The 72,089-nt window shown below is 37.9% G+C and overlaps 1 protein-coding gene across 1 annotated transcript; it reads left to right on the top strand.

Annotated features, from left to right (window-relative positions):
- The first annotated feature begins 36,818 nt into the window (after nucleotides 1-36,818).
- On the top strand, nucleotides 36,819-67,356 carry VWDE (von Willebrand factor D and EGF domains). The gene is given in 30 exon segments (XM_058816204.1): nucleotides 36,819-36,878; nucleotides 38,592-38,823; nucleotides 40,774-40,839; nucleotides 41,577-41,836; nucleotides 43,231-43,320; nucleotides 44,405-44,549; nucleotides 45,238-45,452; nucleotides 45,755-45,828; nucleotides 47,723-47,996; nucleotides 48,077-48,285; nucleotides 48,727-49,709; nucleotides 50,850-50,986; nucleotides 53,729-53,884; nucleotides 54,470-54,574; nucleotides 54,918-55,032; nucleotides 56,353-56,603; nucleotides 56,723-56,942; nucleotides 57,473-57,610; nucleotides 58,200-58,262; nucleotides 59,745-60,425; nucleotides 60,753-60,925; nucleotides 60,927-61,032; nucleotides 61,552-61,647; nucleotides 62,909-63,004; nucleotides 63,334-63,429; nucleotides 63,924-64,019; nucleotides 64,119-64,214; nucleotides 65,483-65,578; nucleotides 66,144-66,247; nucleotides 67,336-67,356. Coding segments are annotated over 30 exon segments (5,439 nt in total). The 5' UTR covers nucleotides 36,819-36,833.
- The last annotated feature ends 4,733 nt before the right edge of the window (nucleotides 67,357-72,089 follow it).

The raw sequence follows: 72,089 nt of genomic DNA, 5'->3' as shown, positions 1-72,089 counted from the left end.
AAAACCTGCTGTGCTGCTTTCTCACAATTTAGCACATGGGTACCAAAATAACAAAGCATCTCCGATGGTAATTTTGACCAGAGTGGCTGACCACCATATTGGGGCTGTGGTCACACATCCTGACCTTACTGCAGCAGAGCCAAGTGAAGACTCTGCCAGCCCTGCCTTGTTCCCAGCTGTTTATCTGCACTATTTACAGGGGCTACTGACTTGAGGACCTGCTGGCATAACTATTCAGTCAGGTGCTCTCTGCTTCAATAAAAGCAAGTCAGATGAGCTGATATGTCATAAATATAAGGCCTTCTCTAGGCTGAGCTGTTGCATCTCACTGGGTCCTGAGGTGATCAATCAATCACCAGCATTTCCAGGGATCTTGAACCTTACCAGCACTGCCAGGGATCTCGAGCCTCAGCTACCTCTGGCCAAGGAAGGTTTCTTAATGAAGAAGGGAGACCAATTCTTTGCCCCTCATGCTGCTGAATTCTAACATCTCCATGCTTTTCCCCTGACAACTCTCTCCCTACAAACTCTGCCTTTAAGTAATGCTAAAAATTTTCTCTGGTTTTTCTGCTGCCTCGGCCATCAGCTTCTTTAGTGTTTCTGTTGTCTTCAGCCTGCCTCCTTCCCTGACATTTTGTCCCACAATGTCCAATCTCTGTCCAGCAGAGACCTATTCCTACCGTGTTCAGATCCCTGCAGCTGCTGTGCATTTTGACTCATAGTTCCCAGTGCTTTGGTTGTCTGCTCAGTAAAGAAGCTTAAATCTTTTTGGCAGGGTAGCAAAGTGCATAGGTTCTTCAGGAACACAGTAAATGAGCTGGTCCTTGCTCTGCATTGAAACTAGGCACAGAGAATTGCATTAAGATAGAAATTTCAGTAACTCTCCAGTCCAGGAGGTATGGTGGGCTTGCTTTCAGAAAGGGACACTGAGAAATGTGCATAGGGAATCCGTATCTTTAAAGAGCCTTACCCATTCTTTTCTATGGACTCATCCCCAAGGGATTGATCGGCAATCTGAAGGAAAACAGACTACTTTTGCTGTCTGGTCTGAGCTGCCCTTTGCTTATGTCTGAAGTCAAGCCTTGTTGGCACCCTTCAGGCTGAGCCTGCTGTTGTGGAACCAGCCTTAACAGGGCACCCTCAGCTCCCAGCACTACAGTGTGTGCCTTTAATGTCAGTCTCTGTCTCATGATTTCACTTTCAAATGAGATACACAGTAAAATTTGAAGTGGTAGAGAGATATATGTCCTCACAAAGGTTCATACTGTTAAATATTACAGCTGATTTCTCCCCAGAATATTCCTACACTGCTGTGTTGGTACATGTATCTTAGTTGGTATGGTTTAACTAAGAAAACATGCTTGTAAATGCAGCAGAAATCATTATAAAGGTATCACAAGTAATTTGTAAAACTAATTTTTTTCATGATGTATAATTAATGAGACTCAGTCTTCAAATACTTGTGTTCAGCAGATAAAATTATAGACTTCCTATTCCAGAAATGAGATTTGTGATATACATAAAGGTCTGAAAAATAGACCAGCAGTGAGGAAAATGTGCATTTGTCACTCATACCACAAAAATATTAGAAAAATATGGACAATGATTTTTGAAATAGGCTTAGTCTTTTAACAAAAATACTGCAAAGGCTTAGAAATAGATGACTGCTTCAAGGGCTTATTAAGTTCATTTTCCCAGAAGTTCTGAACTAAATTCTTCTACAATTCCAGTATTACAGTAGGCCATTTATTCTAAATACAACAGGAAAATAATATCTAACACTTGGATATTTTTAAATTGTCTCCCATAATACATTCCTGGTAAATGAAGCATTGTGAGGCCAAGCTATAATGGAAGAAGAGCATCACCAATGAAAGCACTATTGTCCTTGTGCTACCTGTCATCTCAAACTGCAGATGTACAGATAGCCTTCTTTTCCTTGGGAAGAAAATTTTCTTTTATCACTCTGCTCAATTCATTTGCTTTGAAAGCACAAATACATCCACACATATTTTTGTCTGAGTTTTTCATCAAAGCACTTATCAAAGTGAAGTGACATTGACCTTGTGTTCCTTTAATATTTCACTCATATTGAGTCACCACCTAAGCAATGCTGAGTTTTGTCTTAATTCTCAGTTATAGCCATATTTGGCAAACAATCACACTATCAAAATACAGATTTTTAGAACCACTTTCCTATTACAAGAGAAAAGCTAATAACTGGTTAAGTAAGTAAATGGCATATTAAAAATAAAACTTTATAATATTTGTGAGTCCAATTAGGGATCATGGAAAGGGTAATTTTGTCATTGATTTGGGATCTGTTATAAATTTTAGCAGTTGTGTTTGAAGCTGGAGTGGTCAAAGTGCAAACAAAAAATATGCCCCATGAGCCCTGCTAAACAACAACTGAACGTACTTCAGCCAGTGAAACAAAAAACAGTTCAGCGTGAAGAACTCTCATATTTTATTTTTAATGAATATGGGATCAGACCAGAAATCATTACTTCATCAAAGCAACCTTTCAGTTCATTAGATACACAAATTTGAAAAACTCCAAAAATGTCGTAACAACATACCCAAGCCTATTCTTCCAAAACTCTAAGTTTCAAAGTTGCAATAATTCATTGAGAAACACAGAAGAATTCCATAGAACTTTAGAAAATAAAAGACATTCTTTGGTTAGATTGAGAAACTCACAAATGTTGTCCAAGTTATATATCAATATACTTTTCCATTAACATAATTGTTAGTCGTGACATGGAAGACAGTTACGCACATCTTGAAGTTAAAACATTCCTGGAATTCAGATTAGTTTTTGAACATGTGATTAGAGTGCTTTTTGCAACAGAAATAAAAGATATGACACTCAAAGCAATGAAGTTTTTCCTCATCATCCCACACACTTGCAAAAAATCTGTTATAAAATGAAATATTATGAAATTTTTAATTACCCTGTCTTCAGAGTAAAAAGAAGTAAAAGCAGATGGATGAAAAAAGGAAAGGTCATAGTGTATGTGCATGAACTAATAACATAGACAGCATAGATTTCTAGTATAACTGAAGTGTCTCTGATAACATTTTAAAATGAAATAATAAGTGTAAATATTTGAGGCAACTAATCTCAATGGTATAAATGTCCAAAAATGTACAGTGCTGCAAATATAATTGCTGCACATATTCAGGCATACGATTTTCTAATTACATATGCAAAAATTTGCTTAACAACTACTTCAGTCAATATGGAAGAGATTGAAAATTATTCCAAACATTTAAAAATTACACATTCTTTCCTGAAAGCTACAGTGAGATTTTAAGCACAAATATTGACAACATTCTCCATTAAAAATGTAATTTTGAATTATAATAATTTAAAAGTAATGCTAATTTTTTTTCAGTTATGTTAGACTTGGGATGAACTAGATTTTCTTCATGATATCAAAATTTGATAATTTTCTGGCCTCAAATGCAAATTTTAAGTCTTCATCACATTCCAGTTTCTCAGGTTTTTGTCTACGTCCTCTTCAGACCAAATGGCAACTGATCTCTTCCTGAGTCGGGACCCACAGAACTGTTGCACACTAAAAATTCTTTTCTGCCTTTGGAACTCTGGGTGTCATCTTGGTTTGGTTTGGTTTGTTTCTCTGAACCAGCCCCTGTCAAAATCACAAAAGCGGGCAACCGTGATCCTCGTCCAAGCGGCAATTTTCCTCCTCTCTTTCTCCAGTATGGAAAAGAGGTTCCACATCTTCAAAACCAGTTACTATGCTGGTACTAGCAGTGTACTCTTATGGGATGGCCAGCAGTTAGTTCAGGCCTCTGCACATGGCAGGCCATTCTCAATGTCCTTTTCAAAAACTTGATCCTGTCATTTAAATGCCAGAGCATTAAATTAATTAAATAAAGTTAACACATCCAGCAAACTGTCTAGTGAATAGTGATACAACTTCCTCCTTTACTAGAATGAAAATCACTACAAAGGCATACAAGTACACCTAAGATTTAAGTACAGCTATGCAAATACTTAAAGGGTATGATCAAATTACTCTTTCAAGTTGCCTCAAGTTTAAAACTCTAAGGTTTTTTGTGAGAGTTGTATATGTTTTTTTTTCAACTACACATAGAATTATTATTTTAAGGCCAGGTCACAGCCAGCATGGGTTCATTAGGGTAAAGTCCTGCTTGTCAAACCTTGTAGGGGGATAGAATAAAAGAAAATAAAGGTAGTATAGAAAGTAATCTTACCTCTAAGGAGTTGCAGCTGAGCCAATTATTAGAGATTAGGAACAGGCCTGACTTTAACAGGCCACAGCTGTAGCCAATGAGAAGAATGCTGTATAAGAGTGGGTTGGTTGCTTGAGAGGGAAACTGGAGTTGGTTGCTGCAAGAAGAAGGAAGAGTCAGTGCTTAGAGGAACTGCCTATGAGAAACATCAAGGAAGTATGAAACTCTTGTAATAAGGAGACAACAATATGGAACCTTTGCAATATAATGATAACAGAGCCTGATTTCCTTTTACAACAGGAGAACTCACCTAGTTGATCTAGGACAGCCAGCAGATGGACTTTTCTTGGACTTCTGCAAAGCTTTTGATACTGTCTCTCACAGGTTTCTTCTGCACAAAATGTCCAGAAGGAACCTGTGAGAGACAGTATCAAAACCCTTGCTGGATAACTGTGTTAAGTGATGTGTGAGTAACTGGCTCATGGGTCAGGCAAGAAGAGTTACAGTGAATGGGGTGACATCAGACCAGTGATCTGTCACTAGCTGGGCTTTGCAGGGCTCTCGCCCTGCCCAACTCTCTTTAACAGGTTCATTACCCACCTGTATGTGAGGCTCAAATCAATACTAAGTCTGCTGACAGCACTGGATTGGCAGGAGTTGTTGACTCTTTTGAGGGCAGAGAGGCCCTGCAGACAGAGCGAGACAATTAAGAGAGATGGGCAATCACCAACTGTACCAAGTTTTACAAGGGCAAGTGCCAGATACTGTGCCTGGGCTAAGTCAGCCCTGGTTGTGTGTATAGATTGAGGGATGTAAGGATGGAGATCAGCACTGTGGAAAGGGACCTGGGGGTCCTGGTCAATGGCGAATGGAATGCAGCCAGGAGGGCCAAGCGTGTCCTGAGGAGAGCCATCAGGTAATAGCATCACCAGCTGGGCAAGGGAGAGTTGAGGTTTCTTGTTCTGTTCAGCTTGGAGAAGGTGAGGCTGGGGAAAGACTTCACTGCAGTCTTTAACATCTGTATGAGGGGAAGAGGATGGGCAGGCACTGATCTCTTCACTTTTATGATCAATTATGGGACTCAAGAAAACAGCATGAAGCTGAGTTATAGGAGGCTAAAGTTAGATTTCAGGAAAAGTTTTTTGTCCGTGGGATGGTTGAGCCCTGGAACAGGCTCCCCAGGGAAGTCATCACAGCGCCATGCATGCCAGAGTTCAACAAGTGTTTGCACGATGTTCTCAGGCTCCTGGTGTAACTCTTGGGGTGTCTTGTGGAGTGTCAAGTGCTGGAGTCTGGGATCCTGATGCATCTCTTCCAAACCACTATATTCCATGGATTTGTTTCTGTTTTAAAATCGCTTGAGTGTTTTAGGACCCTTCTCAAGGTGTGGATCTCTGTAACAGGCACCTCTTTACTCCCCCTTCCTAGTTCATTAATTACCTGTTGTAGTTATGCTATTGGAGACTATTGCAAATTCCTATTTAATTATCTTCTTAGTCTTTTAGAGTATTTGCTTTCAGGTATAGTTCTTAAAATAGTCTTTCTGTATGCACAGCTTGCATTGTTTCGTTTTGAAAGGAATTTTTTTCTTGTCCTAGTTTACCAAATGAACCGTATCTTCTTGTGGCAATGATTTATACTGCTCATTATTTAACCAATTACTGAATCTTTGTTGTCTTTTAAGTTATTGACTGTGACCTTATTTCTTCTAAGCCATTGACAAGGGTCAAAATAATGTGGGGTCAGAAATCTGTTTTTGCTCAGCTTTTCTCATAATGCATTCAGCCATGCCACATTCAGGATTTAAGCATATTTATTCGGAAATTATTTGTGGTGCCAAGGATGGCATTTCTGCAGAGATAGATACAATGTATAGAGGAATCTTATAAATGTGAAGGAGTATGTAGGAACTTATTTTAAAGCTCTCCTCTCCATTTCTCATAATTGGAATGAAAGTGTTTGGCAATATTATGCTGACTAGTAGGCAACGAGCCACTATGAGATGCCTCTTTGATATAATCTGTAGTTCATATTTTATAGCTTATTTTTCTATGGATATTCTCTGCAGTAAAACCATGTGATTCTATTTATCATACAGTAAAATATTAACTTTAAAAAAACCTTCTATTTTGCTATTATCACTCAGTGTAAAATACATTTCTTCTGATTGATTGCTACTGCAAGCCTGGAATTCAGGTTTCATTCTCTCTGTCTGTGCTGATCTCCTTCCTTTTATATGCAGGTGAAGTTTGAGCTATTAGCATGACACTGACAAAGATGCAGACATGAGGTGTTTGAAACAAAAGTTTTTGAATTATTAATGAAACTGCAAGGACAAAATCAGATGATTCAATGGAAGCTAAGATCTTAAAAAGACCAATAATGGGTACTAAATTTTAACGGAGTTCCTAAGAAACACTGAAATGCACCATTTCATTTGCTGTTAACCTTTCTGATATGCTGCTCTTTGGACTTTAAGATCTTTTATACAGGGTGTCTCTTAGTGATAAATGGAACAGTCATCTGCCCTTAAGTGAACATGCTTAACTCTAACATGGCAAAGGAATTAAAATCAGTGTGGGCTAAATATGAAAGGATATAGCAGCTTTAGAAGACACCACCAGAGACAGAAAGGGGAAGAGGGAGCTGTGCAAAAATAGATAGCACTTGGTATCCTAAAAAAAAAAATCACTCAGAAACAGAACAAATGTAACTTTTAGAGAAAATATAGAGGTCTGTATGTCTTCTCTGAAGAGGTGCTAAGAGGATCATTCTTAGAGCTCATCATGCCCAAATAGGTCTAATCCTAATGGAGGAAGGGGCCACACAATCTTATGTCACTTGAAGCTTTGAGGATGAGCACTAATCTCATGCTGTGATGGAGGACCTGGGTCCACTTAATGACAGAATATGCAGATTAAGAAGAGGCCTACAAGTTTCATCAAGTCCAACTCCTGGCCCTGCACAGCACCATCTTCAAGAGTCACACCATGTCCCCAAGAGTGTTGTCCAAACAGTGCTTGAACTGTGTCAGGCTGGTGCTGGGACCGCTTCTATGGGGAGCCTGTTCCAGTGCCCGACACCCTGTGGGTGAAAAACCTTTTCTTGATATCCAACCTAAACCTGCCCTGACACAGCTTCAGGCCATTCCCTCAGGTCCTGTCACTGGCCACCACAGAGAAGAGATGTCTCCCTCTCCTCCTCTTCCCCTCATGAGGAAGCTATAGATGGCACTGAGGTCTCCGTTCAGCCTTCACTTCTTCAGGCGTAACAGACTAAGTGATCTCAACTACTCCTCATATGGCTTCCCATCCAGACCCTTCACCATCCTCATGGGTCTCCTTCAGATGTTCTCTAATCGTTTGATATTTTTGTTGTATTTCAGGGCCAAAAACTGCACACAATATTCAAGGCAAGGCTGCACTAGTACAGAGTGGGACAATCCCTTCCTTATTGCTGGATTTCTCTCTTACTGACTGAATCCAATTTGGTTAAGTTCTTAAGGTAAAACTGTAGGGGTTTTAATGAAATTTTATAAGTGAAATGATTTTATAAATAAAATGATAAAGGATATTTCAACAATTGGCAGAAAAATGAAGACTCTTCACAGCCTGACATTTTCCTGAACAAAAAAAAACATCTAAAGTTTCTTCTGCTCCCAAAGAGACTGTTGTACAGTTGTCTGATTTCTGCTGGGAAGTCTGTGAAGTCTGTGATTTTGGGAACTGTTGGGGTGTTACATTTTGTAATGAGAAAGGCAAGAAGAACTGACTGATGAGAGACCTCTAGGAGGTACCTTACCTGATACTAACCTTTAGCCTTCAAAAATGTACCCACTGCAGGAGAGTTGCTTCTGTTCTTTCAAACCATAGATTCGTGTACATAGCTACAACCAGCAGTCACAGAAGCAGCTTATTTTCACTTTTTAATCACAGGCTTCAAAAATACCCTATCACCATATTGTGCTATCACATTATTCAAAGAATATTTTGTATTCATTCATGTTATGTTTGGGTCACGAACTCCAAAATATTTTATCTGTGGACTTTGGGAAAGCTTTTAAAACTTTCTTAAAAAAATATTTTTTAATTCCTCTAAATAAGTTTATTGGAGTATGGTGTTAATAATGCCATGGTTGTTGGTTCAATACATGTATGGGCCACTCACTTCAGAGCTGGACTCAATGACCTTTGTGGGCCCCTTCCATCTCAGAATATTCTGTGTTTCTGTGTCCAGACAAAAGTTATTATTATTCTTTCTTTATTCACCAGGTATTTTAATAGGGTTTTTTGTTGTTTTTATAGGGTTTTTTTCAGTTTGGTTTTTTGGTTGGTGTTTTTGAGATTTTGTGAGTATGTGTGTTTGTGTGCATGTGTGTATATTCCATTTTTGCTCTTTTCATTTTGAAATACTTTAATGATTCAGAATATGCATTGGAACATTCTCTGACTAAAATGTTAAGAAATTGTGTTCAATTTTTATTTTCTCTATTTCATTCAATAATTTCAGCTTTCTGCCTTTGGAGAATCATAAACTCTTGACCTATATTGTATATATACTTCATAGTCTTTGAAAAATGTAGTTATTCAAAAGAGGCAAGTAAAATTAAATTTTCTACAGTAGATGTAATTAAGAAGAATCTCAGTTTTGATGTGTAAAATTTCTTACTCAATATGATTGAGGAGAAATAAGAATAGCAAGGAAGAGAGTCTCTGCTGCAGCTGTGTGGGGTGATTGAAAGAAAAATGACTATAAAATGCATTTGGAAACAGGAGTGATCAAAGTGTCTATTTCCTGAGGTCTCCTCTCCTCTGTGATTCCTTTCGGGAAGGGAAAAGGAATCTTGTGATTTCAATGGGGACCAATAGAGGAATCTTTGGTGCGTGTCCCTGCCCTGGATGCCATGTCATGCCTTTTGATGGCTTTGGCTTAGGAAAAGATTTTTTTTCTTTGTTTTTTTTTTTTTTTTTTTTAATCCATGCCATGTCTCTTATATTTTTCCCTCCAAGTTTTGTCTTCCTCCTTGACTTTTCCCCTGCTTTTGCAACATCTGTGAGCTCAGTTTTGGCAGGTTTTGGTTCTTTGCAGTGCAGCTCATTTCCTTACAGCCTATTTTTTGAAGACACTATTCTCCTGATTTTCTTGTTTTCTGAAGTGCATATTATTTGATCCTATCTCCTTTCCAGAGAGTTTGTGAGCCTTTCTTTGCGGATTCGCAAGATTCCTTTTCCCTTTCCAAAAGGAAATTTCATTTACTTTCGAGAAGGGAAAAGGAATCTTGCGATTTCAATGTGGACCAATAGAGGAATCTTTGGTGCATGTCCCTGCCCTTGATGGCATGTCATGCCTTTTGACGGCTTTGACTTCATAAAAGATTTTTTTTTTTTTAAGAGGTAATATACCCATTTAGTCACAAACAAAGCAAACTCTTTCTCCATGAGACAGTGTGCTCAGGAATACCTCTGAGCTGTGCCTCTAATGTTTTTCAAATCCCACAGTAAAAGATAGAGTGGAGGTCAATATAATTGGACCTTATAGACTGGGGGCTTTTGTGGGAAAGCAAGCAGGCAAGTAAGCTGTATGATTCTTATTGTAGTACAGGAACCAATGATCAGCTGAAAACCTGTAGGCTAAGTGCCTTGTTTTGTACAACTTTTTTAGGGAACCATTGTTTATAGCTGTATTTGCAATCACAGTTCAACAGACTTTTTCTGTAATCTGAACGCACGTTCAGGGACTTAAATGGGAAATCTCTTCAGAAGCAATTGCAGAACTAAATCCATAATGATAAAGTTGGAATGCAGCTATCAAAAATGATTACAATTATATACAGAGATGAGACTGAATTCTGCACTGCCTTGTACTGTGCAAGGCATAAACCAGACAGCAAAATTATTGATATCTCAGAATATATCCAAGTTATCTACTATTCATTTTTCATCTACTTTTGGTTTAATTTCTTAATACTTCTGATAGGAAAGTTGTCTGATAATATGCTGAAGAAGTAACTAATGATCTATACTGGAACATTATAATGGAAATAACAGTTCTACATGAAAGATTCTGCAACAAACATTGTTTATGAAAGTTTTTAAATGGCATCATGGATGCTACTGGAGAAACAAGAAAAAAAGTGCAGAATGCTATGAACAAGAAAAGAGGACTGAAAACATCTGTGGAAACAAGTACCATTTCTACAAATAATATTTTTAATGTCATTTTCCAATTCTTTTAATGCACAGAACTATCTGCTTGAAGCAGTGCAGAAGGGTGAGAATGAATATATCCTCAGCATGCCAGCTGTTGCTCTGCAGATAGATAGGCTATTTTATGCCAGGCAACACTTGGGTTTATAAGAAACCTCTGCACATGATTTTGCAATAGGTGACTCAATGGGATTCCATTGCCAGGAGCAGCAAGATCAAATATACTATCTCAGATGACAATTACCAGCTCATTGCACAAGCAGGAATTAAATTTATAGTCAAGAACATCAGGATGAAGAGGTAATAATCCCACCCTATGAAGCCAGCCTGCTGGTTTTCCTTAAGCAAACATAAATGGGTAGACATTCATTAATGTGTTTGGTAACCTGCCAGCTCCACTGACCACACTTGATTTGGGTGGGCACCTCAGTGAGAAATCTGATTAGTAGGAGATAGCACAAAAAGCCTCAGTGAAATGTTTTGTGAAAAGAGACAGCCCTGCTGTGCAATATTGTTGTGTCTCAGCCATGCCCTGCTGGGATAACAGATAAAGCAGGAGTAGTTATAGCTATAAAAATTTACCATATGACTGCAATGCAGCAAAAGGATTAAACTTCCTTTAGTGACAGCACTCAACTTTAATTGTATCAACATCACCAGAAGGGGAAATTCTGCTGAACAGAGAAAAGAGCTATAATTTTCACAGTTTTCAGCGCTGCTACCAAATACACATCCCAACTGTGGTATAACCAAGTTCTTGGCCATTTTCACTTTTTATGTCTGAGAAAATATTTGTTGCACATCCAAATGGTTATCTGATTGGTATAAGTATGACAAAATTCACACTGTGAAGGAGTATAAACTTTTGAATACACAGACTAGCGTGCTGATGTAAAAGTATGTCTTGTGTACTTCCATCTGCATTGTGCTTTTTTCTTAAAATAGGCTATATTATCTTGAAAAAGAACAACTTTACCTCATTTTGTCAAGTACTTTGGCTCAATCTCTTGGAACAAAGCCACTTGTTCTCCTACACTGTCAAACCTTTGGGCTTTTGACACACATTTAAAAAAATTTTTGAAGAAAACAATACGTAAATGCCTTTATGAATAGCTATTTTAAAAGCTCTGAGTGTCCCTTCTGCTATTGTTCATATGCCAGTAACAAGGACAAAGCAATAACCAAGAACGACAGGGCCTTAAACTCCTATGATGAATTTTACCCATTGACACTCAGCATTCTGGGAATATGAGTAACTCAGTGGGCTCTGCCTGAGTTTACTTCCCCTTTTAATTGGCAATACATTGTGACATTTACTCCCAAATTAGATCCAGACTAGACAGGAGCAATTTTATAACCGTACTTGGTTAGGCTCACTCTGAGCGAACCGAAGCTTGATTGAACACTACTTTATTATTGAAATCCAAAGTGTTGCATCAAGGCAAAAACTAAAGCAGGTAGAAAATACTCTTAGACATACCCATAGTTCAGCAGAGACAAAAAGAAATACGTAATTCATTAAAGTGCTGGGACTTTAGTTGCCTCAGGTTGCTCAAGAAAAACAGCTGAGAAAATCCTTGCTGCCTATGTTTGGCCCTATTCTTGTTCTTGATGGTTTTGGAAATGCTTACCAGGATGACTGGCTTCACCACCTTCCCAAGGTTCAAGATGAGGCTGATCAGTCTACAGCTTCTGGATCCTTCTTTCTGTACTTCTTGGAGACAGGGGAGACATTTGATTTCTTCCCAACCTCAGGAACCTCCCCAGAGGGCCATGACGTTTCAAAGTTAATTGAGACATTGGCCAGCTCCCTCAGCACATCTGGCTGCTTTCCACACAGTCCCAAAAATTTATGTCCAGTTTGTTTAGATGTTCCCTAACCTAATCTTCCTTTTACTAAAGAGAGTTCATTTTGAGTTATTCAACCAGCTTCATTTGTTAGATTTCAAACATTCAGCATCTTCAGTACTTTCTTCATTTATTTCTGGACCTTATAGTAGCTCAAGTAAAGCATTATCAGTGGTTGCAAAACAATCTTACTAATGTTCTACAAAAAATTTCAGGTTTCTACAAAAATATTCAAAATTTCAAACACTGCAGTTGCATTGCTGGACTGGAACAAAAGCATTAAACCAGAGTCCTTTTCTTTCAGCTGTGATTTCACATTGGATGTATTCTCTGTACAGTAAATAGTAAGACTGCTTTTCCAATCTAGGAAAATTCATCTAAGTAAAAATAAAATGTATTTAATAACATATTGTCAGTCTAATAGGGCACAATTGTGACTTAAAATTTTTAAAAACATTGCTATGTGTAAATGCAATAATCAAGTTTCATGTATGAGACCTTGTGTCTCATTCTATGGAAAAATTCACAGCATTCAATAAACACAAGGAATTGCTTATGGTTTTCTATGAGCTTTATGTAAAAGTGTAAGTTCATTTTAGTTTTAATAATGTGTATAAATTTGATTTTTCCTAAATCTTGAAGAACAGCTATACCTGTCTAGGCAGATCTTAGTGAAAGAAAATAAGGTACTAGAACATACCTGCAAAATGCTTGTACTTAAATAAGCTGATTATAAATCTGTAAGTGAGTTTTACAGGTCCTCACTAATTTAAGTGCTTAGAATATATTGTTTTACCTTCGCATGAAGTTTTTGTAACTGTAGTCCACAAAGGGGACAAGGGATTAATAGATAGCATCAAAACTATGTAGAAAAACATTTCTCAGCTGCCTGGGAGCAGCACGTTTTCTCAGCAGTTCAGCACGAAGACGTGTTCGCTGTCCTTGGCTGTGTGTCCACCTTGCACTTGCAGCACAACCATTTGGCACTGTGGCTCTCAGCGGAGATGTCCCACACTGTAACTCTGCATGCATGTGTTGTTATTTCAGTGCTGGCTGAAGGCAGTTTGCAGTAAAAAAAGAATTCCATAAAAGCTTACTGGATAAACATCCGAGAAAACTTAGATGAGATAGCTGTAAGCCACTGAGACTCATTTGTACTAGAAAATAAAAACATCTGTTTATTTCTTTAAAAGCTCTGCTGTCACAGGTTTCTCAAGCATATGCTCCAGAAAAACATAACAAAACAATAGAAACCAAAAAGCCTGAATATCTGCCATTTCTCATAGCAGTACATTAATGAAATAAAACCAACATTTTTGTTAATGGTAAGATAGCATTTTTTTCCTTTTAAAATGTTTTTTCTATTCTGTATGTTTTTCTGTCAAAAATGTAGAAGATAAAAAAGGCTTTCAGTCAGAAAGGTTAATTGTCTCTAGAAGTATTTGCAAACAAAATATCATGAGGACAATTGTGTCATGTTTTCTCAAGTATGTAGAGTGCTTTAGGCCAGATTTCTACAAAATTAAAAGAAAAACCATTTTGACTACAAGCATTCCAATTCACGTAAATCATGTGCACAGAGCTGCAGCAACATCCTGCAATGAAGAATTTCTTTCTCCCCTCTACACACTACCTTCTGAAGAATCCCCAGGCTCTTTAAGAGCTGCCCCAAACCTGGAAGACTTTCAACACATTTTACACACACACAGCCCTCAGTATTTAGACTATTTCACTGTAAACAATTACAGAGTAAAGTATTGTCATAATTTAAGAAATGGGATATTTGAAAGAATCTTGCAAACTAAAAATAATATTAAATTAACATGTTGCATGAAATATGTAAGACATTTTTTTTTAATCTTGTGACTCAGCTTTAAGGCAAGTATTTCAGACAAGACTTCTTTTATTATATGTATAGGAATCACTCTAATTTTGTGTGACTTTCTAAACTAGATGTAAGTGACAGCAATGACTGAACATGGAGGTAACCCCTCCATGATAATAATAATACCCCATAATACAGTGATTTCCTTCTCCTAGAAAGCAAAACCATAATTACTCCAATTGGAAGTGGCTTTAATAAAATTCTGAATTCTTGGTAGATGTGAAAACCATTCCTTAGATATTATAGTATTTTTTTTTTGCTTAGATGTCAGTATTTAACTACTTGAGAACTTAAAAAAATAAAATCACATTCTCTGAAAACTTTTCACATATCTCAAAAGTTCCTTCTAAGTAGAAATGCAGGAAGCATGAAGAATGCTGTGAGGATTTGGAGCACAAGTAGCTTTTTGTGAAGGGTACAATTAGAAAACAACTTTAATGATGATCTTTAGACCCCAACGATGGCTTTGAAACCGGCTTGCTTTCTTAACCAATTCAAATGCAGAACATTGCTCCAGGGTACATGTTTTCCTGACCATCTCCTTTTTAAGAGATAAATTGCCAGATTAAGGGGCAATTTATTTCCAGAGCTGATGAAAAACAGTGTGCTGATGGAGGATTGTAACACAGGGCTCAAAAAATGGGCAAACCTGCTTGCTGAATGAAGCAATGTGTTACTTCACAGTTTATCTTGCTATTCAGCTCTTATTATTGAAAAACAAGTGCATCTCCTAATCACTGCTTCTTGTTATGACAATGCTAGCAGCAACTGAATTTTCTGGGGAGAAAATTTTGTTCAGCCTCTGGTGCTCTTATAAACAGATTCTGTATGTTGTAGTGATCTTTGCCTCTTCATTTTACAGGTTCCTTTAAAAAGAAAACTTTTCTTCTGTTGTGCCATTCAAGGACATGATAGGCTTAATTTGAATTTTGCAGCAAATATAACCTTGGAAATATCAGTGGGCAAGTCAAGTATTTAATCTGTTTTGTGAGTCTAAGAATATATTTTACCTATATATGTATATATGAGGCAAAAGCACACAAACACATAGATGTAAGAAAAAGCAAAGTTGTACAAAATACTCTTCACCTATCTTATACACGCAGGAAAAAAAATTGGCTTAGGAGTGAAACTGAAGCTGAAGGGTTAGAAACAACTATCAAGTTTTCTGTAGTCCCTACTCAGCCAAACTTCTCTGGCTTTAAGTTCTGCGGCAAAATAAAATATCTTTATGGAAACCTGATTTGTACCTTTGTTTGCAATATTTCTCTGTCCATGAAATACTTCTCTGTCTGATATTTCTCTGTCTATGAAATCTTTTGGTTTTATTACTGACCTCAGCTTTGGATATACATATTTCAATCCTACTCGGTCATCTTAAATATGCATCTATTGTCATATTCATTAGTAATGAAGGCATATTCTCATACTCGGTCATCTTAAATATGCATCTATTGTCATATTCATTAGTAATGAAGGCATATTCTCATGTACATTTCTGTTTGAAAATGAGTTCCATTAATTTTTGCTGTGTGTGATTTATGAGGAGAATCTCCTTATTTAGCCTCCTTTGTTAGAACTGTTATTGCCTTTTGTATCCAGAAATGGGTGGAAGGGGAAAAGTCAGACCACAGGACATCACTGCATGTGCCTTCTTATCTGGTGTGGGTGGGCTCACAGTAGGCTCAGGATTTTATTGGCCATAAAGCCAGATAAAATATTCTGAGGGAATGACATTAAAGTCCACTGATGTAAAATTCCAGTGAGGTAGAGATAACTATGTTGTATTCATTCTAAGGTTTCCCAAAATATCAACATGGACAGGTCTGTAATTATGCTGTAATTAGGTCCCCAACTGTGCCTGCTTTCAACTCCTTCCATTTCCTACCAGGAGGTCTGTGAATGCATGGAACAAGAAAAATCTGGTCCAAATTAGAGCAGGTTGGCAAAAGTTCCAAAAAAACCAGTTTTCCCTGATGAAAAATACCTTAATTCCTGTGAAATTTCAGTGAAGCAATAATCTGGGGTTTTGTCAGGTAGGCCACTTAGGAGACCAGGTCTGCTAAGTCAGTCCTTGCCAACATTTCCATCATGATTTATTCTGAGGCTAAGAATCCCAAACAATTAAACAGTGAAGCTAGAAGTAAAGAACTCTTTCAGCTGAGTGTAGAGGGTTGATTCCAAATGGCAAATAAGCCCATCCCTAGTAGGATGAGGGAGAGAATCAGAAAACAAAAATAAGAAAACTTGAGAGTCGAGATAGATTCATAGGAGATTGGGGGAAGAGAGGGGAAAAAAAGCAAGTGATGGAAAAGCTGGTAGTCAGCATTACCAGCTGACTGATGCTCAGTCTCTGAACAAAGGCAGCTTTGGAAAAATTCCCACCAAATTTTACTGGTGAATATGACATTATATGGACTCTCTAGCTAGCTAAGGACAGCTGTCCCAGCTGTGTTCCCTCACAACCATTTGCCCATCCCCAACCTCCAGGCCTTTGGTGGTGTAGCAGGACAGAGAGCCTTTACAGAGTGCAAGTGCTGTTCAGCAGCAGCCAAAACATTGATGTGCCAACGACACTGTTTTGGTCACAAATCCAAAACACAGCTCCATATGGGCTGCTATAAAGAAAATTAACTCAACCCAATGAGACCCTGTACATTAAGATTTTTAAATAAGTGTTTGGCCTTGAATTCCGCAAAACCAATGCCATTTCATTTATAACTGAAGGGAGACAGAGGTTTTTTTTTCAAACATCCTAAGTTCCTAGGAAATTACTAGGATGTTACATAAAACCAATTTTGCTAATCTGCCCAGTTTTCACAAGGAAGTGGTGATTGCTTGAAAACAGTGATGGCTACATATTTACAAATGACTTTTTTCTCAGTTATAACCTCTCCTTCTCATGCATGTTTACCAAAGAAGAGAGAAGTTAGGAAAACATTCCTGTATTTACAGCTTTTAGATTTAGATGTTGTATGCTATTTGCTATTTTCTGCCTGCCTGTATTTCCAAATCCCTTTTTTGCATATTGTTGAGGTCTGACACTGGCCAAACAACAGGCACCCACAAAAGCTGCTCACTCCCCTGCTACAGCTGGGCAGAGGAGAGAAAAATTTAAACAAAGGTTTCATGAATTAATGGCTGTGAGAAAAATACTCCAAGGATAAAACAGATTCAACTTAGAGGTACAAAATGAGCTTATTACCAACAAAATCAGAGGAGGATAATGAGAAGTAAAATAAGCCTGTAAAAATACCTTTTCTTCCCCCAACACCTCCTCCTTCCCACTGACAGTGCAGGGAGACAGGGCATGGGGTTTTGTTTAGTTCATCACCCAAGATCTTCTTCCACTGCTCCAGGTAAGGAGTCCTTGCCCTGTGAGGCCATGGGGTCCCTCCCACAGGAGAGAGTTCTCTGTGAACTTCTCTGGCATGGGTTCACTCACGATCAGCAGCCATCTGGCACCTGCTGCAAAGTGTGTCCCTCCCACAGGCACACAGCCCTCTCAAAACTGCTGTGGTGAGGGTCACCCTTACACAAGGTGCAGTCATCCAAGGACAGGCTGCTCCAGCCTGGAAGCAAGGCCCCTACTCTCTCCCAGATCTCCCACTGGATCACAGCCTCCTCCAGGCATCCCCCTGCTCTGGCATGGGCACCTCCTCCACAGGCTGCAGGTGGATCTCTGCATCTCCCATGGATCCCCAAGGGCTGCAGGGGCACAGCTGCTTCCCCTTGGTCCTCACCACAGCTTGCAGAGGAATCTTGGCTCTCAGGACTGGAGCACCTCCTTCTCCTCCTTCTGCACTGACCTTGATGTGGTCATGTTTTTTCCCTCGCATGTTCTCACCTCCTCTTCTTCTCTGGCTAGCAAAAGCTGTACCCGCTGTGTTTTTATATTTTTCTTAAATATGTTATCATAGAGGCATTACCAACATCTCCAATTGGCCCAGCTTTGGCCAGCAGCATGTCCATCTTTGGAGCCATCAGGGACTGGCTCTGCTGGATGTGGTGCAAGTTTCTGGCAGCTTCTCACAGAAGCCACCTCTGTGGCCCAACCTGCTACCAAAAACCAGGCTATGCAAAATCAACACACAGATTCAATGTAGTGTAGAAAGGAAAGGAACACAGCATGAGTCATTTCTGCAAAAGTCAGCATGAGGCTTTTGTATCATGGTTTAATAGGACTTAAGTGATGCACTGGCTTTGTACTGCTTTTCATACAGTGGGGACTGTGGGTCAGACTATTAAAATTATGAATCCCTAGCTAAATATAAATACCTAGCTCTTCACTGGAAGTCAAAGAGCTTCTGGGGACTTTAGCATCTTATTTATCTTTGTATGTCTTAAACATCTGGTATCATGTGGCTTTCAGATTTGGGATGTTAAGATTATTTTTTTCTTATCTTAAAGCTGAATTAATCCCACTTGAAATCTGGTGAAGGCAGTGTTGCTATCTAATTTGTAGTTCATTCTCCTGTAGGGTCAGTCCTTAAGGGTTCTTTTACTTTCCTAAATTAAGGTCTATTGCACTATGTACTTTCTATGTAACATTTTCTATAAGAAAAAAAAAAGATGGTTTGTGTTAGTAAAGACTAGTTTGTTAGAGAAACAAAGTTCACAAATGTGTAACAAAAGTGTCACAAATACAGCCTTCAGATAAAAAGTTCAGTGTCAGCTACAGATGCATTGCCAGGTGAGCAGCCAATGACATGGGAAGAACTGATGGGCGGTGAAGTTATTTTGCTGCCTCACACACCCGCTCAGCTTTTAATTCTCTTTATAATTATATATGAGAACACATTATACAAGCAATCAGGCTCAGGGGAACTCCTCTTATTTCTTATCTGAATAAAGTACATTGACATTAAATAACTATCATGAAGAAGTAAGTCATTGTCTCCCACAGGAGAGCTGTTCTTTTATCTTGTCTCAGAGATTGATCATTTCATAGCCCACAGACAGGTCTCATCCTCTTTACCATGTTTTTTCATTTACATATGCTAATGGCTACTCTGTAGATGGTACCACTTTCCTAAAGCCATTCTTACAGAAAATTAAATTTCTCTGAATTGATTGATGACACAGTTAAAAATGTAACTTTATTACAAGGTATAATTACTAATATGTGAGCTAACCTTGACAGAAAAAGTATAGCATAAGGAGTAGACTTAAATAAGTGCTATCACAAAAAAAGAGCAATACAATACATTTCTTTTGATCCCTCAGATCCCATACCTGATGAACAAAACAGCTATTCTGCTACTGTAAAGATTAGCAGTTATTCTCCTCAAGGATATAAAATTAGTCTTTGATTCTTTTAAGTGGAAACATAACCGCCTACTTCAAATTTTATAAGGGTATTTTAAGCTTTCCAATGTAGTAGTCATAGATGCCAATACAATTTATGTTGTTGAAAGAGGAGGAAAGAAACATATTATGCAGAAATGCCTCCTTCACTACTATGTAATTTAATGTCATGTTTATTTTCTTTGCAAAGTGCTGTGCATTAGGGTTTAAATTTCTCATATACACATCAAAGAGGAGGAAAAGAAGAAAGTAGTGTCTGTGTGTACAGCTGAATCTTTTACTGAAACTTGTATGGCACATACATGAATTTCCAGAATCCAAAGAACCTGTTGGCACGGAGGAGATAAAGCGGCATTACACCTCTTCCATCTGGGATGATTTATTTGCTGTCTACAGTTCCTCTGTTCAAAGCTCTACAGTTGCCCAGCTCTACAGTTGTGCTGACTTCAGTAACAGATTCAGCAATGTTTCCCTCTTGACTTTGCCAAATGCCAGCTCAGTGTCAAAACACAATCATATTTTATTTATGTTCAAAAGCTGAGGTTGCATTTTGAAGCCAGATACCACACTACAAGAGACGGGGAAGAGAATGTCCTTAGGACATTGGAGGACTGGAGAGCATTGTTTAAGAAGTCTGCAGTGGCTAGAAGGAAGAGACGACAGGTTTTAACTTATGTCTAGGGCTTCTACCAATCTATCGTTACATCTATATGTAAATGGCATAAATATATTTGAATTAATCAATGCTGAAATGGAATTGCTCAGAGAAGGTACTTAACCAGGCTGATCTTCATGTTCCAAAGGAACATGTCAGTAGGTTTTAATCTTAGAATTATAGAATTGTAGAATGGCCTGGATTGTAAGTGACCTTATAGATCGTCTAATTCTAACTCCTGTGCCAAGTACAAGGAGATGAAGATTGGACTGTTTCCATGGTCCTTCATCTGTTCTGTGATAAGACTGGGCAATACTTTCCGGAGCTATCCTATATAACTTTTTTGGTGATTCTTAAAGGCTACACAAAAGAAAAAAAAACCAGCAATTTTCTTATAGAAGACTTTAAGGATCTTAGCAGAGAATTGATAGTATCAGGTCATGAATGCAAAAAAAACACTCCATATATATTAAAATTTATTGTCTGTAATGTGACTTGCATTCAACACAAAACTATGGTATTATGCAGTAAAAATTATGCACAGTTGCTTTAGGCAGATTACAGTTAAACCATAGGACAAAACAATAAGCCTATTATATTCACTAATATCATTAAGTATGTTTTATATGTGAAAGGTACATGTGTACGCATTTACACAGACACGCACAAGTATATTCTGTATATGAACTTACATATACGCACATGTAAGTTATGATGAACCGCTTCAGACCAGCATTGAATGGAGGCACAAAGATGTAGAGATGGAATTTAAGATGAGAAGAAAAAAGGAACAGGAATATTTGGTGGGTTTATCTGTTTTCTAATTTGCAAACTAAATCCTAGTCAATGCTCTGGAATATTGAAAATTGTCTGGAGCTTTGCTAGACAGAACAGAATACAAAGAATCAGTGGATAGTTTATAGAGCTGGACAGAAAACAAAATGTTTTAAAAATTCCACAGAATGGGGGGAAATGTTCTAAGAAATATTTGGCAATTCCTTTCTCTGCTTGCTTTTTCTCCCCAGCAAGCTTATTCTGGTCATTGCCATGTCTACATATGTAAGTTCATGAGTACACACATACACACTAAGGAGATTAGATCACTCAAAGATGATAAATCCGAGATGCAAGCCATGGATGTTCTCCATTTATACATAAAAGACAACCCCTTGGGGAATCCAGCCACTCTTCAACTGCAAAACATTTAATGGTGCAGAGAAGATGTGGATGTTGATCTTGCAAACACTTAAACATCTGCTGCAGTGTAAGCTGTTAAATAGTCTGAAGAAGTCAAGTGCGTAAAGCTAAGTACATAATTTAGTTGCAAATTGAAGTTTTTAAAACACAGCAGAATGTATTGCTTTTAAAACTGCTAATATTTTTTTCCTTAGCGATACCACACAAAGCAGGAAGAGATAATTACAACTTGAAAGTCTTTTAGTAGAATTCTTGTAAAACCAAAGATTACAGTCAGAAGGGGCAACTGTCATAACCTTTATGCTCACAGATGCCAAAAAGATGCTGGTGGTCTAGGGATTATCTTCAAATACACAATGCTAAGACTCAGCTTGAACAGCAGGATGTCTGTTCTTAGCATGGCAGCAAGTCTGGAATCATGGAGGTAAGAACATCACAGAGTCACAGATCTGTAGAAGCAGAATTCCTAGTTCTGCAAAACAGCAAATGTAAAAGCTCTAGATTAAGTCTGTGTCATCAAAGAGGAAAGATGTAAGGTCTGATTGATTAGATTGCCTTTCCAGAGAGGGCTTAAAGACTGAATGTTTTAACTTCATTAAACATGCTGTTAATGGGTTGTGAAGTTTAAAATGACCCTTCATCCTCAAAATGAGGATGAAGCTGAGCTTCAGATGAGCTGGCTTCTACATATGCAGCAGTATTCTGAAAAGAGAAGCCAAGGAGGTTATTAAGGACTGGGTGGGAAAGAAATGCTACAGAGGACATTTGCTTAAAAATATGTTCTTTGTTCTAAGACTGCCACTCTATGCAAGGCAAATAGCAATCTTTTAGCCTCCACTACATTATATTTCTTCTTCTTGACTGGCAGTCTCTTTTTCTATGAACAAGTTGACAAAAATGAGCACATTTTAAACCCTGTTCCTTTGTAATATGTGTAAGCATGGACCAGTCTAAATCCAGCTGAATGAAAGGAAATATTTAATTTTATTAATTGCTTTCACTTCTAAACAATTCTGAGTGATAATCACATTAGGCTAGTAACTAAACAAATCACATTTGCTTTACGACAGTTAAAGAACAGCATTGACCAGGGTAATTACTCTTTTCATTGGAATGCAGAGGGCATCAGCTTGGAATAGTCGTGGTGGGACACAGGAGATGTGTTTGAGATACGTTTTATCCATCAGTCTGTACGTGAAGCTTTAAACTCTGATATTTTACATTCTCACAAGGGACTCGTAAGCATTAATTTCCAATTTCAGGGCAGGTTACAAAACAAATTTTTAACAGGTGTTTGAGGGCTGTCGAAGATACGGGAACTTTTATTATCCGGTGCTTTTCATTGCCTTGGTTTTTGTTTTTATATTCAAGGACAGCATTTTAAATTCAAGATAGTGAATTCTGTGAAAGTATTATATGCAATGGAGAGCTAAAAACACACAAGTGGGACTGAAAGAAAACCCACTTAATGCAAATTCTTTTCCTAATTACTGGAACTGCATAAAAATGAGATAAATCCAGCAGCCAAATTTTATCAGCACAAAGTCATGTAGTTCCGTGGGGCCCACCAGTGTAACAGAGACTATTACAACAACCAACATTTTCCATTCTTTTCAAGCTTTTTCCCTCAATTTGCAATCAGACATTTGTGCAGTTCAACAGTATAACTTGGCTTTGATTTTTGCAGGTTTTTTCTGGTATCTTTTATGTTGATTTCATGTGACAGTTTCAGCAATGACATGCTGAAAGTATTCTCCAAGCCCCTGGGTGGTCTCTGAGCCATACAGAAAAGAAGTTGAAAACCGAACAGTATTGTACAGCAATAGGCCTAACAGGAGATTAATATTAATGAAGCACATTTATTTAATTTTATATTTTCATAACTCAGACCTACAAAGATGAAGATTTAGAATACCAATGGCAGTAGGATGCTATAACAGTAATTCTGTTGCTCCTTAAAGCACTGCAGCTCCAAGCTCTTCCTCGTGATGAATTTTAAACTTTAAATTGAGATATGGCAGGAAATTGGTCTGTTTTTTAGCAGCACTAGCCTTTCCACTGCTGACAGAAGTGACATAAGGGCTTATGGCTTTGCTCTAGTCACCTATCAAAAATCTCAGGTATTTGTCAAAATCACATTTCCTCATCAGAAAGAGCACAAGCTGCCAACGTCTTCCGCATATTTTCAAGTTTGAAGGAGTGTTATATGATACCACATATATGATGCCTTGACATTAGTAATTATGCAAAACCTATGAACTCAGGTTAAGAATATTATCTTTTTTACAGCAAGGGAGGTAAGTTGCTCCAACAGGTTGGAGCAAATCTTTGCTTAAGGAACACAAAGAAGGAGTTCACTCTTAACTCAGGTACTTATGTGTTTTCTCAAACACAAACAACACTCTACCAAATGTAATATCAGCCACGATTTCCCTTTGTCAGGGCCATAGATGTAGCAGCTCTGAAGCCAGACAGCTATGGTACAGAAGGGATGCATGTCTAACTGGGAAAAAAAACCAAGAAATTATGTTATGAGCATAGGGTTTGGGGAAGGATTGAGGCAAAGACAAATATCTACACATAGTTTTTGTAGGAGACACAGTTTGGGGGAAGCAAGTTCAATACAGCCTTGTGCTAGCTGGAGAAATGAAGTCGCTGGTTTCTTGGTTTTTTTAAGTAGTGGTAATATCTCAGTCTAGATTTCATTGATGGTATTGTTTTATTCATTCTTGCCCTGTGTAGTCATTGGAACAAACTTGTATCATGAAAAAAAAAGAAAAAAAAGAAGCCATAAGGATTTATTTGTTCCCCCACTGACCATCTGGCTTTCATTCTCAGATCTACTTATGATCTATTGCTAAAATGACAAAACTGAGATGATTAACAATATTAAATGTCAGAATACAAAAGTTATTTTTTTATCCTTACTCAAAACTCTGTCTCCATAAGCCATTTAATTACCAGGTTCTGTCCAGTCCCATCTGGGTGCCAGAATAACATTACATTTAATACAGTTCATAGGAAAATTCCTAACTCCAGAGGAAGAAAGGTAGTGAAACAGAACCTTCATGTTACAGTAACATTGAGAGCATTGCCCAAAAGACATAAAATTTTAAAAATTGCATAGCATTTACCATATTTATGCTGCCAATAAAATGAGAATTAATATTTTAATTTAATGTAATGGTTTTTTTCTGTGTCTATCAGTATAGCTTTTCTTTGACAAAATTTCTGTTCTTTCCTATTGTTATCTTAAGAACCTGGGTATAGATTCATGAGCCAGCTAAGGTTCCCCACTTAAATCTGGCAATGATTAGGGAGCTGTTTACCTTGTAATTTTATGTAACCCTTTTTTCACATTTCTACTCTTTACTAAAGATTAAGAGCATAACAAAAATCAAACTATGTATTGCTCAATACCAGTGCCTGACAGGGACCAATACCATCCTGCTTAGAGAAAACAGAACACACAGGTGAAATAATTCCTTATCATGGTCTCACTTTTGTCCAATCTGATTCTTGGTTTCCTGAGCCAGAAACTGTAGCTGTGTTTAACACTTCTTCATGTCTAACACTTCATCAGATTAACAGCCCTCAATTCCATGTAATTAATTTAGCACCAGCCTTTTAAATCTGGTGTATTACTGAATTAATATTTTAGTTGATTTTCAGATTTTTTGATTTTTTAGAAATCACATTAGCAACACTACTTTGCATGAATTTGTAAAATAGTTTTTGAACATTTTGTTCACTTCTTTAAAACCAGGTCTGTGCTTTGTTCCTGTGTCAATAGACTTCTGTCAAATCAAGTCATGCTCTATTTTTTTAAGCATAATAAAAACCAATGGTGTTAACCTAAAAATTGAGATGGTCAAACCATTAGAGAGGGAAGTAAACAGGACAGCAGGCAGAGATTGTCCTTCCAGTTTTTCAAACTATAGATGATAAAAAGCAAATTATTTTCATAATTTGCTGTGCCAAGAAAATTCCACCTGTAGATATCTTACTCCTATGCAAGAGAAAGACTTAATTTTATCTGGGGAACAGACAGGAAATATATTTTTCCATTAGACTGAGGCAGGGGGATCTGTTTTCCTCAAAATACTTATTTAAAGCCTCAACAAAGCCCACTGGGAAGGGGAAGAAAATCACATCTGCTTCTCCCTGTGAGGACACTTCTGTTTTTTTCTTACTGTATAAAGATACACATGAAAACAGGCATGCTGGGTGAAATCCTCAGCAAAAACCAGGGGAACATCACACAGTAAAGCTACCTGATAATCTCTGCTTCTGCTCCTTTAGAGTGCATCTATTCTTACTGTCCCATCCCATATTAAGTCAATAAATATTTTCTTTCTTTACAATGCAGGGAAAGGCTTACAGAAAGTCACAGCTTAGCTCAGTGGAGTAGTTAAAGCTGAGGAACCCCTCTGCATGTGCTTGCTTCCTTTTATGATCCTCAGCTGTGAACTCCCTCTTTCAGACACTACAGAGACCTTTTCATAAAACAAAGGCAAAGAATGTGCTTTTCCTGGTTTGGTGAATGCATCTTTTTCTTACCAGGGCAGCCACAGGTTATTTGTTTTTATATTCAGGTTATCAATTAGCCTTGGACTGTGTGTAGGATGTGCCCCTTATCAGGGGTGCCATGTCTGTATTTGGACACAGCCAGAGATGGCTGCTCAGTGACCTTACTGACTCACTACCCAGAAAGCTGTTCCCACATATAAAGTAAAAACTAGGAGGAGAAATTATAGGCCCAGAAAGAAGGAACACAGCTTTTAGCACTAGGATGTGGGATTTGGGAGATTTTTAATCCCCATTCTTCTTGTGGGATTTTACTAAAACACATTTTAGTGTCTACATGATCAAAGGTTTTGGTACTAACAAAGGTAATCTAGGAATTTGAGAAAAATATTGTATTATTTGTTTCTCATCTGCATAGGTTACATATTTTAAGAGCATTTTTTCTCATCTTAGAAGACACCATAACTTAGTCAAGACTTTAACCAAGTAATGTTGATTTTTATTTTACAAATATAGTGGTGAAATACAAATAGAATAGTGGTGCAAATACAAATAGATGAAAGCCAGTAAGACTGAGTATGAAGTACACTGCTACCTATAAGATCAACATTTTGCACCTTACTCAAGTAGTATTTATTCTACAAAGGGTAAAGAATTAACTCTATGTTGTCCTACTTTTTAGAAATTGCTACTAAGTGAGCTGTACATACACAAACTGCATGTGAGACAGAAAGAGATCATATTCAGTTTATCAATGTAATTATATGTCAGTGCTACATTTCAGTATGTGTAAAACAAAGATTATTCCATTAATATTCCACCAGCCAAGGGACTTCCTAGACTTCAAAATATTCTGGCACATTCTGAGTAAATACAGCTGACAGGCCATGAATTAAGGATATAAAAATACTTGAGAAAAATAAAAGAGTAAGTGGCTGATCCAAAGATGATTGAAGTTAATAAAAAGCCTAACATTGATTTTATTTGACTCTTATTAGCTCCTGGAGACACATCTCCCATGATTTACATTAGCTCTTATACTGCTTATCAAAGCCAAATTGCATTAGATTTTTAAACTGAAGTCTTTTACTGCATAAGTCAAATATAGTATATACAAGAGGTCAAATATAAAAGAGAATTAGGGACTAAAACATGCTAAAGATGTCATTACTTCTGAAAGTTAAACAGACTGTCAATGCTGAGTACACTTACATGGCAGCTTAAAAAATACCCCCTACAAATTTTAAAAGCATTTTGGAAAACAAGTGTCACTCAAAAGCCCCTCAGTTATCTGAAAAAGCCGCCAGCAGAATAAACATGAGTAAAGTTAACCTCTTGTGATGCTGCAATATTAGCCACAGAATGACCAAAATGAATAAATGCACATGACCATTACCTATTCTCTGTTTCTATTTATTTGGTGTCAAAGATAGGAAGGGGGATAGAATCAAATATCTCATTCTGAACTGGAAAAGGCAATGTGTCTTAGTGTGTCTTCCTATGTTTTAGTGATGTTTCAGGACATTAGTTTCAGAGCTGTTAAACCATGTTTTTAAATCAAATGAACCTTAGCTAAGTTAAAAGTCATACAACCTACAATTTGAAGGGAAGACTGGAATTTGACTTTACGGGCAGAATTGATTAGACAAAGAATGTTAACAATTTATTGCTTTGGAAAGGATGAGTTCACCTACCATTCACATACATGAACTGGCACAAGTAAAAAGAAATTATTTTTACACAAAGAAGGAACTAAAACTATTAAGGGGAAAATGCAAGAGGACTCATCCCTCTCTGATCCTTGTGGATCTGCCCAGGGCTGCAGGCTATCTCTCAGCCATCTGCTCCTTACAGGAGGGGTGTTATCTGCTGAAGGCAACTCTTTGCAAACATTCAGCACTTGGCAATACTGCAATAACCCTTTGAAGCTCTGCAAGGAAATTTCTCCCAGCTTCCAAGTTCTGCTCACAGCTTTATTTGGAGTGATCATCCATGCTCTATCTCTGCACAGATAACAAATACAGCAACATAGATTTGAAGGGCTTGTTCAGATTTACCTTGCCTTACACTACAGACGTGCTTAATGGTACAGCATGAAAGATTCATTTAAGAAAGACTTCCCTTGGTACTCTAAGCTACACAGTTGGAAAGAAAAGGTTTATAATTAATTAGATATAGTGGGCAATTTTAGCTTAAGCTTAATCAGATTCTTCTCTAAGTGTTTACCTGAGTTAACAAAACCTGGCTAAGAACTTCTGAGTGTCAGAGCAAGCAAATCCCAAAGTGTCAGACCTGGGGATTCATTGTTCAGGACAGCATCCATCTACTCAGCTGTCTTCAGCTCTCACCCTCTGTTCCCCCTGCTTGTGCCCTACCATTCATACAAATTACTGATTATTCCAAGGAGCCTACCACAAAGACTGCCTTTCTTGCAGGTGATCCTCTTATCTATCTTCCAGTTGGGGGTTTGGATACAACTAGAAAAAACTTTTGTGGCTTTGTCTAGAAACAACTACTTCTAAAACTCAAGGTGATTTTTCATTTCCAGTTTACACCTGAGCAGCTATGCACACCTATTTGTACACATTTTGGCAAACACTGCTGATTGTTCTTCTTAGCTTAGTTACCAAAAAAATCTTTAATCAACCTGCTAGCCACTTGGCTGCTGCTCACTCTGGACTGTCCCCCTTATTGCAATGTGAGACAATGACATCTTGTTAAATAATGTATAGACATGTGCTTTCTATACATTAAGTTAATGATCTGAGGTGTACTGCTACAAACATCCCACTGGCATGTTAGCAATGGAAGTGTCACATGACAAAGTTGCTATGTTGGCTGGGTTTATGAGAAAATTCCCTTTTTTCCCTTGGACATTTTTTCCTGGGATTCCTGTTACCCATTCCCACATGCTGGAGCTGCACAGTCATGAATTTATGCAGATAACCCTTAAACCAGAACAATCTAGTTGCAGATCCAAGAACTTAACATCAGAAGAACGCCTTCTTTGTTATCTGAGTTTTTTTAACTCTATTTTCAGCATTGCCCAAGTTGTGTTCCTTGTCATCTAACACATCTTCTTTCTTCAATTTATCACTATGCTCTTCCCTGCCTTATGAGACAGTCATGAGTCAGCAAAAGCACTTCTGCTCAGGCTTTGTTCAAATAATAAATTTAATTTATTCATAGACGGGACTTCAGAATCCACCTTAAAATAAATATATATTTAAAAGCTTCACCAAACAGGCTGAGATTACTAAACTCTAATTAGTTTTAAAATTATTTTCAAAACCAACCTTAAATATTTCTTTCTTTCATTGTTAATCATGAAATCCACTCTGGGAAATTCTACTTTGTGTTGCAGCATCTAAATGCTCCCTAGAATTGATATAATCATTCCTTGTGCCACATTTTCAGTGGAATATTAAGCAATGACTTGGACTACATAACCACGATAGAATCTTAAATTCTTCATTCAACACTCTTGGTTTTCCTCTCAAACATCCTGCTCTTTAATAATACACATACAAAATTGCAGTTTGACTTCACATTCCATTGTAAATGAAAGAGGTGTTTTCAATTGTGTTTTCAGTAAAACACAATTTTACCTAGCCTATGATTTACTTAATTGAAACTATGGAAATTACTGACAGAAACTATCTGAAATTCAACCTGCTGGAAAGCCCTATTCTACTATTATAAGCCCTAGAATTATTTTCGTTTTCCATAAATTCACTGTCACTGACACAACTCTATTACCCTGAGTGCCAAGAACTACTTTTGGCAAGTTGTCAGCTCTTTGAACCACAATATGCTCTTTCTCTGCTGTCACTGCAAGAGGCTACAAGGCTGATAGTAGCAGAGGGAGCTGGCAGAGGAAAACCAGTCCAGAAAAGATGAAAGGTGCCTGTACTCTAGCAGCCATTACTGCCTCCTCTTTCTATCCCCTGAGTGATCCATGACAAAAGGTGCTAATCCTCCTGTAAATACCACTCCATCATGACTAGCAGGGGTCAAAGAAGTAGCTTAATGTTTAAATTTCGTCAAAGCTTCTCACATCTCTCTTTCTAGCTCTTGACTTTATAATTTGTTTTGTAAAATATCTCTTTTAATCCTCTTGTTTTCTTTTTAAACACGTCGTTTGGGAAAGAAGTAAAGCTCAAACTAATTTCAGACATATACAGTATTTCAGGATAAAAGTTTGTCATATCTGCTGACAAATAATGGAGAAAGTTGAGCAAACAATTAAGAAAACTTATTGTTAAAATTTACCCAAATTTTTAGGACAAAAGTATCTTCCTTAAACAACGAGGAGGAATCCAAGACACCAGATTCAATTCTCAGGCTGTGCCAGCGATTCCTTTAAGAAATTCACTGCCATCATAGAGCTGAACTATTTCTTTCAAGGAAGAAACTCAGGATATGTGAACAAAGGATGACTGAGGTTACCCCAACAATGCTGCTTTGCCTCCGCCTTGACTCCAAGCCCTGATAGCTCTTCCTGCAGGGAAAGCTGTCCTGCAAAGAGCCATCCAGGTCAGTACCCCAAGGCAGCAGCCTTGCTGACCATTGTAGCCTGGCAGGTGTTCAGTGGAGGGCAGTAAGGTGTGTTTTAGTGTCAGCAACTTTTATTTTTTAGATTTAGGCATACATATGCTACAGAGATTGTGAAACATTTCTGTGTGCAACATTGGTGTCTGCAAAGTAGTTCAACGACTGCACAACCTCAGGCCTACAGTGGAAAATACCAGCAGTGCCAAATCTTGAATGCTGAGATTTGTCCTGCTCTTTGTCCTCTGACTGACGTCTCTGAAGAGGAGCAACTCTTAGCAAATCTTGAATCTTGGGCTCTTGGAACTGTTAAATATTTGCCAAACTCAGTCTGCATTAATGGTAATGAAGATTCAATATAGTAAAGGTTAAATGTAAAGGTCTATTGAAGGATCAATTTGAAATTGGGTCTTCTTCAGCATTTTACTGCACATCAGAAAATAAATACAGCTCTGGGTTGGACATTGCTCATGATGCCGATCTGCTTTGGGCCTGTTTGGACCTCTATGGGATACGGACAAGCACCTTCACAGAGCCCCCGACAAGAACCAAGGACTGTTTGGTTTTCTCGCAGAGAGTCCCCATGAGGGAGCCCGGGACAAGGGTGCCACAGCGGCCGGGTCCAGGCCCCGGGCTGAGGCGGCCCCAGAGCCGGGCCGGGACACGGACACCCCCTCGGCCGGGCCGGGACACTGACACCCCCTCGGCCGGGCCGGGACACTGACACCCCCTCGGCCGGGCCGGGGCTCGGACACCCCCTCGGCCGGTCTGGGCCGGGCCGGGCCGCGGACACCCCCTCGGGCGGTCTGGGTCGGGCTAGGGGCGGGCCAAGGCCCCCGAGGGAGGGACTGCGCGGAGGAGCGGGGTGGGCGCGGGGAGCGGCCGCAGGCACCAGGAGCTGCCGGCCGGCCGGCAGCGGATCGGAGCGGAGAGGAGCGGAACGGCGGGGCCATGCCGGGCGCCGCGCCCGCAGCCCCGCGACTCTGGCTCGGCGCGGCCGTGCTAGGATGGCTGGCGGCGGCCGGGGCTCGCCAGAGAGGTGAGGGAGCCCGGGCACAGGGAAGGGAGCCCGGGCACGGGGAAGGGCAGGTGAGCGGGCCGGAGGGGCGGGCGCGGGCGGCTCCTGTGGCAGGGACAGCGCCGGGCTGCGTGTCACAGGTGTCACTGGAACGGGCTGAACCCTGTAAGTTCCAAGTAGGAAGTGTCCTTGTCGCAGCGCACTTGCGGGGAAAACCTGCCCAGGGGAACTCCAGGAGCCAAGGTGCTGGGTCTCCCACCCTCTCTCCTGTGTTGGAGCGCAGGCAGCGCCTTGGCACATCCTCACCTGGGAGCTCTGCTAAACCCGTGTCCGGATAGCTTCAAGTTTCGGATAGAAAATATACATCAAGTGTAGAAACAACAACGTATTGCAATGAAAGCTACTAGAAAACGTTCTATAAACATGTATGTTACAGTTTCATAAGTTATGAGATTATTTACTACCTTTGCACAGCATTTCGTGCAGAAATGAAGAGACGTGGCTGAAAAGTGTCTTAACACCAGTTTAATGAGGTTATTTGTAAAGATGTATTAATCTGTGCATGTTGATTCGATTTTCTTCATTGGTCCATGCATAGGAGTCACCATGTTCCTGTTCCATGGGATGGCAATACTGTCATTGCTACAACATTTTTGCTCATGTTCTTTTATAGGCCACATCAAAGAAAATGCTATTTTTTAGGTAGTTACAGTAATTTTAATGTTCTCCTTTAAAAGTATTACTCTAAAAAGTTGTTCCGGGATAACTTCTTCCAAAAAGTGAACTTTTTTCTATTTTATTCTTTTGGAAGAGTTTAGATCCACAAATACTTTTGTTAAATTCAGTCATAGCTGTAATTTCTGCCTTGGGATTTTGGTATGCTGCATCCTTTGCAGTCAGTAGATGCAATAAAAAGCACATTCATGCTCACAGTGGGCACTTACTAAAGGCACTGTTAGTTTATCAGGGGTCATTTGCCAGGCCTCAGCCTTTGGGCAGCAGGACTTACACATTTAAAAGCTATTTGTACCTAAGTGACTGGATTGCCAGTGCTGCCACTCTGCCCTTCCCTATCTGTACTCGGCTGTGGCTCTTTTTCCCTTCTCTACTGCAGTTGGTACCCAGCAGTCCTCTGTTCCTTACTGTTCCATTCGGTTGGAAACATTCTGGACAGGTGGAAAATCATTGACCCTTCTTTGCACATGGATGCAATAGAGATGTGAATGGGAAGTTGAAAAGCCCTTCCTTTGTGGAACTCATTTTCCACCCCAGTGCCTCAGAGATAGCCATCAGGAGCCACTTCAGATCTCTTTGTGGCAAATGAGCTCCTGTGTTGACTTCAGGAACCTCTTTGACTTTAGGTTAAGGTGTTCAGAGGTATTATGTGACTCAGGTTACAGCAGCCATGGTAGAAACCTCAACATGTTTGCAGAGATTGCATCTGTATCTCTCCCAAAAGGCTCATCCTCTAGCACGTGTTTAAGATGTTGCAGTTTAGGTTCACATTTCTCAGTATCCATCAGGACCAAGGAAGTCTGGGATGGATCAAAGCAAAGCTCACTGCACCAATCCTGAAGACAGTCAGGAAAAAGCAAATATGGAATCAAATTCTTCCTGCTGTGCAGAGAGACAAACTGAAGAAAGGTAGAGAGCCATGAGCAGTATATATATAAGGTGTTTGTGGAAAGAAGCACAGAATATGATAAAATAAAGTAAACTCAAATGCTAGGGAATTATCTGCATGTTTTCCCAGGATGATCTGCTTTTTTTTCAGCAGACAGTGTAGTCTGGACAATGTAGTCTGTAGTATCTGGACCACCAAACAGAATGGGAGAGTTACAACTTTCTAGAAACAAGTCTCTCCTAATAACCTATTGATAACCTTTTGTGTGTATCTCCTCTAGTTTAAGTGAAAACACAACTACACAGTCTACAAAGGAGACTGGATATCATGGTCTTATTTCTCAAGTATTCATTTGTGTATTTTATAATTGAACTTTCACTATTCTATAGCAAATATTTAAAATGAAACTTATTAAATCACTAATACATTTAAAGGTCCATAAAAGAACTAAAAATAATATTCCCATGTGTATGGAAAGGTTTTTGTCAAGAACAATCATGAGTAAATGCTAAATTTTGTTAAAACTTACATGAGTTTTCTGGTTTGTGTCAGAACATGTTAGGATTTTTTGTGATGAAGTCAAGCCACGCCAGTAGCACAGAAATCTTCCCCTAATTTAATGTTCCTCACATCCTGGGCAGAGCTGGTGGGTAATCCTGCCCTGTAGGTAACCTAACTTAGCACTTCAAAGCTATCAGAACCTGTTTTCAGATCCTTATAATTTTGTCAGATTTGAATCATCAGGAAGCCTACAAGAAAAATGGAGAAACATCATTTACAAGGGCCTGTAGTGACAGGGCAAGCGGTGGTGATTTCAAACTGAAAGAGAGTAGCTTTAAATTAGATATTAGAAAGACATTCTTTGCTGTGAGGGTGGTGAGGCACTGCAACAGGTTGCCCAGAGAAGCTGTGGATACCCCATCCATGGAAATGTTCAGGGTCAGCTTGAATGGAGCTCTGAGCAACCTGGTCCAGTGAAAGGTGTCCCTGCTTGTGTCATGGAAGTTGGAACTATATGATCTTTAAAGTCCCTCTAAGCCCAAACTGCTCTATGAGTGTATAAAATTGCTGGGTGTTAGACAGGGGCAAAGCTTTTCTGGAGCATTTCAGCAAAGTCACTATTCATCATTCTGAGAATAATATTTGAAATAATCTTATATCAAAATCTGTTTTTATTTAAGGCATCCTGAATAAGGGAATCATTATTTCAATGGAAAATGTAGCCAACTCCCTCTTAAATGCTTCTGGTTGGAGCAGATCTGTTCTGCAGGGGTAACATTTTTGCAAAGAACACGACATTAATTTTTGTGTGTCTGTCCATAAACCTGATAATTTATTTGTTTTTGCTGTTGCTGAAGTTAGACAGCACTTCAGTTACACTCAGGTGTGCAGAAAAGTTGTTTTTATTTGTGTTATTGATGATGACAGTTATTTTTAGTTGTTTTTCAGAATGAAAAAGAAAAAAGAAAAAAAAATCAACCAGTGTTAACACAACATAAGATTTCCAAACAATAACTATGAAAATATTAGCATACTTCTAGAAAGGATAAAAGGATACACTGGATTCATAAAGAGCTGGATGGCCTTTTAAAGTGAATGCATAATAATAAGAAACTTATAATTTGATCTTTAGTAGGATTTATAACCCTATTACAAGTGACTACAGTCAGCTGTTTTAAAGATCTATCAAATGTTTCAAAGATCTATCTAATTAAACTGTGGAGGAAAAGAAAATAAAGACTTGTCTCATGTCTAGCCTGATATATTAATGGAGAAGGTAACAGATATTAATTGTTTCAGGAGTGATTCAGTTACAGGAAAGAAAACTAATGAGGGTGCTGTATGAAAGGGAGAATTCCAGTGAAAAATAGAGAACAGGAAGAAACTTTCATCATGGTTCGTAAACTGCTTGTGCTATATCTTGCTTGGAAAACATTTCAATAACACACATGACTGACCTGTGATTCTTCAAGGGCTTTTCTCTAAATTCCAGTGAAGGGTAAGTTCCCTGTAAGGTCAAATTGTGTGGACATGAATAGCTCACAGGCTACTACAAGAAACTCAGAAACACAGTGGTGGCACAGTCAATCACTCTGACTTCCAGCTGCCCTTAGAGGATGGAAGATAAAGCTATTGTTACCTGCCTGGGTAGCCTAAAGCTGTATCAGATTAAATCTTTAGTCTTTGAAAGACTGTAGGATTCTCTCATACTGTGCCTGTGCTGAGAGAGATAAAGTGTATTCCTTCAATAGGGCATCTTCTCCATTTAAAGGTGGGGAATTACCTGATTTTGAAACTGATTTATAATTGTGGTTATCTAGAACAACATGAAAAATGTGGAAGATAGTAAACTATTTTATATTAATAAACTAAAATGTTTCTAATCAGTAACACAATTATACCATGCAAAGTATACAACAAATACAGACACACCTGGGAGCAAAAGCTGGAGATCAGAGCATTTATATTCAAAATGTAACATTTGACAGCTTTGCTTACAGCTGCATCTTTAAATTCAATGCATAATGAAGGCAAAAATTAAGCTTCACTGTATCATTCAGTATAACCCAAGTTTCTGTTCGCAGTTAGCATCAATTGGTATCCATTTTAAAAGCAAGTTAAATAGATAGGTATACTTTTAGTGTCACTTATATATAAACGTTCTCTTACTTTATTTTTCCATTCCTTCACTTTCCAAGCAGATTCCTAAACAAGAATGAGTCTTCAGTATGTTGTATGTAAATATGCCATTAGCCAGAACTTTTGTTGTCACTGTTTTCGACAGAAGTCAACTCACATGCCAGATCAGACTCAGAAATTCTGACATTCTGCTTTATTTCTAAATGAGTTTATGTTTAAAAAAAACCCAAAAAAACAAAAACAAAAAACCCAAAACCAAACAAACCAACCAAATAAAAACAACTGTGATAAAGACTGCTTCAGATTCTGATCCTTCATTTTATCTATGAGAAAATTTGAGAGATTTTTCGAGGCCACAAAGTCACTTAGATGTCAAAAAATATGTTTGGCAGTTGTGTTTCTTTATTATAATTTATTATGTCATTAATGCAAATTTACTTAAAATGTCTAATCAAGTATCTACCCATTTTAACACACACTTTTGCTGTGTTCTGCATGTATACATGCAAACTGCATGCAACTATCCAGCTATCTCTCATCCATTTGAGGGAATTGTTAATTTCAGGCAGAGGAGTTCTGTAAAATGGTAATCTATTATGAAAAGACCTTTGGATAAACCTTACTCTACTGAGGTAAGTTTTGTATTCTCATATATCTGACACTTCATTTGTATTTAGATTTCATAAATATAAGTAAAACTGGGAAATAAGAATCCATGTAAAATGTATAAACATATTCCTTCCCACTGGTTTTGCATCTAGGGTAAATGTCTATGTGGTTATTACTGCATTTATTGTCCACTAAAAAGTTATGATATAATGAATTCTGTTAAATTTCAAGAGTGCTAACATGCAAAGTTGTTGTTACTAGAACTTCAATATCTTCTTTCATAAATTTAGTTTTGCATAATATTGCAACATGTCCTTATTTTCCTTTAAAAATGCTTAACATCTTTTCTAAAATACTTGTTAGGCATTCCATCTTGATACTCTAAATGCTCTTGCACCACAGTTCTGGAATGCTCTCCTGGTGGACATCAGATCCTGCAGAGCCCTTACCGAAGTGTGCATTTTGATTCATCCCACCTCCAGCAATCAGCTATTCAGGATTTAATCTGTGACCATTCCCTGACTCCAGGATGGTATCGCTTCATGGTTTTTGATAAGCCTGCTGAGATGCCAACCAAGTGTGTGGAGGTATTGTTACAAATAGTTTCATTCTGAGAAATAGATATTTTGGTGAAGAATTTTTCAGTAGGATAGGTACAAAAAATAGTGTGATTATGGGGACTGATGTGGATCAATGCAAAGTTCCTATCTTCTCTAAATACTTGATTATATTAAAATGTGTTGACTGGAAAATTAAGTCTTAAGCATTGAAAATTTTACACTGAATGGGCAATAGCAGAGGATGATAAATTAAATCCCTTTTAGAGCACTCAAAAACTGTAATTTCCACTCAGTTCTGAAGAAATTTTCTCAGTAGCAGCATAGCAGGGCAATCATGTTGTAAATGGAACTGTGTGATGGTCAGTGTGTCAGGAAGGCACTGTGAGAGCAGTATAAAGGCTTGCAGCCACGTGAACCCAGTAATTGTGGAGCTTTTAAAGTCATCATGTCACAGAAAAGAGATTACTCCTAAAGTGACTTGAACTAACAGAGCTAATTGAATATTAGTTGCCTTGTCATCTGCAAGCCTCCAAAGACTCAAGAGTTGCTTGAAATATTTAATACTTCAGATGACTAGTTCTTTATTTCAGAGCTTATTTGTAGCTTTATTTTGGAGCTGTGTTATATTCTAAGGAGATACATCTTTTTAGTTTCCCCTTTTTAAAACATTTATTTCCTCAAAAAACCTAAAAATGTCATTAGAATATTGTAGTCTTGATTTTTCTACTGAACTGAAATTTCCTTGTCACAGTCTCTTAAAATTAAGTGCTTTTAAATGAATCCAAACAGTTCAAACATACATGGATCTGCTGCCCACATCTCTTAAAAGAAATCCAAGAGGTTAGTTGAGCCTTCAGTTGATGGCAAAGGGCAGATAAAACTTTAACACCTTTAGCTGATACTTGGTGTACTCCTGCTCTGCACTGCATTTGCTGTGCCCTGATAGCATCCCACAGTCGCTCACTGTAGGGTAATGGTGCCAAGTAGCGCACAAAGCCATAACACAGCTGTGAGCTTTTCTGAGCAAGCACTCAGATGTGGTTTCCTGTTGAGTTCTTCACACACTAAATTATAGCCTGTCTTTAGAAAAAACACAAATTCACTCACACACACTCTTAACACAAATTCACTCACACACACTCTTGCACGCTCACGCCCTTGCACACTACTCACACTCGTGCACACTACTCACACTCACACACACTTGCACACACACTCTTGCACTCATACACCCTTCAACACTCACATGCACACTACTCACACTCACACATCCTTGCACACTCACTCACACTCTTGCACGCTCACAGTTGTGCACACATTTGCACAATACTCACACTCTCACCCTTGCACATTCACAATGTTGCACACTCATTCCCTTGCACACTTACTCACACCCTTGCACAATACTCACACTTGCACACTCACACTTGTGCACACTCTTGCATACTACTTGCACACACTTTTGCACAGTCACACCCTTGCCCAATACTCACACTCTTGCACAATACTCACAGTCTTGCACACTACTCACACTCACTCACACTCTTGCACACTCACTCACAAATTCACTTAAGTCTCTTTTGTGTGTATTTGTATTCAGCCTTGAGGAGGAAAGTCAGCAATCCCTCTGTTATACTGGCTGAACTTTGCTGAAAGCTCATGCGAGAAATTAATTACATATGTACCTCTAATTAAAGCGCAGCATTAACCATTTCCCGATGTTTTTCTCTGGTGCTGAAGATGAATCACTGTGGGACTCAGGCCCCTGTCTGGCTGTCTCTGAGGGAGTCAGAATCCATGCCTGGACCTGGTGAGATGAAGCAGTTAACAGCCTGTGCTACATGGCGGTTTTTCTTCAGCACTTCCAAAGACTGCTGCCTGTTCCGAATCCCTGTCAGGGTCAGGAACTGTGGGGATTTCTTTGTTTACTTTCTGCAGCCCACCCAAGGGTGCATGGGGTATTGTGCAGAAGGTGAGAAAATGCATGCTCTAACTCAGCTAAGTGTGTGTGTTTATGAGTAGGTGTTTTTCTGATTTATATCTGTCTGCTATTTGGTGGAGTGGAAATGTCAGGAAATAGTTATGCTAAAATTTCTTGCAATCCTTGCTTTTAATATTGATATGATAGGAGAAATGATCTGAAATGGTGAAGTGGATTCACTTCACCCCTCTTCAACTTACATGTAGCATTTGACTAATTTTCAAAGACCAGAAACTTAGGAATTGAAATTTCCCATGTAATGAGCTGGGGTTATAAGACACATCTAGAAGTCAAAATTCAGTGTACCAAAATTCAGTGTAGTTCATGGCACTCACACTGTTCAAATAGCCATTACTGAACATGCATAGAATTTTGTATCAGAATAAATTTTGTCTTAGGAACTTGAGCAAAATGTGTTTATATCAATTATTATTTAGCACTGTTAGGAGTATTTTTCTTGTAATTCTTATCATCTTTCTGAAGTGTATACATGTTGTTGCAAGAAGAAAATTCAGCGCAGAAATGCTCTACTGATACATATTTTATTAGTTCTATGAAAAAGGAGACCCTTTGCAATGTCTCCTACTGTCTTGTGTGCTTGTGCTGCAAAAGTATGTTGGTGTTGGCAGCTCAAAACTTCAGCATTTCATTATTTATGACAGATTTTTCAGATAAGCAAGCCAGAGTTAAATCCTTAGAGTTATGAATACAGTGAAACAGGGACAAATTTGTGTAATAGGAAATTGTTATTGGCTCATATAACTCACCATTATGAAAATACTAGCAGGATTTTCATGCATCATATGCTGTATTGCTTGGAGTCATGTTCTCTGTTACTGACTACTTTCAAAAGCTTAGTAGCAAATCTATCAGTGGGCTTTCTGGTGCCTTGTTGGCCCATCATTATACCTTTAGATCCAGTTGTTAAAACATTCTCCAAGGGTTCAGCAAGCGTGTGCCTGAAACAATGAACTCTTGCACAATAGGACTTGCATTTACTTTGGATCCTGGTACATGATGAGGAAAGAAGATATACAAAACCACAGCTAGACAGCAAGCTAGCAATTTTTTACTACCTCAAAACAAAGCAGGCAAAAAGCATAACTCCTACTTGGCTCTATTGAACGCTGTAAATCTGAAACACATTTTGAGTTCAAATGCACATATTTAAGATGATGTTGTCAAGTACATTGTACTGTTGTACTCCTTTTTTGTATCTAAGTTACCATGTGGCCAGTGTTTTTTCTTTAAAAAAGAGCACTTGACAGCTGATATACCTGATACCTGTTGCAAATTTTCTATCTGTCCTCTACATGCTAAGGAATTCAAACATTATACCACTGAAGTGTGGAACAGCAAAGTCTGCTCTTTAGTCTTTTTGGTTAATGGGATTTCCAGTGTTGCTGCTGCCCTTCTGATGTAGTTTGGGTAGAGTGACTAACTGGCATTTTCATGTTTAAGTCAAGTTCCACTTATTTTTCTGTAGCATTCAAAATACAAAACAATAGCAATGCACAAGCAATTTTTTGTAGGCTTCCGTAGGAATGGTGATGTTTTTTCAATGCTGGTCTGCGCTGAATTTTGCTGTCCAGGGTTACAGTTAAAGAATAAGTGTTCAAATGTGAATTTAGGGAGGCAAAATATATATTTAAGAGAATAGTAGAATTCCTTTTTATTCACTAGCAACATGTTTAAGTATTTGCTGAGCACAGGAGCAGTAAAGGTTGTAGAGGTGGTAGGATGTTCTGTACCCTTCCTCATACATGATTTCCAGCAGAAGACATTGTGCTCACTGCTGTCCTAGCTGTAAATGGATCAGATTACAAGATTGCTTCTATTCTGAATTTTTGCACTTCAGTTAGTGTTTTGTGACATTTGGTCTATAAGAGCACTGCTGTTCATATTCTGTATGTGAATATAAAATGTAAAAACACTGTATAGTTGTTTCAGATGCAAGGCCAAAGACCTGTGATCCTGAGGGAATGGAAATTGAAGGCATCTGTAGCAGTGAGTATTTTGTTTTGATTTTCCAGATTTTCTGTGCATCTGTGACCCAATAATGTCAGCACTTAGTGATATTCTGACTTGAATAAAAACGTGTTCATGTTATCAACAGTATGGCTTGGTTTGTGGCAAAATGAGCAGTTTGGAGGTAATTTTAGACAAACTTGGATTACAAAAGTTCTTTCTCAGAATATTTTGAATAGGTGTCAAAATGTAACTGTAATGATGCTGAATGATTCTTCAGGAGTAAAATATAAGAGGAATCTATGAATTATGTTGTTACTTTTTCTGTTTCTTTCTAAATAGCCTTTTTCTTTTTCCTTTTTTCTTTTTCTTTTCCCCACTTTCTTCGTAAATAGTGAAATTATTCTTCTTGTTGTAAGGCACATTCCCTTCCATGTTGCTCTCTCCTGCCTGGTAAAATAATTAATTGCATTTTATTCTCTTGTTTATGTTTTTTGTTTAGATTTATTTGGATTGAGTTTTTTTCCCTCTTTAGCACCTTCCTGTTGTCTAGAATGTAATCAAAAGCCCATAGAGAGTTTTCTGTCCATTTAATAATTATTAGCAGGAAGATACGTATTTTTCTTTGATTCTCTTAAGAAATTATGTAGCATTTCCACATATAAAAGGGTAAATATTACTAGTGCATTAATTGGCAAAAATTATGTCAATGCCATTGTATCCAATACTGATTTTGTGCAGAATAAAAAGCACAGACTACACTTCTGTTTGACCAGGTAACCTGGCTCCTACATCATCTCCGGCTGTGCCACCACCACTTCCATCTGTTCCTGAAGTTGTAGCAGAGATGATCAGAGGCAGCATCTACCTAAGGTGTACCTTTGGCATTCCTTTTGCAAACAGCTCTGTTGGATTCATTGTCACCTGGTCAAGACTTTCTCCTGAAGGTGTGAAAGAAGAACTTACACATGAAACAGCAGTTCATACCTTCTCACTTCTAGAACTTGATGGGATAAATGTCAGACTTGGAGACAGAGTATGTTAAAACATTATTATGATTTCTTTGTGTATTTGTAAATATGGCTCAGTAGACACTAACAGTTTTTAGAGAGGGGTCCAGCACCTTCCTGTATAATTTTTCTTGGCAGAAGCCTACTGCCTCTACTTACTTACACCAACTGCCCATATGAATATGTAAACATCACAGAAATATAACTACCACTGCCTCTGAGGTTTTGAGACTGATTGTCTCAATACAGTGCAGTGACCCTCCAGGAAAATTTTTTATTTGAATAATGTAAATTAAGAGGATTTTTGGATACAACTCCATCTCAGTGAGAGGCTGTAAGAGCCAGAGGTTGTGAAAAGCTGTGTTGTTGATTCATTAGATGCATATTTTTCTCTGGATGTGGGTTTGTGTCTAGAATTTATGTTTTAATCTATGCCATCACAAGCAGTGTGATGCCTTACCTTCCATTGTACCAGAATGAAGACTTAGGGTCTCATGGTAACTATGAGAAGCCTAAGCATTGGAAAATCAATACATCTTTCACCTATATATACCAAAATAGAGGTTAATTTTTCCTGGAGAAAATAAAACAAAAAGCAAAACATGGTTGATATTGCATATGTATGTTCAAGCCAAAGTCAGGCTGCCTGGATGGCTTATGGACAGGAATAGCAATTTTTATTCCCCGAAAATCATTTGGAGATTTTGTGAAGACTTGCCTGACAGTGTTGGCTTGGTGACAGTCAAAAGGAAAGGCACAATCATAAGCTATCTCCTGCTGCTATGAATCACTTTTTTTTTCAGGATCAGAAATACTGCATATATGGTCAACACATCTCAAAATGGATACAGCAAAATAAAAACAAATGCCAAAACAAAAACCAAACCAAAGCAAAATTACAGTGTCTAGTAGCATGAAACTGGTTTAGTGGAGGGAAGTCACACTGAATTCCTCATCCTGAAGAAGATTATCCAGGTCTATAACATCAGGAAAAATATAATCTAAGATCTGATGGTCACTAAATTAAATTAAAATGCAAAAGCTATGAAATACAAAAAAAAGTAGTGAATAACATGTAAACAAATGTAAAATACATTTTCATAGATATCATTAGTTGTAGAAATGCTCCAGAAAAGATTTTTAAGGTGTTCATTGAATATGATTTGTGTGCAGCCATTAGTTGAATATATCTCTGCACCGCTGGTAGAATATGCTAGGAAAAGGTCCTAGGATGCTCGGTCTGTTTCTGCTTTTTTTCTTTAGTAGTATTTACCTTTTACCAGTGGCAACTGGTACCTTATGGTGCAACCAGAAGACTGGCCATGATAAATCATTGAACTGACCATGATGGCAAAGTTTTGTTTTCATGTGACCACTTCATATCAAAAATATATTTTTTTATTCTGCTTTTACCCTACAGGTCTACTGTAGCAGTTCTTCTTTTTTCATGGAGAAGCCAGATATACAAAGCTCTTCAGTTGAGAGCAAGGAATTTTTTGCTGGAATTAAGGTAACTTTGTAAAAACTTGATGTGGTAGGAATTTTTGAGTATTGCTACAGCAGTCAGTCTTCGGACTAGAAAGCACTTAAAATGTATAAACTGTGAATAAATTGAGCCTGTTGTCAGCTGAGGTGGACTTAAATTTGTCCAAAAGCAAGAGTCACAGTGGTTTTTGTGCTCCCAGGTACTCAAGGTGCAGGAAGGGTGAGTTGGCACCTTGCACACACAGTGCAAACCACACACAGGTTTCCAGCACTGGAGCCAACTGGTGCTGTGCTCATAAAGTCTGGGGGCACAGCCTGGTATGGGCTTGGAGAGGGGTAGCTGGGAGGTGGGCTGTGCTGTGCTGCCTGGTCAGAAGCCAAGCAGCAAACTAGTTTTAGTTCCTGCTGTGGATAGAGCTATATAGACCCTTTTTCTGGCCAAGAATGGAACCCCAGTCCCGGAAGGACAGACTGCATGTCAATAATTACATCTTGGGTATAGTCCTGCTGACTTAGCCTGAGCCTGTTGCTGTAGGGTCAGGGCCCAGATTTCTCTCAGATCTGCAGTGTACCCTGCAAGGAGGCAATGTGCTCTCTCTGTTTCCCTGTGAGGCTGCATTCAGGACCCCACCCATCCTACCAAGCTGAGGCCCCTGTTACTATCTCTAATTGAGTTTCTGATTATCCATTTTTTGGTCATCCATATTGTGAGCTTGCAGAGAGGGAATCCCAGGAGAAATATGGTGCTTCCAAATTCTTTTGGAATTGTTGCCTCTAGGTAGCTTCCCGCTTCCTTCAACCCTCTCACCCACTGTCCACTTTGACAGTACACACAGCTGTTTTTATCTTAGATTCCAAGTGTTACTTATTTTTGTGGTGAAGATGTGGTTTGCTAACTCCCTCCTTTCTAGCTAACCCTTTTTCTTGCCTTTTCCTTATCCTTGCCCCTTTACCCACCTCTTCAAGACTGTGGCTGCTGTGTCTACATCTTCTCCTCATTATGCTGCTGCTCCTCAGCCCATGTAAATAAGCACTCCTAGCTGATTAGGAAGCAGTGCTGTAGTTTACTCACAAAGATTGCATTTTAAGCAAAATTTCTTCTGTGCTAGATACATCCAGAAACATACAATATATCAGAAGATGGGAAGGAATACAGACTGACAATAGAAAGTAGCATTCCTATTCCTTGTCCTGAATTTAGCCAGCTAAAAAGTGACTGCAAAATCTCATTAACATTAAACAGTGTTGATGAAGGTAAGTATTACCCCGATGTTGTTACATTTTGTATATTTATTTTTTTATATTTTTTTATAAATACTGTGCTGGTTTCCTTCTTCAGAGAAGTGGTTACACTGTAAAATACTCCTAAAATGTTGAAGTATTCAGTCTCTGATTGATGCTGCTGCAAAATATGAAAAAAATACTTGTTGAAGTTTGCAGGTGTTTTGGTAGACATTGATATCAGAGCTACATTCTTTAACTTGAATAGAATACTGTAATACTTATAAAGTTTATAATTCAGGTAATTTTGTGTACGTGTTGCATTGCAAGTATTACATATGCAGTCATGAAGTCATAATTTTTTACTCTTATAGCCATTTTCTGTAATATTTTCTCAAACACAAATCCTGTGAACTAGGAGGAGCCTTGCCTATGCAGACAACCTTTTTTTTTTTTCATATTATCAAGCCTATCATGATTTCCATTTGTCTGTCAAACTGGGGAATGCAAAAACATTGTCTCAGGTGTGTATATGAAGAGGTAGATAGGAGGTTTTTTGCATGACCAAACTAAACCCAAGAAAAATGCATAATTATTTTAATTTATGAAAGTGTGTGTAAATAAGTTAGTATCTACATTAGTTAGTATCTCCATATGTAGTATGGAGAATGTGACTTACTTAGAGAAGGAACTCACTAATGATATATTTTCTTTAAAACAGGTAAAGAGCAGTTAGGTCTAAACTTGGCTCTTTCTTCTTGTCATGTGGATCTTCTTCAGAAATCCTGCAATGATGGAATCTGTAGTCAAGCTGTAATTTATTTCAGTGCTGTGACAGACTTCATGCAGGATGGAGACAGGATTACCAGAATTGCAGTCAAACCTGTATCCAGTGAGAATTTCCTGTGGAATGGCTATGTTCCAGAGAGCACACAGGTTGAAAATCCTTGTGTAATGATCTGTAAACTGTCCAGAAGTGGGGCTGGTGTTAGTGAAGCTTTTATTTCAAAAGCTTTTGACTTGCTGAGTCACACCAAAATTTTTAAGTGCTTTGTTTTTCCTTGAAATTCTCATTTGAATTTTTTGTCTTACATTTTAATATTGAAGTAACTACTAAGATTGATTAAAAGTATAATATAATATACTTATTGGAATGTAAACTACTATCACAAATAATGTAGCTGAGTGCATTTATTTCCTAACCTGACATGTTTTCTTTTTTTTCCTTTGTTTTGAAGATTACGGTTAAGGATCTACCCACTGCCTACTGTTACTCATTTACTGACCCACATATAATTACTTTTGATGGAAGGTAATTACTGGCTTGCTGTTCTTAAAGTGTGTTGGGAGTATTTTTGGGTGTGTTTTGGAGAGTGTGTTCTGTTTCTTTAATTATCTCTATATTTATTCTAAATCTGTGCTGTTGATACAAGTAAGCTGTAGTTTCCTGCAATTGCACTGAGTGGTTGACAGTTTTTTTTTGACAATAAGAATTAATGTGCTTTAGTTGGTAAAATCTTGCCTGTCATGATGAGGTTTGTAATATTTGTATTTCTAAAAGCAAGTTTTGGGGTTGTGGCAAGTGAATGAAGCAAATGGATAAGAGGAGTGGTAGCTGTAGAGTCTGTTGACTGCAAAAAATAGAAATGTTCTTATATTAAATATGAACCATGATAAAATGATTGAGTAAAGAAAACTTTTAATGCAAAGATGTTTCCCTATTTTTGTGTGTCAGTATCAGAATCCTTGTAAGGATCAAATTACTAGAAGCTGTCTGCTGTCTGTGTAGCATTTTGCTGCATTTATTAGTGGCATTGAAAGCAACTTATTGACTGCTGTCACTTGCACATCACTGGCCAAAAAGGATTTTGAAATGAAAACAGCTTTTGTAGCCACAGCTGGTTTTGGTGTGCTTCTTTCCTACAAGGTATTTCTGATTCACAAAGGATGTCTGAACTAACATGGGCTCCACACCTGGGAGTTTTATGTTCTTTGTTCAGCAGAAGCACATTTCAAGCAGTAAGGTGAGAAGACGAGGATATGCTGCCTCCAAAAAAGGATGTTCAACCCACACATGATAACAGAAGGGGAAATAAAAGTTGTGATTGGTTCTCTAAAAGAACTTTGACTACTACTACTAGTAAAGTCAATGGGCTTATCCTAATCTTTCAGTTTCTCCTTCAGTAGAAGTTTTAGGGATGTCTTAACTGGGCATTGTAACCATGGATGCATTGTGCTCAAGCTTTCTCATGAAGCAGTGTTTTACTGCAATGTGATCTGTCTGTAAGCATGATGCTGCAGAGAAAGAGCTCTCTTTTTTAAGGATAAATTATGTTGCTACTTTATTTTACAAACTGAAGAAACAAATTACCTACTGAATTATGGACAAGCCAATGCAGTCCCAGTAGTGCAGCCATCTGCAGTTTGTCTGCTGCTCCATTATACACAAAGCAAATTGACAGGCTACAATCAACTGTCAAATGCCATTTATAGCCAAGAGGCTATTAAACTTACAGCAAAAGTTTGGGGGTTTTCTTTCTGTTTTTTTTTTCTATTTTTTGCTGCTGAATCATTAAATTGGCTATTTTAACCTTGCTTCAGGGGACAGATGGCTAACCCTAAGGAAAAAAAGCAAGTTGCTATTTATGGTTTTCATCTTAAATGATCATTGGGAATAAGCACTCCCCATCTCCATCTTAATAAAGCAGACCTTTTTAAAATGATGTGACTTTCTAAATCATTTTGTCAAGGGTACTTGTGCAGTTTTCAGCAGCTGCCCCCACATGCACACTGCTATGCATCTTATTGCTCTTGCTGCATAGGTGTACCATTGTAGACACACAAAGCTTGAGAAGTACCCTCCATATGCACTGTTAGAATCAAAGAATAGCAGTAGCTTCATGCTTCTGTTTCCATTCACAGCCATTGTCTACGTATATTCCACTCATGATCCTTCTTTTCTGCTGTAAAAATAAGATTTTTTTTTTCAATTTAGAACTGCTCAGAGGAGATATGATGGCATTTGCTCAGGATAAAGCTGTGTTGTGCTCTGTGAGCTGTAGTGTTTTTTCTGACTTGGGAAAAGGAGTTTCAGTATCAGTGTTCACCAAATGATTGAAATCTGCTTGAAAATAGTGTTGCTGACACGTAGTGATACTGTTATTTCACAACCAAAGTGATATCATGTGCTGTTCTTTTGATTCCAGAGTCTATGACAGTTTTAAAACAGGAACATTTGTTCTCTATAAGAGTACATCTCGAGATTTTGAGGTTCATGTTCGCCAGTGGGACTGTGGAAGTCTTCACTACCCAGCATCCTGCAACTGTGGCTTTGTTGCTAAGGAAGGAAGTGATATAATTGCATTTGACATGTGCAGTGGTCAGCTCCATGAATCACAGCCACACTTATCTGTAATAAACAGAGACACAACAGGAAGCAATGTCAGAATCACTGAATCCTACCTAGGAAGAAAAGTAACAGTAAGTGGTAAATAATTGCTTACAGAATAGGTAAATGAAAAAGCAGGTTTCTCATGAGGCTATCTTCAATCTCATTTTAGGTTTTGTTTTCTTCTGGAGCTTTTGTTCGTGCTGATGTGAGTGAATGGGGGATGAGCCTAACACTTAGGGCACCCAGTTCAGATTACAGACATACAGTGGGACTCTGTGGCACCTTTGATGGAAATGCAGAGAATGACTATCACACTGCAAGTGGCATGGAAATCCCAAACCATGCTAATATTCCTTTTTCTTTCATTAAGGAATGGAGGTAAAAAAATGCTTCTGTTGATGAATCAAATGTCACCATTTTTGGTTCTACCTTTCCTTCACACTCTTAAAAACTTATCAAAAATAAATAATAAGACTCTGCTTATGTTTTTAAGTTGATATTACGTCATAATTACATTCCATAATTACTTTAAGAGAAAATTTAAACTGTATTGCCAAAAAAGTATTTAAGCACTATGATGCAAGATTAGTTTGATTAGGTTTGGAACAAAGCACCAAGGTATACAGAAAGTATCCACTCATCTCAGTTCTTTTATAAGTTACTGTTGAGGTTTTGTGTTTTAACTGGTGTTTAAATATAACTGTGATGCAGACATGCTGTAGAAGTATGAAACAACAAAGAACAAAAAAAGTTTATACTTTAGTAACACAAAGAAAATAGTTCACATGATACAGTTTCCCCTTTTCCTTTCCTCACTAGGATTTTACCAGGGGAGAGCTTGTTCGACAAGACACCTGCTTTGTTAACATCTTCTAGAAAAATGTTCTTCTGTGACTGTACACTTGAAGATACTGGATTACACCAACCAGCAAACAATCTGGAGACAGTTACTCAGTCAGAACCTCTGGCTTGTAAAGAAAGTGAAAATGGTAGATTTCTTTCTTTGATACCAGGACTGGATGTCACTGCTGAGTATCTTGGTCCTGCTGATCTTGTCAGGGGCTTAAAGAGACGTTCATCTACACATGAAATGGATTCATCTACACTTCTGCAGAGGCAGAATAATCAAACCAAACTTCACAAAACATCACCGTTAAACTCACGTCTCTCTACCACCTCAGAGGGAAATACTGGTACAGAAAGAGAGGGAAGTTCAAGCTTAGACATTAGGAGAAATTCTCACTATTACAGCAGTCATTTTCACAAAACTCAATCTACTACAAGTAGAGGGAAACGCCAGAATTATTATGAATACCATCCAGTATTTGTCTTCCAAAGCCTCAGCCAAACAGATTTAGAGGGATATAGTTATTTTTTCCCAGAGGACCATGCCACTGACACAGATGAAAATCTCCTTCCTTCTTGGCCCACCCCTTCAGGCCTTACTGAATCTAGTGCTCTGCTCCTGTGCCAGCAGGCAATAGCTAATTCCAGCATAGGGAGGTCCTGTGGTGCCCTCCTTGGCCGCCGGACAGGGGATGCCATCGATATGTGCCTTAAAGATCTGCTGCTGAAAGATGACCTCAGCTGGGCAGAAGCCTCCTTAGCTCTGCTGGAGAATGAATGTGAGAAAAGAATTTTAGAAGAAATAAATTACAGCCCAGAGGAACTTGAAGAGTCAGTTGAGAGCCTGCTTACTGCTCTGAAGTGTCCCAGTCTCTGCCGTGGCAATGGAGAATGTACAGAATGGGGCTGTGCATGTTTTCAGGGCTACAGCTCATATGACTGCAGCATGCTGTCTGGTAAGTGGGGGGAAATCACATTTACTTCAATAATGTTCTCAGTGTTTGTGCAAAGTGTATTTTTTTTTTGCACCCTTTTGCTTTTGTACATGGGCAAGGGTTCTCAGTCATTTAGTTACAGTTTAGTACAGCTGTAATTATTTTGCATTCAGCCTTCTTGTTTCCAAGGCCAAAAACTGAGCTTAGTTTCTAATAGGTCAGATTAAAAAAGTGACTTTGCCATGCAGAGTGTAGCCCCAAGAGAATGTCAGTGTTTCCACATGCTGTCTCCTTCAGGGAAAATATGCCACATTCATCACTCCCTTAGTTTTTTATAGTTTATGTGATCCTGCTTATTAAATCTCAGTGGGATGTTTTTGTCTTCAGTGATGTTACATCTCTGTAAGCTGTTAGATGGGATGGGAGCAGAATTGGTAGTGAAGAAAAAAGAGCTGCAACAAATAGTGCTGGGCAGGGTTTGTTTCATTTTCAGTAGGTAAGATATTCACTAAAAATTCAGTTGAACAATTACACTGGAAAAATATGAACAGTACTACTGAAGTCAGAACTCCATAAAACCTGTAAATATTTTGGTTTGCAATCACTTACTTAAGAACAAATAGAGAAAGAGAGAATAGAATAATAAATATTTGACTTCAAGAGGAATAAGATGGTTTTGCCTCATAAAAACTGCTTTTGAGTGTTCTGATCTGTCATTTTATATCCTGAAATAATTTCCTCTTTTTTTATAGTTTTTAGTTTTTAATAAAAAATAATCCCTATATAAATTATTGCATAAATGCCTCCTTTCCAGTTCCTATTTCTAAGGCCTTAGTTTCATTTCAATTTTATTCTGGAAGTCTGATGTAAAGAACCATAGTTGAGAAATCAAAACATGTATTCACATGCATTTGTTACCAGTTGAAATTTCTCTGCTTCCTAATACTGAGATTCCAAGAGAAGACAGAAGCCTAGCTTTAAATTTAAAGTTTCAGTGTAACAATATAAAGTCTTTCTGTTTATGCTTCCTTTCAGCTAGTCTCAGATCTTCTTGTTTACATAATTTTCATGGTTGGATAGAAAAATAAACATACTGCATAATGTAAATGCATATGAGTGAGTTCTCATACTAGCATTTATTGTCTAATCTCTGCTTCCAAGACCAGGCTCCAGAAATTACAGAGCTGGAGAATGCTGGGCTGTGCAATATCCGACAGTATGACTGCACATCTGTGAGAGTGTTTGGAAATGGCTTCAGGGACTCATTGAACCTGAAATGTGAAATCATCAAATTGCAAGTAGGTCTCCCGGAATAGTGACAATTATATTTTAAACTTCCTAGAGAACAAGGGACAAAATGTCAAGATATTATTCATTGACGTGGGCACAGCCCAATGGTTTAGTGGAAGCTAAAAGCAAAGGCACTCAGCACTTTGCAGCAAACACTCAAGACTTTGCAAGATTGCCATTTCCTCCATGATAAGAGAAATACAAAACATAATGGGAATGTTCAGCAGCTGGGAGGGAGATAACAGCCCACAGCAGCTATCCATCAGAAGAGGGCAAGGGCAGCCCTATTAGTAACAACCAGCACATCGTTGTATTTTTAAGTGCTTATGGAAAGGAATTGAAGTACCACTTCTTTGAAAAAGGACAGCAAGGTTAAAGCCATTACTAGATTTCTGTCTCAAATCTAATGCTTGAAATAGCATTTTATAAACATAATAAATCTATTAGGAAAAGATAAAGGCATTTTTGATATGTTGTCCATTTCCCAGAGGTAGAATACCATGGGTATTTAATGATACATCTCAGGTTTGAACAGGAGATTTAAAAATGTTTCACTGTAAACTTAAGGCGAATTTGTGTGGAGAGACTGTTGTTGCTCATTCTTAAAAAAAAATCAAGGTAAATATATAAGGAATATACAAGTTGTAGCCTGGAATAAATGGTCAGCATATAAGTTTTTATGTCATGTTAGATATGAGAAAAAAAAACTAAAAGTAAAACTGTAATTTATTGGTGTGATGATGGAAGGGGTGAGAGCTGGCAAAAGGGGAACCATTCAATGGGTTCCTGAGACAATAGTTTTCCTTAGCTATTTCCAGCAGATGCTGAATTTATTTTGACAGATTAGGCAAGGCTGGTTATAGATTTTTCTTAAACTCAACGTATATCCACTCAAGTTGGCTTGAAATGATTGTCGAGAGTAGGTTTATGCTCCCCTTATATTAAAAGATTTTTGGACCAAGCTTCCAGTAAGACAATTATTGGGAGTTCACTTATCACAGTTTGAAATGTCTCAGTTTTAACTCATGTCAAGATATTGTGAAATCTGTCTTGGTGATGCTGTTATTTCGCTCCCAACACAAAAACTTCCTAATTAGTCACTTTTAATGATGATCTTCTCACTGACAAGAGCCATTTTACTGCTCTTAGCTGTACTTGAGGAGAAAGCTGTGATTTTTTTCCTTGAGAATACAAAAGAAAGGAAGTTTGGGGTACTGTTTTTTATATTTTCTGGCTGGAGAAATAGTTAATTTAAGGAAATGTCAGTGAACTTGCAACAGTATAGAACTGCACATATTTTGAGATTGAACTTAAATGATCAAAATTTTGTAGAAGAGGCGTGTTAACAGAATTTAGAATTTCTTTTTTATTTCAGTATTTTCACTTTTGAAATGTTAAATCAAATCTATTGTTTATGGGCTATCTTACCCAGTTTAGGGTAGATATATGATACAGGTTTGGGTAGGAAATGGCCAGGAACCTATGATTACAGAGATAAAGAACTTAAAGGTAAAGGATAAGAGTATGTTTAATCTCTGCAAAACAAAAATACAGTTTTATTTCCTTCTGTTTTACATTGAACTCTAGTTTCCATGAACCTTATGAGCTAGAATGCTTACAGATCTGAAGGCTTTTTAATTGGTTTTTTGAAAGGTTAAACTGTTTCTGAAAAAATTATCTGAACTTGTCTCCAGCTAGTAACAAAAGGTTTCTGAAGAAGTAGACAGTATCACATTTCAAAGGTTACAGTACTAAATGTACTCAAAATTACATGTTTAGAAATATTTAGCTTTTATACTTAACTTTGCTGTTAATTTATTAAATGAGTATAGGGTGAAAGAAAACAATGAGTGGCTGGAACAGAAGCAGCACATACGTCTTTTTAGCAAAAGTGTTCCTTTTTCTGCTAAAAAAAAAAAAAGTCAAGGCCTTTATCACAGATGGCTCTTCATGTGAAGATTCAGATTGACTAAATGTTTTGATTGGTTCCAGTAACTAAAAAAATGGAAGCTCAGTAAAAACTACTCAAGCTCAAAATCCTTTTTACTTGCTGTTCTCTTGATTCTTAGTCGGCCTGGAGTCTTAGTTCCATGTAATTTTATTTATTTTATTTATTTTCCATATGCTTAACCCTACTTCCACATCAATGCTTCAGTCAAATAGTATTATCATCCTTATTCTGTTATCTTGAGCTCTCAAGATGGATCCTTAGATGCTCTGTCCTTGCAGCAGTTTAGAAGAAAAGTCTGTGAGTGTCAATAAAAGTCAATGGTGTCTTGTTCCATTGAACAACCTCTTGGCTCATACAAGGGCTAAATGGCCAACTGCCAGTATTGCCCCAGGACCCAGAATGATTCCTGAGCCCTGCCAAAACCCTCATCTGCTCCTTTGACTAAAGCCTGTCCTGGCATGGGAGCAGAGGCACTTGCACGTCAGATCAGTGTGTTTGAGGATCACCCACTGCTTCACCCTCCTGTTCCCTTCCAGCTGGGAGGGCTGTTTGTCCTTGGCAATGCAGTGCCAGAGGGCCGTGCATCAGGACAGACTTCTCTGCCTGCTCCTCCACAGTAGCAGGATTAGGTAAAAATCTGTGTGTGCAAATACTGTCATGTAATATTTGCCACTGCATTCTAATCCAGGCACATTAGACTGGTTCAAACACTGTGCAATACATGGGGAGTTTTTCTCTGGTAAAAATGTTTTTGTGATGTATTTCAGTGAAAAAACAAATTTTCTGTCTTAACATTCAGTATAGTGATAGACAATGGATTCCTGGAGAACCTCTAACTGTGCCAGCTGCCTTCCAAAATGCCAGGACTGTTGAATGCCAGTTACCAAGTGATGGTCAGCAGTCTGATGTCATGGATGTGGTTGATGACAAACCCATTGCCAGATGGCAAATAAAGGTACTCTCAGAAATGTCAAATATTTACTTACAGATATTCCTATTAAGATGAAAATACATCACGTAGATATTATCCTTTATTTAATGGTACTAAAGGGAGAAGTCAGCTTGCTTAACTTGGGGTCTCAGTCTTGTCACCTAAACTTAAGTGTCAAGTATTGTTTGACAGTGTTGTCCTGCAAGGGTACTGGTAGATACAGCTAGGGCCTGCAGAGACACACAGTCTTCAAGAGCAGAAGTTAAAGGCCAAGTAGTTATCCTAGAGTATTTCAAATGACCTTGGATCCATCTTTGGTAGAACTGAGTTGAGCTCAGCCACATGTACAAATCCCTGTGAGCAGATATCTGAGCTCTCAAACAGATGGAGTCAATAAGGTCAATACAGCCTACACACAATTCAATTTACCTTACATACTGACATCTGCCTAGACTCCTTGGCAGATTTGATTAGATTTCTGATGATTTTTGTGAGGGTTTAGACACCTGCACGTGGGTGTCTATTAATGAATGGAAGCTCATGCTAGCAGACCGGGTGGGTCTATCAATACCTGTACCAGTTAATCAATTTTTACTGCTCACCTTGCAGGTTTCTAATGATGGATTTGTTTATAGCAACTCTGAAACAATGATATTGTATGATGGAGCCTGTCAGACGTGTGAACGACAAGAATCTGGGTTATGTATGTTAAAGGTATGTGTTTCACTACTCTCTATTATGAAAGTATGCAATTTTTTAGGCTGAAAAAAGTCTAGAAAAATTAGCAGAACATACCTGTTCTTGTTTCCAGCAGGGATTATCAGTGCATAGAAAGAGAAGCTGGGATGAGGCAATTTTAAATGTAAAAAATCAAACCAAAAGTTCTTCATGTAATTACCAAGTAAAACCTAACTTGCTATCAGTTGTTTAGATTTAAAACCAAGCTTAGTTGTTTAATAGAAGTGCAGAATGATTAGATTTTATTTGATACTTACAAATTCATAGCCAGTTTGATAACCAAAACCATTAATGAATTGCATTTTCATTTCTCTGAAAGGAGAAAACATGCAACATTGATGGACTCTGTTATGGTGAAGGAGACACAAATCCAACCAGCCCTTGCTTACTGTGCAGACCTGACTTATCAAAGTTAACTTGGTCAGTTGTTGAAAGTAAGTTCTAAATGGTTATTTTTAAATATCAAATAGTCAAAAATCTGTGAAGTTTTTAAATTTATGGTAATAGTGATGCTTTAAGTTTAACTAGGTAAGTGTTTTGACATTTCTATTAGTTTCTGAAAATTATGTTGTTGTTTCCAGACCATATATGTAATATTTTAATTTACTTTCCCTAACTCTTCTGCTGTAGCAATTACAAAGAACTAATGAAGATTAACAACTTTCAGTCTAATTAGTGCTTTAGAGTCTTGATATTTAACACAGCTACACCCATATATATTTGTCTTCAACATACAGGTGTAACAGGTATTTTTCAACAAATTATTCTGATGGCAAACAACTGGAGATCCCAAATTAAATTAAATGACATGTCATATTTATTTGGACATTAATATCTGGGCACCATTTACATTGATGGCATAGATACATTGCCTAAATCTAAGTACATCTAAGGCTGCTGTACTCCAGTCCAGTTAGAAACCATACTATGAAAGGAAAACTTAAGTCTAAATTTTTCATTTTCCTTCTCTGTAGTACAAAGTTTCAACATAGAAGTTGTAGCTCTTTTGGTGCAGATATCAATCTTTGGATATCCACATCAACTTGGTCCCTTCACCAAATGGAATGTTTCTTGGAGCTTTCATACTAGCCATCCAGCCTGTCCTGCCAACCCCAGCCTATAACAGCACAAATACAACCATCCTATCAGTGTCTTCATGAGTGAAAGGCTTATGAACTCAAGACTCTGCCTTGATTAGGAAAGGTCCTGTCTGAATGGGACTTCTGCTGCCTGTCCTGGTGAATCTTGTCCCAGTTCAAACTTGTAGTGAAAGCCAAGGTAGATATAACTGTTCTAAAAGGATGTGATGTGAATAGAAGGAATGAAATGAAACTCATCCAGCAGAGAGGGAGTCAGTGGATTTCCATGTTATAACCATGTTATGGACTGGAATTCAATACAGCCACAGTGAGAAATGAGACAAGAACGAAAACCAGAGGCAACACTCCAAACCTAAGGAGCACAACCTCTTTCTGCAAGAAGGATGATATTAGAAATGAGGGAGTTTAGCAGCTGACACTGGTTACGCCTTCTTCTTCCTTCATGTTTTTTGCCACAGTGGTGAATTCTTGCTGACAGTATTCACTGGCTAGCATTGAAAATATCAAGTGTTTTTCCTGTGCCCTCAAATGACATCAGAATTTTGAGAGAAATAAGTATGTGGAGTTTCTTTAGTAGAAAGATACGTTCCTTTTAATTTTTATAAGTATATTGCAACTTTTCCTTAGAGGAGGAAAATATCTCCTTTGTTACAGGTAACCAGCCTCCAGTGCTTGAAACTTTTCAGGGTATGCTACAGACATTTTATGGAGAAGATTTTTTATATCAGTTTTTGGCTTCAGATCCAGAGGGCTCTGCTATTCATTTCACATTGGATTCTGGTCCAGAAGGTGCCAGTCTTTCCCCATCAGGTCTCCTTTCATGGAAAGCTGTGTCAATGAATGTCCACAAATTAACATTTTCTTTGACAGATGACTGCAATGCAACAACCAAGGTAGAAATAGAGGTAATGAATATTACAGTAAAATGACACTTACTAATAAGACACCTAAGTTATCTATTTTCAGAACTCATTACTAGTTCATTAAAAAAAAAGAAAACTGTCTTATTGGGCATGTCTTGTAGGTCAATGTAAAATCATGTGATTGCCTAAATAATGGCTCATGTGTGACAAACATTAATTTCCCACCTGGAAGTGGAAGATATCTTTGTGTGTGTGTGGCTGGATTTGAAGGTGATCTCTGTCAAGTGAATACTGATGACTGTAAACTTAACCAGTGTGGTATTGGCAGATGTGTGGATGGAATAAACAGCTATTACTGTGAATGTCCACATGAACTTCAAGGTAAATTGCTGCTTTATTTCCATGCATTTATCATGTTTAGTGATAAATAGGAGTTTTTAATTTTATGTGTAAAATATTTTTTAAAAATTTTTGCTGTAAATAACTTACTGTTGTAAGTTTAGTGTTATGAAGAAACTTTATGGTCTTGTGATACAGATTTATGATATACTTCAAGATTTTTCTTGCATGAATATAATAGTTGTTAATTTAGTTCATTATGAAAGCTAATTTGCGTTGTTCCCTCTGCAAAGGTAAATTCATCAACACAGTGAAACACAGGAGATTCCTCCTGCAGATAAGCATGTAGTCCCCACAGCCCATCTTCTCCATATTCTACAATAAGCAAAATGCTTGATATGAGAGGAAAAATGTGAATAACAAACCTTATCAGCTGTTCTTATTAGATGTGCTGAAATGAATGTTTGCACTTTTTTTTTCTCAGCACTTGCATACATTGTACTTTTATATGCACCATCAAAGTCTAGTGACACAATATTATAAAGAAAATTTAAATCTGTATTTCAATACAGGTAAAAATTGTCAAGAGGATGTAGATGAATGTGCATCCAGTCCTTGCTTCCCTGGAGTATTTTGTTTCAATACTTTTGGTTCTTACTATTGTGGTCCATGCCCAAATAATCTTCAAGGAGATGGGAAGTCATGTCATGGTAAAACTATTTGATTTTCAGAAGAATGGTATTGTCTTACGTCATTCAGATAAAACATCTTTGATTGTGCTTCATGTTTCTAGCAATAACTTAGAACTCTTTTCAGTAGTCAGCAAAGCAGGGCTCTGTCTCTGTTGATGGCAATGTTGGACTGTACTGGGTCAACACAGCTGTAAAACTCTCTAGCATAGAAAAAATAGATACAAAACACATCCTCATTCTTTTACATCAGAGTAGAACAATAGAGTGAAAATTTTTGGTATTTTTTTGTCATTATTTTCATAATCTGAGAAATTATTAATAAAATAGTTATTGAAAAAATGTATTTTTATTAGCTTGATTAGCATAGAACTGTTTACCCAAGCCAAGGCAGTTGCCAAACATTTATTTACATGGAATTTCTGAATAACTTGTATTTTTAAAATACTCTGCCAAAAAACTTTTAATGAATGTTTTTAAAATTTTATCTACTTTCTGAATTTTGAGTTGTTTTTATGTAATGAAATTTTAACTCTGTTTGTAATTTATTTGAATTTTAAAAAATGGAGCTACTTCTGTGCACTGCTAATGTTCCTTCACATCTTTTCAGAAAGCTTTGATGACACTGATGTTGTATGGAAGGATTCCACGGGAGAAGTTGGAGAGAATAAAGGTGATTTTTTTCCTGAAGAAAATGGAATTTCTGATTCGAATGCTGATAAGAATATAGCTGGCAGATAAAGGGTCTAGTCAGTTTTATGCTATTCACTTTATTTTTCAGATTGACACAATTTATTAATTACTGGGGTTGTATTCTGATCTGAAAAATGAGACTGAAATGTCAATATCAACAAATCCCCTGGGTCAGTCAAATGATTTTATTAACAGTGTGATGTATGACACTCTTACAGTTGCCTTTTGTTTTAGTGACCAACCACTGACATAAAATAGGTAACATGGGGATAGGGACATCTGTTATATGAGATAAACAAAAGTTTATGGCATTATGTTGAATGACATTTTCCTACTTCAACTCAGAGGAGAGGTGAAGGATATGGCAAGTGAATGTCTTTATTCTGAAACTCTGTAAGTGCTGTTGCTGGCATTTCCAGGTCTGTGCCTGCGGGGGTTTCTCTGTAGGAAGGTCTTGTATCTTTTTCCTATGTCTCTTGAGTCATTTTTGGGGGAAAGGAAAACTCTCACTGCATTGCTAGGGCTGGATAATTCTTCATCAGCTGCAAAATGGTTTGCTTTTCAGCAGTGGGAAACCACACTTTAGGATGATTCAGTAAAGTTTAACCTTTTTTAAACCATTTTCTAGTTATAAATAGGTTAGAGTTTCATTCCTCCACTGCCACATCATGCTAAAACCCCATATGCAGTATTCTGCCAGTCTGGGATTACAGTGCTGTACTTCTTTGCACAAACCACACACTTTCCCTGGGCAGAATATGAAGAATTTATCATTTATTTTGTTCTCTCATGAATGAGAAGACTGAGTCAGTATCTGATGTTTATTAAACAGTTGAAACATCTCACTACTAAAAATGCTGAGAATTTTAAACTTTCTGTACTGAAAGGCACAGAAATTCTCAGCATCCAGGGTTCCAACAAAGTTGATTAAAAAGTTTGAAGAATAGAACATGGTAATACTTGTGCTATGAGTTAATGGCTTATTCCCCTATAATATTGTCCATGGTGCATCAGTATGTATAAACATCTACATACATGTGGTTTTATCTCTGCTTCTAGTGCTTAGACACACTGATGAACCATATGCAATATCTTTTCTTTGAATTCTTTCAGTTACCTAGTTGAAAGCAATATATGGAGCTGATAATCTGCTGACAGTAAATCTGTTTATCGACATAATATGGGAAAATCTCTGCTCCTATAAATCATGCCTCATCCTTATCTTCCAGCCAAGAAAAGGCCATGGTAAGGGCAGGAGAGGTTGTAATCAGAATACCTTGATCTTGTCTAATTCTCCCAGTCTATCTACTGCATACTTACATTCTGACACAGCACAGGGAGAGATTTCCTGAAGTACAGAATGAATGGGCTGAATGTTTATCTGTTCAGAAAACATTCCCTACATCACCCTATGTGATGGTATTCACATACTTCTCCCCCCTTTCTTTCTAACATACTGTAGGTTTTCAGCCATCATCCTTTGAGAAGGTTTTAAGCGTGTCAGGTTATATTCCCAGTTCTGCAGATGTCCCAAAGAGATTTATTTCTACAGAAATGGTCAGTAGCAGCACACTACCAGCCTCCACAGTAAAAACAATCACTGCCTGGAAGACACCTGATTCTCAGAGAAGTGCTTCTGTACAACCTGTGGTTACTGGGAACATTGCTCATGCTCTAAGCACCATCAGTGGTCACCTTGCTGATGTGGAAAACAGTTCTTCAGTACCTGCTGCAAAGGCTGCATCTTCAAGGAGCCGTGCTGTATCACCTGAGAAGAAAACAAGGGCACAAGCTGAGGCCTTCAGCTATTTTGAGAGTAGCAGGAAGACTTCCCCTAGCAACAGAGCAAATATAAGCAAAGGACATTCTTCACCAAACAAAGTATTCAGAGGTGGAAATCCTCAAAGAGTTCTGCACCTTTTAGCTAAGCATCAAGCAAGTAATTTACCTTTTACCCTTGTGGAAGTCACTGTCCCACCAGAAATGCTTCCTGAAGAATTGAGTGAAGCAGTAATTCCTAAAGCAGTGACCTGTACTGATTTACCCTGTTTTCCTGGCGTGCCCTGTGAGCCAAGGCAGGATGGAAGTGTCAAGTGTGGTCGTTGTCCTTATGGGTATTATGGAGATGGCTTCACTTGCAGAGGTAGTGCAAATTATTGTACTTAAATGCTTTGAAGAAAAGAATCTTGAGATGTCTTTATAATTTGCAAGTATATTGTTACTGTATTATCAGTGGAAATTGTGGTATATTGAATTTTCTCATTTTCATTATTAATATTGGCATAGCCTACAGGCTTTTAGTTGTATGGATGCACTTAAAAATACATGATGTGTCTTAGACTCTGCATTTACGGGCAGAGACATCATGGATTCTCTGTGATCTGTTCACTACATTAGGCAAGACACAGTGTGCTGAAATGCCACTTTCATTTTCCTTATTCCTTTCTTTGTTTTCTTCTTTGCCTTTCAGCAAGATGTAGACAACCCTGTGGCAAAAATATGGAGTGTGTGGCACCCAATATTTGTAAATGCAAGCCTGGTTATGCTGGTCATAACTGTCAGGCTGGTGAGTATGGCATGTTAATTTTGCCTGTGGTAATGCATAGGCACAAATTAATGATTTACAGAGTGTTGCTGATTTTTTTTTTTTACAGCTCTATGCAGGCCTGATTGCAAAAACCATGGGAAGTGCATTAAGCCAAACATCTGTGAGTGTTTACCTGGATACAGTGGCTCCACCTGTGAGGAAGGTAAATGTAGCAGTCTTTGCTTTTAAATCCCTAACTACCCAAAGGATGCTGTGAACAGCTCCCATGACTGTTCTGACAGCATGAAGGTGTGTTCATTTTACTGTAACTTTAACAGAGCTCTTGAGTTACATTTTGGTGTATGTCCTGATTTTCTTGATGCACACTGTAAATGTTGCTTATGATTGGATATTCCTAAATTTAGCTTTCACATTAAGTAGAACAGTTCACCAGTGAATGTAGTTGTCTCTAAGCTAAACACTCCTGAAGAGTGGGAAGCACTGTCTGGAAATTGTGTCAGCTTTCTTTTATTCAAGGTAACCACCAATGTTGGGACTCTGTACTGCTGAAGTGAAGTTGTTCATGTTACTTACTTCTGTCAAAAGGCATTGCATATATCTCCTTATTTTATTTCCAGTTTTTTGCTCACTGGCAGTTACTAACATTTCATTTTTTATAAAGCATAACCAGTCCATGTATCTTTCTAGAGGCAATTCCTTGAACTTAATTCTGTATCTGCAGCACATTGTAAACCACCATGTCAAAATGGAGGCACCTGCTTGGCCAGAAATCTCTGCACCTGCCCATATGGTTTTGTGGGACCAAGATGTGATACAAGTAAGCAAAAGAGAATAAGATAAAAATACACATATTTTTTTAAATACAGTATTTTTCCTGTTCTTCAGGAGCAAGAAAGAAAATTATGGTTTAATTTTTTTTATGCCTTCTGTCTAATGCTAGCAAATGACATAATACTTGTGCCTCTTTGAAGGTGCCTATACCTGGGCTTTTTAAACATCAGGCAATATTTGCACATAACTGTGAGAACATAATGCACTATAAAAGCTGTAAATAGTTTATATTTTATTGTTCACAAACATGAAAAAAATGAGTACATTGTGTATGTGATATTACCTTCAGAAAAACATGCAGCTGTTTCATATGTCCTGACAGCTTTTTAACTACTATTAGCTCAGATTGATTAGATACTGGGGTACATTCAGAAGCTGGTGTGTCAGAAAGACTGGAATACAGGAAAATTGAATTCAGAACCACATTATGGTGTCTTTTTTCCTTTTACCTGGCCTGAAAATTGAAAAATTTGCTGTAATCATAGCTGAAAGATTGGAATTACTTTGTCTCACATAAATTGTCTTTGACATATCAAATCATGCATGCTGCAATTTGGCAACTCCAAATTTTGGATAGCTTTTATACGGGTAATTTGTATCCTTCAGAGAATCCAAATTTAGACATGCTGTTTATATATTGTTCACCTGAATGTACTATTGCTTTATTGACCCTGAATTCAGAAAATTCTTTGTCTCCTCTTCAAATCCCAGGACTTTTGGTTTTCAGTTTTTCCTGTTCTAATTTCAATTCTGACAAAAAAATGCTGCTCTTTGTGAAGGAGTACTAAAGGGAATGAGATGTTTTCCTGAAGAAGTGATTCATGGCTTTCCCCAGACATGATATTTTAATGTCTTTGCTTGTCAGTCTCGTTCCTGTGTGCACGCAGCTGCTCTTGCATCATGTAACACAGTCCATTTGTCTCAGGACTGCATTTCTCATTTGGTTTGTAATTTTTTATTTAAGTGTCTATGTTTTTAACACTAAATATAACCAGATCATGGATATTTGCATGGAAAGACATTTTGTTGACCTTTGTCATCTATGTTTGCTATTATGGGTTTTAGACTAGATTACTCTGTTCAGCAATTCTTCTTCAGGTAGGAATTCTCTGTTACTTCAAGTGTTAATTTTTGGGAAAGAGCTGAAAAAAAAAATTGAGAATAATTTGTGATGTATCTCTTTCTTGTCCTCCTATCCCCTGTCTCCTCCCCTGCCTTTTGTTTTTTTCCACCTTCTTGAATGGCAGTGGTTTGCAACAGGCACTGTGAAAATGGTGGCGAATGTCTCACTCCGGACACCTGCCAGTGTAAACCTGGCTGGTATGGACCTACCTGCAGCACAGGTAACACCCCTGCAGCTTCCATGGGAGTGTCCAAGGGACCTCCCATTGTTTGAAATTCAGAACTGCATGGCTTGGGTGGCAGCAGTGGGCAGCTGCTCTCTGTGCAGGGCCTCCACACTGCCCCGAGTCTCTGCTTGTTAGTTCTGCTGCCAGCAGCACCTCTAGGAAGTCTTATGCTAATCCTTTAATTTGGGGTAAGGACTCTATGGGAATCATGTTACCTGCAGTTATCTTAGGTGTTTAATTCCAATTCTTGAAACAGAAACACGTATTTTATAGACTATATTTGGATGTCATGCTTCCCACTCTTCCTGACCCTATTTCTGCAGCAATGTGTAATCCTGTGTGTCTCAATGGTGGTTCCTGTACTAAGCCAGATGTTTGCCTGTGTCCACATGGATTCTTTGGTGCCCACTGTCAGAATGGTAATATTTTCTTTTTTTCTTCTCCCCACACCTTAGTTGACATTATGAGGAAATCTGGGAGAAAACATTAAGACACAAAAATAACAATCAAATTATGTACCTGAGAAGTGGTGTAAAACAGAGATTACATTATTTTTTAGATTGTATGGTGGATTCAACAACTGTCCAAGGAGAATGAAGACTGAAAATTATTCTTGTATTGCACTCAACATTTAAGCAGCTTTCATCCCATTCCATTTTATGTTATGTGTAGTCTGGTTACTTTTGTACACATACAGTTGCCAGCCTTGACTCCTTTTTATGTAATTTTGTCTTTACTATTGATTTTTACACCAAACCACATTAATATGATTTTTACAAGGCAGGCCTGATAGTACTGAATGTCCTGATAGTACAAGCTGTCAGAATCTTAGTGTTGCACTCTTATTTTCCAAAAGTATATCACTAAGTCAAAATGCAAACTACAGCCTTTTCCTCCTGTTTGTACCTTTTAGCTGTCTGCAGCCCTCCTTGTAAGAATGGTGGTCATTGCATGAGAAATAATGTCTGTACTTGTCCTGATGGGTACACAGGCAGAAGATGTGAAAAAAGTAAGCCAGTCTTAAAATCTTCTTGTGATCCAAAAATAAACAATAAATTACTGTGTAGTCAGTTAAATATGTTAAACAGCAGATGTTTTTGATTTTAAGGTGTCTGTGAGCCAAGGTGTATGAATGGAGGAAGATGTGTAGGCCCAAACATTTGCTCTTGTCCTTCAGGATGGAGAGGACAAAGGTGTAACACCCGTAAGTACCTTGCACTTACCAGGAGAGCTATACCTTAAAAGTAATATGAGACTCAGAGCAACTCTGCCCATGCAAGTAATACACAGTTAGTGCCAAAGAAAGAATATTTACACATTGAAAAAACAATAGTCTGTATTTTGGCAGCAAAATTTTGGATGGAGAACTAATACCATGCAGTTCTTAAACTAAATCATGGGACTGAAATATCTGTGAAAATCTTGTATAGCAAATATTATTTGTTTCTTTCTGGATTCTTGTCTAAATAAAAACGTTTGCATTTCTTCAAAGAGAAGAGTCCAAAAAGTGAAAAAAATCCAAATTGTGCTGTAGGACATAAAACCAGATATAAGAGAAAAAGAAGTTCAGTGAAATATTGGAAAACTGGAAACAGTTAGATGTGATGTGAATAAATGATGCAGTGGGCACAAGCTGTTTAGGACAGGTAGAAATTGGACTGTGGTGGTCGCACATCTGTTGGTCACATTGTATCTTAAGAAAGTTATTGATGGTGCATAAATAAATTGTGTCAGCATGGATAAAAGTACAGTCTGCATGAAAATCAGCATGAGGATGGTTGAAGTGTTAGTGTCTGTCAGAGTACCCACCCAAGGCTTAAGAACTGATATGGGCAATAAGCTGTCTAATGGCATGGAGGAAAAGTAGATTTCCCTGTATTACTTTCTGTGATTATTGGAAAGGGGTTGCTTTTTGAAAAAAAATATTACCAGTATTTACAGGTGTGAGATATTCTTGGACACTGTGGAGGAGAGATTTGATTATCAAATAGTCAGCTATTAATGAATGGAAATAATTGTGGAGTATATCATGGCTTAATAAGCAGGGACAAATGTGCAGACAAATGGGTCATAGAAAATAACTTTGGATCAAATATTCTTGAGTAGATTCATTGGATGTTCAGTTAAATGACAGACAAAAGATCTCCCACCAAGGTGTGTGCTTTAGAAAGGTAAATTTGGAAAAAAATAAAGCTCTTTAATGGTCCTCTCCTAATTCAGTACTTCAGGCTTTTGTGAATATCTGTGACACAGCAGAACCTCTGAATGTGGGTTTTGGTTGTAGGGCTTTTTGTTTCTAGTTGTCTCCCTTCTTTAATATCTTATTTGCCTTAGACACGTATTTGAGCGAAGATGATGTGACTCTTGGGTGCGAAAAGCATGCCACCTTTTGTGAGAGCATCCTGAAATCTGAATAACAACTCAGTATAATCACTTGGGATATAACCATACTTTTTGATGATGTTTGTGCAGCAATCTGTCTTCAGGAGTGTAAGAATGGTGGGGAGTGTATTGGACCGAGCACCTGTCATTGTCCTCCACAGTGGGAAGGATTCCAGTGTCAAACACGTAAGAATGATGGAACCTGAAACCTCTTGCTTCTGCACAGCTCAGAGTGCTTCAGCCATGCACAGTGCAGAGAAATCCTCCTATACCTTGGATGTAGTTTATCCACATCTGTGTCAGAGGCAGGATAAAGAGTAGAGATGGCTCTGCCTGTTCTGAAGCCCTCCAGGATCTGATGGCACTCTGGGAGTGTGGCAGTGTGTGTTGGTTTGCTCCAGTGCTGTATGCTGCTGCACAAGCCCTGAGAGGCCATTGTGATAGATTGAAATAGCAAGATGTGCCAAAAACCACCTTACTCATGTTCTTTTCTCAGTCTCATTCATGCCCTCAGCATGTTCTCACATTAAATCTGCATCAAAGCAAAAGGGGGGTGGGATAGACACAAGAACACTGTTGGCTCCACATGACCTTTAAGTGTCCTTATGCTGAGGGGTGTTACCATGTGAAAATACCTTCCAAGGTCTTGGTTCCTATAGCAAACAGAATAAGTGTCTAGAGATAGCATCCACTTTTCCTTCACCAAGATGTGTCCATGAATAAAGCCTGATATGTACCTTTCTTGTTTTAGCTGTGTGCAACCAGAAGTGTCTGTTTGGAGGCAAATGCGTATTACCCAACGTGTGCTCTTGTCGTCCAGGTTATACTGGAGTCCTCTGTGGGAAGAAAATTCAGGTACATGTAGAGCCAAGACACCATCACAATACAGTTATTTGGGAGTTAATTAACTAGTGCACCTCTTTCCAGTGAAGCAGCATGATATACACCAAATGTGTATTTTGTCTGATTCCTTCCTTTCACTCTGCAGCAAGGGAAAATTAATGGAATTTCTAGGAGCTTGTCCAGTAATTTTTAGGTTCTAATACTTACAGAATTGTTCTCAGCACCAAACTTCCTTTGTTTCAAATTAAGCTGATTGTCTCTTGTCAGGCAGTAGGAATTGATAACTATCCTCTTCCCAATAACCACTATTTTCTTTTCCAGCATCTGGCCTCATTTTAGGGAAGAGTGTCCTGCTGATGACTTTCTTAGCTTGCATCGAGTCAAGCACTGATCTTTTCCCATCTACATTGCCAGTCAGTTAATCAAGTGTTACTTGGGAATAATTTAGTTTTTTATATCACAGGGAATGATGACCATTTCTCTGCTTTGTCATGCAATTTTCTGTTGGATTCCCTTGCTTGAGTGCCAGTGCTCACTCACTGAAGTAATTTGATGAAACATTTTGCTACAACTAACTGTTTTGTGATGTCTGAAGTAAAATCATTCTGCTCCTCTTGCATAATCTGTGGTGTTTCTCATCTTTTAATTTCAGTGTATTTAGACACATTTGTGCTGCCAGCAGAATTGAGAGATGGAGGAGATTTGTTGCAGAAATTGAAACAAAGAATTGCTCATACATATTTTGAAAACATGCAACTACTCGTCCTATATCAATGAGACTGTAATATGGATTTCCAAAATGTGACCCAAAGAGAGAAATAATTTTGATTTAAAGGTTTTCTTAAATATGTCCTGCATTGAGTTAGTCTATTTTTAGTCTAAAAAATACATATACTGTCAGTCAGACATGCTGTATCATACATTGATCAAAATGGCACATTTTCTTAATGAAATAAAAATTATAAGCCCAGGTTTCACTTAATGTTTTCATTCTGCATACCAGGCAAGCAGAGATTCATTAAAATTGTTTAATAAATTTAATCATAATAATGTGTTGCCTCATTAAAGTCTGGTTTTAATATTTGTTTTTTCTTTCCAAGGTACAAAGACATCATGGTTGAAGAAGTGTGGCAATTCAATTGCAATGCTGCATGGATGAATGAGACTTGAAAATAGCAAAAGGGTTGAAGGCAATTTCAGAGTCATTTAAATGAGAGGAATATTCAGAAGCCTTATTTTAAAAGATTCATATAACCACAAATGTTGGTGAGCTTTAAAACAACCATCTTATAGTCATTAAAACATATGTATATTCCTGTAATTTTTTGCTACCTCATGTACAAACCCCCCAGCCTCTGATGTCTTCATTGAATTCCCAGATTACATGACTGAGCCCAAAATCCTGCAGTTTATTCAACTGGACTATGGAACTTCTCTTGAGGGAACAAGACTGTAGCAGCTGTTGGGTGACTAGCAAGGAAGGCAGCACTTCTGCACTTGTGGATGGTACCTCCTGTTTACAAACACTGTTTATATAGATATTATTTGGCTGCAGACAGAAGAAAAAGTGGAACTGGTTTTTCCTATTTTGTATTTCCATTGGTCTTGTTGTAACAACAAGCCAGTAGCAAGGAAGGAGGGGAAACCAGAACAGAGGCTGGGCTACTAACAATGAAGGCAAGGCCTCCTGCCCTGTTAACAGCCAGCCAGATGCAGAATGACTCTGATTTATCTATGACAAGCCTTTGCAGACAGAAGCCAGATCCCAACTTTTGTGTTTTGACTTCATTACTTACATCACAAATTGGAAGAGCCAGCTACTGAATTATTCCTGTGTCTGTAAGATTTTTATGCCCCTGTCTGAGATGGCAGTTAGTAATATGAGGAAATTTTGTTCCCAAGACTCTTAGAGAATTTAACAATGCTTTCAGCAATGTTGATTCTTAAAATAGGAACTAATAAGAAGAGAAATGTGTTGTACATCATGCCATCCATACTCATCATGTCAGAAAGTATTTGTAAAGACTTCACAGAGGATGTTTTTCCATTACCAATTGCTGCAGTGAACTGTTTGCACCTCCAGCTGCCAGATAGTTTTTGAAAAAATAAAATTCCTATAGAGGACTGTTATCTTCTCCTGGAGCTGAGAAAGACATTTCAGCTCCTGCCATAACAAACATTATAGACACAAACATCCCTTTAGCTGAGACAAAGTTTACTGCTTTGGTTTTTTTAAGCCAAAAATAAACATCATGACTTCCAGTTCTCCTGAGCAATATTCAGTTTATATGCACTAATTTTGAACAGGAAGAAAATAGAGGTAATTTTGCCATTTACTGCCATTCTGGGATGCTGATTACCAAATGATAGCTGTTAGCAGCTCTGTGCCTAGGTTTCTCCTTACCTTTTGATAGTTTCTTAAGTCATCTTACAAAGTCAGCTGGCATTTTGAGAGCTTAGCATCATTCCAGAATGATATGTCATGGATTTCCAAGTGCCTGACTGGTGTATTTAAAAAAGGTCCAATTCCCCACTTGCATTTTACATTTCAGTGTTTCCATAGTTTCATTCAATCAAGCATCAACGTGGCTGATAGCCTGATGATCTAGGAACCATTACATTATTTAAAACCTACTCCTCTTGGACACTTCCTTTCCCACATCTCAAAAGGATGTTGATGAACAAAATCTGAGTAGCTCCACAAGGTACTGAAGAAGCTTTTAGAGTACAAACACACCAATATCACATAATCTCTTATTGTAATCACTGCTGTTCCATGTGTTACAGAGGTACCGTGCAAAAAAGAAAGATAACATCCGTCTGGAACACTGCTAATAGTACTTTAGTTAATGAGTTTGTGCAATCCTTCGCTCACAAAACTTAATCAATACATATATGTGCATTTCTAAGATTTCAGGCTCAATAAAGGGGTTTTTATTATAATTGTGTTCGCTGTTCATTTTCAATGATTTTAAAGGCAGAAATTATTTCTTTTACATTTTCCAAATGCAAGCTGTGCGAACAAAAGCACATCTAGAGTTTTGCTACAGTAGCTAAAAATGCTCAGTGCTAAGCTGTGCTATTTTTGCTGTTTTCCAGCTAGCACATGATGCAGAAAAATTATTAGTACATGCAAAATGCCAGATAGCTACTTCAAAACTACCCAGTAATTATGTGATTAGTTGAAACTGCTTTGTTACTACATTGTCCATCATAAACATGAAACAGAATTCACTGTAATTAGAAAGCACATGGCAACAATACAGTAAAATTGCCCAGTGTAACAAGATGTGGATTTATATCAAGGGCTTGTGCACAGAGGTTGACAGAACTGCTGAAATTGTAACCTGCAATTAGGCCCAAAAGAGTTAGGGGATGTGGAGTGGGGAGAAGGGTTGGAGTTGAAGCAGTTCCACTCTGGAGGAATGAAGGGCAACTTGTATCAAACTGAAGATTTTGCAGTTTAAATTCTCAAAATCTAACATTGGGGTACATATACAAACTCAAATGTAGAGGTTAGAAAGTTTTGCTAATAACTGAAGTTGTTCATGCAATTTCTGTCATTTAAAGGTGTCATATGCTGATAACAGGTCATTTTACCAACTTCTGCCACCAGCTCAGTCTAGCTAGCAGATGGTATTTTACAGCTAAACCAAGTAAATCCATTCTTGCCAGAAGCACTTAGAGCAGAAGAAAAAACATTAATAAAAATGTGCATGTAAGTAAACTAAAAAGAAGAAACACCTCACTTTCCACGCACACTCTAGAAAGACTGAGTATCAAAAGTGCAACCACTGCAATACCCTTACAATTTTTACAGTTGTTTCAGTGAAAACCAGAGCCTCTGCAAAAGGTGTTACAATTAGCTCTAATGAATAAGGGATCTAGCACGTTCTGTGTTGCTTTTCTCGACCTTTGAGCTTCATGCATACTTATCGCCTCACAGGAAGACATAGCTATCTCCAAAAATTACCTGCTGTAACTAGTATGTTCAATCCTCTAGCAAGCAGAAAACAAACAAAAGACAAGAATTACTGGCAGTTCTTTTAGTCTTTTTAGTATGTTTAACTGTGGAAATAATAATCTGGGGACACAGACTGTCATTAATAATACATTCTAAGATTGTTGGACTCTAACTAACTAAAAAATCACTTTTAAATTCACTTAAAGTTTAATTGAATGATAAGAAATATTTCCTAAACAAAAAAATAAAAAACAAACCCAAAACCATGAAGAAGACTGTAGCCAGTAGATGGTGCTATGTTCAAGTAATATTTCTGAAATATGCTACTGCATTCTGTGTGGCATCAAATTACTGCTTACTTCAATCATTTCTAAACAGGAAACTAAATTAGCATTTGCTTTGGCCTGTTCAGAAACACCAATTACAGATCTTTCAATGACTGCTTCTGGTTTCTTGCTCCTGACAATGCCAATATTTCTTCCAGCTTCTAGTCACTGTTACTGTCACTTTTGTCTTTATTAGTAGAAGTCTGTCTTTTTGGGAATAATACTGAGATATTGTGCTTCTTTGTATTTATATTGTACTGATTATTTCTTCTAGATTTTGGGTCTGGTGCAAGAAATTTTTTCCCATTCATTCCTCTGCAAACAGAGGAATGTTTGTTATGTCACCTAAGGTATTCAACCTAACTCCTGAATTTCTAAATTATGGCATGATGCAGTGGACTGTGACACAGAATTACATCATCATCATCATTATAAAATTTCAGAATCATTAATGAAATCATCTTTTTCCACACATGAGAATCAAATTTTCACCAGTAGGTCTGAAATAGCCAGTGTATCCCAGCAAAAGCAGCACAAAAAAAGTGCATTCCTCTTATGTTGTGCCCTGTCCCTGCAGGAAATCCTTCACAACGTCTCTGCAGCAGGTTTCCTCTGAGCCTGCAAAGCAAGCCCAGGAGAAAGCTCAGCTATGCAATCGCTCAGAACAGGAAACAGGAGTCTCAGGAACTAAACCATTGCCTTTCAATTGCCCTCTGCACGCTTGGGCACCCTCTTGTAGAGAAGATTGGTGACTGAGAAGACCCCATTACCTTTCCCTCTTTGCTCAGTGGCTTGTAATCTCAGGAGAAACAGGTCCACCTAAGTCACTGCCCATGACAGCTACATGTTCTGGTAGTTAAACACTGTTAAAATGTTGTTCCAACAAAAAGTAATGCATAGCTGAAATTCTCACACACACACACAAAATTCCAGTTACATCTAGAAGACAAGGAAAATCAATCTCTCAAAAAAGTAAAAGCTGATCTGAGCATCATTTGGAAAGTTCACTGATTCAGTTTGCATGTTTTGGCAAAGCCTTCCTCAACAGCGCCATACAAAAACCAGCAAAATGAGACAAGGAACAACAAATGCAGAAGACTCAGTCTGTTCTTCAGCCCATTCAAAAGGCTGCAAAACCTAAATGAAGCCAAACAGGAACATCTCCAGAAGATGACATCAACATCCCCCACACATGGGACTTGTGACAGGCACAAATCCTGTGCTTTTCCTCACTGCTAGTCAGCAGCCTCCCATTATACTGCTCCCAGAACAACACAGTCTTGAATAGCATAGAATTATCAATGTATCCAGAAGAAAAAAATCATTTTCCTGTCTCACTGGGGTAAGGAAAAGAAATAATTAGATGTTGAGAAATGATCAGATAATATGACCTTAGAAGTAGTCAAGATAAGAACTCTCAGAGTATCAGCGTGGATTAAGCTTTTAGAAAGTAACAGCAGAATTGACTGAACAAAAATTGGTGGGGGAGTGCTAGTTGTTGGGGTTTTTTAAAAATACTGTTTAGCTGATTGAGATCTAGATCAGATTGGAGAGGGAGGGACAG

Source organism: Ammospiza caudacuta, chromosome 1, assembly GCF_027887145.1.
Source record: "Ammospiza caudacuta isolate bAmmCau1 chromosome 1, bAmmCau1.pri, whole genome shotgun sequence".
In the NCBI taxonomy this organism is placed as follows: Eukaryota; Metazoa; Chordata; class Aves; order Passeriformes; family Passerellidae; genus Ammospiza; species Ammospiza caudacuta.
The sequence above is the reverse complement of the archived record's forward strand: the minus strand, read 5'-3'. Positions and strand labels throughout refer to the sequence as shown.